Raw genomic sequence first — 72,089 nt, forward strand, 5'->3', positions numbered from 1 at the left:
CCACTGTGAGTCCACTGTGGGTCCACTGTGAGACCACTGTGGGTCCACTGTAAGACCACTGTGGGTCCACTGTGAGACCACTGTGAGACCACTGTGGGTCCACTGTGGGTCCAGTGTAAGACCACTGTGGGTCCACTGTAAGACCACTGTGAGACCACTGTGAGACTACTGTGAGACTATTGTGAGACCACTGTGGGTCCACTGTGAGACTAGTGTGAGACCACTGTGAGACCACTGTGAGACTACTGTGAGACCACTGTGGGTCCATTGTTGGACTGCTGTTGACATTTTGACTTGTATTTCCAGGGACATGCCGTGACTTCATCTTCCTACAATATTTTGAAAGACTTTTTTTTTTAAAATACTGAGCAATTTGACATTTTTGTTTCTGTGTCTGGTTTGTGACGGTTTAATCCTGAAATAACCACGTCAGATGACCTGGATGAAATGATTCATCTGACCAGTACAAACATGTTTCCATCTCAACTTAACAGTTCTTTTTCTGTCATCCTAAAGATGCTGCTGGTTTTCCTGCCTCAGGATTCCTTCCACATTTGTAAATTCCTATCTGAAAAACATTAATTAAATGCAGCCACCGAGTGCGTGGAAATCAGTTCCATCCAGTCGTACCACTGACAGCTGGATAAATCCATTAAATCTAGTTTTAAGGTTCCAGTGTAAATCATGTGTAAAAACCAACTGCAGCGTTCATAATGACACTTCCTGTTCTGAGGCCTCTTGCGCGATGTGCTCGTATGTGAGAAACCTGGAGTTTGCAGACTGTGAATCAGACCTTATAGAACAAAGGTGGACAACATCATGTGACCCATATTCTGTGGCAAACAGGAAGTATTAAATTACAGGTTTCAGAGATATAATGCCTGGTTCACATGGCAGGATTTTCAAATTATTTGTAAGTTTCCAAAACCTGAGAGACCACACGAGGAGATAAAAATCAAAGATCTAACAGTGTTGGTCGTCCAGTGTGTGGTGTGCAGGCACATGGTGAGGACAACACACACCACACATGAACATTCTCAGGTCAGACAGGAAATCTTGCAAAATCTCTCGAGATTAAACTTCAGAGTAAACAGACGGAGATAGTTTGTGGACTATTTAAAACAGAGGGGGGGGAAAAAAACCGATACAAAAAGAAAAAGAAAAGGCGTTCTTTAAAGGAGTGGAGACAGCGCCACCACCGGACTTCTTGTAAGTCAGAACAGCTGTTTTGATTTTATTTTCCACTCTGTACATCCGTCACCTCGCTTTCTGATTGGCTGCATGTCTCATTCAGCAGGCTGCTTGTTTGTGGTCGGAGGACACAACACACACTGCGATATCGGGCCAAGACCATCCAACATGTTGAATATCCTCGATTTGCGATCGGTGCGCCCCTGATGTCCTTCCGAGCAGTTCAGAGTGCTCTGAACACACCACACACGGCAGGAATATCTGATAAGATTATCTTTAGCATCATCACGATTGTTGGGACGTCCTTAAAATTGTCAGAAGGGGAAGATCGGGTCTGATATCGACCTAATTATCTTGCTGTGTGAACTCGGCTTAAGAGTTGCTCAGTTTGTCATCGCGACATTTTGAGAACTGATGTTTTCCTGTCTGACGTCTGAGCTCAGCTACAGATCAGGCTTCAGCCACGAAGGAATCCAAACACACAACTATGAGAACATGGCATGAATTTAACAAAGCATCCATCACACACAGCGACGGCCAGACAGGTTTAGTCAAGGAGCCAGAAGCCTCTTTTTACCTCATCAGTTCCACTTAAGGGGACTAAATGACAAGAACAATCCCTCTGGAATCCTTCATGACCCCTACCTGACCTCTGGTACTCCCTCCCCCATCCCGGATGGCTACCATACACTCTGTGTAGCTCATGGTATGCTGAGGCTGGATTGTAAGTGTTGTTTAGTCCCCTTAAACCCCGTCAACTCGCATATGTGTAACTCACATTTCAGCTTTACTCATGGCCCGATTTTCTGGACATCAACTTGTGCGAGTTAACGAGGTTCATGGCAAATTAATCAAAACTTCTTCTTCTTTCTTCGGCTGCCCCCGTTAGCCCCACAGTCACACAGATGAACAAAAACATGATTTCTGGTGATTTTTAGGAAACATGGAGGTCAGACAAAAAAAAAAAGGATGAAGCAACATAACTGGGATGAGCAAAGCACAGCGAGGAGGACACGATAATCCAGGCCATAAATCAGGGGGTTCAACAGAGTAGAATCAAGGCCGGCAGGGCCGGTTAGCCGGATTAGGACCGGAGTTTCAACACAAACCAGATTTAGTGGACAAACCAAAAGCTGGAGAGCTGAGCCCTGCAGGTTTGGTGGAATAATGGGAACTACAGCTGAAGGAGGGTCTGAGTGGAGGCTTGAAAACACTGTTTGTGCTGCAGCAGTAGAACAGAGGCAACCTGAAGACCTCAAACCCATGTAGTCACCCTACGTGCACAATGTTAGCTTCAAAATGTTGCTAAACTCAGCATTTAAAACAATGTCTGGTAAGAAAAAACTAAAATGCACACTGTTGGCTCCATTCCAATTCATGAAGTGGTGACGTGACCTCAGTGTTCCTGCAGAGGAACAAAATCAGTTTATTTATACGGCACCAAATAATAATCCAAGTCATCTTGCTGAGGTCGAGACCTCACCCGCCCTAAGAGGACACGCACGGGTGACGATGGTCAGGAAAAACCTTTTATATTGACATTTTACAGGAAGAAGCCTGAAGCAGACCAGACTCTGGGGGGATAACATCTGCTGTGGTCATTCTAACGAGACAGAACAGAAGGTACAACATGCAGCAACTGAGGAACTTGTTAGTAAGAAAGAGAATCTCACTGACATTGGAGAGAAAGTGCCACAGAGGATACTGTGTTTATTGCTCCCCCTAGAGGGGACTCCAGTCCATTGCAGTGTCTGGTACTTTTGCAGACGGGTGAACTGAGACTGGGGAGATGAAATGTTTTGTCCAAGGACACAGACTTGAACCTCAAACCTCAGTCTGTGAGTTTGTAGTCCAACTCGCTGCCACTGAGCCACCTGCTCTGAGATCAGTCTCTCAGGGACGGTCTCGGGGCCATATGACCTTCAGGACACCGTTCATTTATTGGACACCTGGACAACACATTCACTGGTCCATGGATTTCACTTTTTGTCCACTGTTTTTATACCTATGACCTTAAGGACTGAAAAAACAAAGATGTGAACATGAAATATTTTGGGATGTAATGTATATATTCACCACATTTCTATTCTGATAAAACAGCAGAAAGAATTTGTACTGACAATTTGAACAAAAAAATGATCATTTGAATGATTTCTGCTTAAGATATTTTAGGAAATAAAATCAAATTAAAGAGGGCCTAGACCCCTGAATATTCATTTGAAATCATTTTATTTGTTATTAAAACATAGGTCAAAAGGTCACAAAAGTGAACATTTACAACCTAGATTGTTGCTCCAACCCATAACTTTAAATAAAAACAAAAAAGTATATTATTAATTTATTTTTGCTGTTGTGCCAGAATGCAAACATAGCTAATATGCATATTGTTACACAGTTATATGTAGAAATTGGGCCTTAAAATACAGACAACCTCACACTGACGAGGTAAAATAAGTGATTTTATTCACCAAAATGAGAAGAGTCAAAGTTCAAAAACTACAGCCATGAGTGGAACAACCAGTGAGGCTGGGCGTGACCAACACAGGAGAGACATCAATGAACTAGCAAGGAGTGGATGAATGAGCCAGTCTTTAAAACTGCACTACTGGAGTAGATGATTGATTACAGGTGCAAGAGGCAAGCAGGTAAGCTACGTCCAGTCTAATACTCACAAGACAAACAGAAAAATGTCAGATTTTCACAGAAATATTTTTGCTGAATCCTTAGGACCATAGGCAAGAAACAATGGCAAAGAAGTTAAGATGTGGGACAACGTGGGCTTCAAAGATTGAAAGTAGGGTTTTGAAGCCATGACCAAAAGCAGATGTTCAGATACTTCAGCATATCTTCACCTGGAAGGCTGAGTATCTTCATCAGTGTTCAACATTGCTGACATCAACAGGATGCCGTCTTTGTCATCTTTACAATCCGGTGTAACAGTATATCTTACCCCCGGGGAGGAAGTTATCCAGAGGGGAACATAAACTGTTACACCGGCAACGGAAGAGAGCTGCAGTCAGGTCTGTGATCTGGAGGTCCACCTGAGGGTGATCGACTCCAAAATCCCTCAGAGGAAAACCGGAGCTCAGCTTCTCTTTCAGCAGATTATCTCCGTCACCGTCAAGCGGAGTGTCGAGTCTTAGATGAACTAGTTGTGCTGCCACTGCTTGTTACTGAGGTGAGCCTTGTTGACTTGGCAGTACTTTGACTCATTTTCCCAAATGGGTTTAAAGTCCGTCTTAAAGAGTCTTGTGTTGTGCAGCCAAATCTGGAAAGGTTGTTATTATCCGTCTGTTTCATTCAGAAATCACTCTGCTGCCTGAACACGAGCTAGAATCCAAATTCCCACAATAACGGACACATTTAAACACAGCTTTCTATCGCTTCAGTGCAAAATGAAAAAAAAGAAAGAAAGAAGAGAAGACATCGCTGAAGGAAAAGTGCCAGACAGACAAGAGGCATTTAAGTTGTACCAGACGAGGTTAAATACACCGTGCAGCGTGCGTGAAACGAGGCGGTTTGGAGTGTGAGTTAAACAGGTCTGTGCGCCGCTGCACAAGACCCATTCTCAGGCGTAAACAATTCAATAACGCAGGAGAAATCGCTTTCCTCTGGTCTGAATCTCAACTATAAAAAGAGTTAAGTGGCTTTTTAAGAGACGTGGAGAATTTAAATCAGAAAATGACTTTTTTTAATACTATTTTATGAGACTTCTCGCCTTTTCCAGAAGGATGCCACCAACCTATAAAACGGTTTGCCTTTTCAAACCCTCTTACATAACATCTATTTGTTTAGGAAGAGTTTGGTGTGAACAACATGCAGCAGGAACAGCAAGTCTATCAACGCGTCGAGCGGAAAGTCGTGTGCCCGTTGTTGACACCAACGTGTCCACATTTAAAGAATGCACCTTCAATGAAATAAACAAGACCAAGGCCACTTCCTGTTGACAGATATTGTCTCTCAGCTGCAGGGCAAGGGGGGGGGGCAAGCTCGGAGACAAACATAACTCATATTGCACTGATCCCACATTGTCATTATCCCATATTACATGTATCCCATGCTGCACGTCCCATATTGCATGTATCCCTCTAAAACATCAATTAACAGCAAAAAATACCCAACTTAATAAAACCCCTTAAATAGCATAAAAACAGCAATAAATATACTTAAAATTAAAAATAATTCAAAACAATTATTGCACATGTCCGTCCTTATTTTAATTAGAATAATGCAATTGTTCCAACTGAAGCTCGAGCGTGTCTGTTCATTTCTGTAACAGCTCAAGGAAAGAAGCTGTTTTCAGCCTTGTGGTGGGGCTTTAAAGGTCCAATAACGCCTGCCGGATGGAAGCAAAGAAAAAAGGTGGTGTGAGGGGTGTGTTCCGTCCTGCAGAATACTGCTTGCTTGGCGGAGGCAGCGAGTCCTAAAAACATCATCCAATTAGGGCAGAGGGAGACCAATGATCTTTTCTGCCGTTCTTATGACTCGTCTGATGGATTTCTTGTTGTTTTCAGAACAGTTTGCAAACCATGCTGTAATGCAACAGGTTAAAACACTCTCGATGGAGCAATGATAAAAGGCCTTGAGCAGCTCAGCCGACAGGTTGTTCTTCTTCAATGCTCGTAGAAAATAAAGCCTCTGATGTGCCTTTTTGACCACAGCAGATGTGTTAACTTCCCATTTAAGATCTTCAGTGATCCAGGTGCGCAGAAATTTAAAACAAGAGACCCTCTCTACTACCTCACCTTTGATGGTTAAGGGAGAGGGGTCATCCTTGCACTTCCTGAAGTCAACTATAATCTCTTTGGTTTTCTTGACATTCAGGGTCAAATTATTTTCTGTGCACCATTCAACTAGCCTTTCAACTTCATCTCTATAGGCTGCCTCGTTGCTGTTGAAGATCTGTCCCACCACAGTAGTGTCATCAGCAAATTTTATTATCATGTTTGAGGGATGGGTGGGAATGCAGTCATATGTATAAATGGAATAAAGCAACGGACTTAGCACGCAGCCTTGTGGTGCACCAGTGCTAAGAGACAGACTGGAGGATAGATGTGGGCCCAGTTTGATTGCCTGTGGGCGGTCAGACAGGAAATCCTTAATCCGTGCACATAAGGTATTGCTAAGGCCTAGGTTGAGGAGCTTTGTGACCAACTCACTGGGTACAATTGTGTTGAAAGCAGAGCTGTAATCTATAAAAAGCATTCTCACACTTGCACCTTTATTGTCGAGGTGCGTTAAAGCTGTATGGAGAGCTGTGATGATAGCATCCTCTGTGGATCTATTTGCCCTATAGGCATATTGATGCTGGTCCAGATTAAGGGGAAGGACAGATTTTAAATGCTTCATCACCAGCCTCTCAAAGCACTTAGCCACAATAGGAGTAAGGGCCACCGGTCTGTAGTCATTCATGGTTCTGATGTTACTTTGCTTAGGCACTGGAATGATGGTGGCTGTTTTGAAGCAAGTTGGTACAGTACCTTTGAAGAGAGAGCTGTTAAAAATATCCGCAAAGACATCTACCAACTGGTGGGCGCAGTCTTTAACCACCCTTCCTGGAATTCCATCAGGCCCCTCTGCCTTCCTAGTGTTCACAGACTTAAAGATGTGCTTCACCTCCTCTGCCGAAACAGTGAGTGGATAGTCTGTGTCAGCAGAGGGGTGGGGAATACCTTTTGTTTCAAAACGGGCATAAAAATGATTGAGCTCCTCAGCCCAGGGAGACATTAATGTCTACAGGTGGTTCACGGGTGCCTCTGTGGTTTGTGATCTGCTGGATGCCCTGCCACACACGCATCAGATCTCTATTCATGAAGTGGTCTTCACAAGGACGTCAACATTTTTTGGGGTTTAGAACATTCTAGTGGCACTGTTAAAATCAACTTGTTGATTCTTCAAACGTTGCTTTTCATCACAGCAAACAAATAAAACGGTTAAATCAACACTTTTCCAGCTGAAGCAGGTGCTTTGCAATGATGTCTCACATTCACATCAGAATGTTGCCATGCAAGATACTAAACTGCACATCGGGAGCAACTTGAGGATTAAGGATCTTACCCAAGGGCCCTTCATGATTCTTCAGTCTGGCAGGGATACGAACAGAGGATCCTCTGGTCTCAAACCCAGCACTTTAACCTCAAGACCAACCTTTCTCAAAGAGTGGTCCACAGACCGCTGCTGGTCCATTAGTGAACCCTAGTGGTCTCTGAATATATTGGTAAAAAATTTCATTTTACATTAATATCATACTCTCACTGAAAAGTGTTTATCAGACTGTTTAAAAATGACTCCAGAGTCGAATAGATAGACCATCCATCCACCTTCCGTTACTGCTTACTCCAAATAAGAGTCACAGAGGGGAGGGGTGGAGCCTATCCCAGCAGTCACAGGGTGTGAGGTGGGTTCACCCTGGAGAGGACAACAGTCTGTCACAGGGACACATACAGACAAACAAACACATTCACACCTACGGACAATTTAAAGTTTCCAGTCCACCTAACCTGTGTGTCTTTGGACGCAGGAGGAAGCTGGAGCACCCGGAGGAAACCCACACAAACACGAGGAGAACACGGAAACTCCACACAGAAAGGTGGGACTTGATCCCATGACCTTCTTGACATGAGACAACAGTGCTAACTACAAAGCCACCGTGCTTCCCCAATAGATATTCACATATATGTATTATTTTAACTCAACTCGTATGTAAATTATTATTGTTTTTGGATATTTTGGGAGTTTCGTGAGATTATTTTTATTGGTTAAGTGGTTCTTGGTCTGAAAAGGTTTGTGGAACATTGATCTAGACCATCATCTCCAACATCTATATGTTCTGTTCAGTTTGCAAAGATGAACCACTTCAAAAGCTTCTGCGCTTCCAACGCTGGCTACCGCTCCAGAAAAGGTGCCGAACACTTCTGGAGTCAGACTGAAGCTCTGTTCCAGCAGTAAGCCTCAGGGGCCAGAACCCTGAAAGTGGCTGCGTCGCTACCACAAGGGATGGAAAATGTTAGCACCCATAATTAACTGTCAGTTTTACAGTTTTATCAGTGTTGGATCATTGTGATTACAAGTTTTGTGTCCTCGACTTGCAAAAATGATTACAAACGGCAAATGCGCCACCATGAAACATCTTTCAAAGCATGCACTGAAAATGTGCAACTCTGAACAAAGTTCTAATTTTACCACAGGGGTTGTGTCATAATCAGGAAAGAGCATCCACTCAGAGAAACAGTTTTAACGGAGCTGTCTTTTCTTTTCTTGCAGCGGTCTAACTAGTGACCGACTCGGTGAATCAGAGCCTTTAAATTGGCCTCAGGTGGCAACGTGACTGTTGATTTCTCTGCATTCTGGGAGTAGAGCCAATTCCCTGTAACACTGCTTGTAGAACATCTATGGAATATTAATGCAAATGTGACCTTCATTGTGCTCAGAGGATATGTGAATAAGAAATTCCACAAGGCCCAAAATGCTCCGGAGGCACTTCATACATCTGTCACACGTTCATTTATCCGACACTGTTCAAATCACCCTGCAGAGACACACATCCAGACCTTAGGAGTGTCTGCCTACAAAGACACAGTCATATCACACAATCTGACACTGTTCGCCAAGAACTCAAGTATTAATTTTTCAGGTGCTACAATATTGCTGTCACTATCAAGGGCACATTTTAAAAAAAGCATTTGTTGTGGTCTGTCCCCTATCCTTGTCTCATGTCTGCGTTTTTTGTGGTTTGAGGTGTCACTCTGTCTGTCTGACTGTCCCTGTGTTTGTGGGTGTGGTCCTGTCACCTGGTGTTCCTCACAGCTGTGTTTCATCACAATCACTTCGCTCATTACATGTCACTATTTAAGTTTGTCACTGTTCTGCCTATAGTTTGCTGGATTATTCTGGTTTGTCTGGTCCTGTTTGTGGGATTTAGTTCTGTGTTTAACTGTCTTCACTTCTCTTTGTGCTGCTTCTAACTCTCCTCCCCTATTCCTGATCACTTGGACTGTTCCTCAGTTTTGGGCCCACCGTGTGAGTTAGCTAACACTTCTGGGCTCACAGGTCAATGCATACAATCGAACTACCGACGCTGGTAAGAAGACATTTTTTTAAGCAACACAACGGCTTAAAGAGCCAAAATAAGTTACACTGCGGATAAAAACAGTACTTAAAACAGTTAATAAATAAACTAAAATAAAATAAACTGATAAAAACAGTTCAACACTCAGTATGTTTATTCATTTATTTTTCGTGCATTTGTTTTGTGTTTGTGAACGCAATAGTGATCCGTTAGTTACTAATAGTTTCTAAATATAATACAGCGATAAACTGTGACTGCTTTTGTTAATGATGATGACCAGGTTTTATTTTTTATGTATTTATTTTTTTGGCATTTGCTTTGTGTTTGTGATCCTGTGAATGTGCTGTTTGTATTACTTGACCTTTGAACTTACCCAGCAGCCCCTGTGGTGCTTAAACTTGAAACTGGCTTATACTGTTCCCCATCATCTGACCTCACACCTGCCAGCAATCATCTCATTATCCCTCAGTATGTAACCAGTTGATCAGTCAGTCAGTCAGTCAGTCAGTCATCCGTCCCTTCCAGCTTTGCCAGATTGTCTTCTACATCCTGTTGAGTTTTAAAGGTTTGTATCCAGTATTGTTGTGATACTCTAAAGGAACTCTTGTTTCAAAGGGTTTGACTCATGCGTTTTTTAAAAGGAGGGAATCAAAAGTCAGGACCTGGAACTGCAGCGGTTCTTTTGTAAATACGCTCTGTGTGTGTGTGTGTGTGTGTGATTGTTTAGTCCTGCTGTCCTATACATTATTTTTCTACTTTTCCTATTTTTACAGGCCTTATCTCTAATGGAATAAAATGGATGGATGGATTGATCCATTTTAATCACTGACTGATCCTGCATGTTTAGAAATCATTTGAAAATTGCTGTTGTGAGTTTAGTGCATGGCCTACTGTCAGAACCTGGAACTTCAGCTGTCATAAATGAATGAAGCTCTGCTTCATGGATGCACTTTCCAGAAGGTCACAGTCCAGAGCTGTGTGAAGGTCACAGTTACCCACAAATGTGGTGATGTCACGATGTGATGCACTGGACTTGGACCGTGTGACGTGCACAAAAACAGAGGTAGCACGCTAGTAGTGTAACTTTAGCACCAGTATGGTGTTTCTGGAAAACCTCCCGTGATGTCACAGCATGTAGGATGTTATGGATGTTACGCGCTGGATTACCAAAGTATGTCAAAGTTCAGGACAGATGAAAAAGAAACTTCTTACCATTTTCACAATAATGTTGTGGTTAATACAAGAACACAGCACAATGTGAAAATATCCTTGGATACCCTCCTACACCGCTTTCCCCCCCAAGGTATGGACAAGGTTTCAAACTGTACCTTCCGGGATGCGTATCTGTGAAAATGAGAATGGGGCTGTATCGTTTGGAGCAGTGAGCTGTATCTAATTTAACGGGAAATTCAAGGTACATGAGTGTGACCACAAAGTTAAAATTTGTTGGTGATAAAAATATCTGTTTCCCCTCCTGTGCAGTACTAGTTCTAAGGGAGATCGTTTATAGATGTGGGTGGATTAAAAACAATACAGCTGGCATCCTCACGAAGAGCTAAGATCTTTTCATCAAATTAATTCTTTTTTTTATTTACTTTGGTGGCAGAATACGTATTTCACGATGGAGGACTGAAACCAACAACCCTGCCGTCATATATTCTGTGATGTTCCTTTGGGTCTTTGGGTGTCTGGCTGCAGCAGGCGACACGAGGCCAAAGAAGACGAGACCGATCACGTGTCCACTCGCTGAGAGCAGACATTGTTGTTTCACTTTAGGAGCCTGTGTCCAACCACAGCTATGCAGCGTCTGACCAGAGCCTCAGAGCAAGGGTGTGCAGACTCACACACGTCCGTGGATGCGTGAAAGAATTCCACAAACACTCCCAGATGCACACGTTCCCATTCACAGACACATATGTTAGACAGCCTGAGGTTTGGCCTTTAATCGAGTCATCAGCAATAACAATCCTGCAGCTACTGGATTTACTCTTCAGCCGTACAGCGCTTTTACACTTTCTGAAAATTCCTTTTCTCATAAAATGTTTTTGCTCCAAATCCATCAGTGTGTACAACCCCTGGCAATAATTATGGAATCACCGGCCTCGGAGGATGTTCATTCAGTTGTTTAATTTTGTAGAAAAAAGCAGATCATAGACATGACACAAAACTAAAGTCATTTCAAATGGCAACTTTCTGGATTTAAGAAACACTATAAGAAATCAGAAAAAATAATTGTGGCAGTCAGTAACGGTTACTTTTTTAGACCAAGCAGAGGGAAATAAATATGGACTCGCTCAATTCTGAGGAATAAATTATGGAATCACCCTGTAAATTTTCATCCCCAAAACTAACACCTGCATCAAATCAGACCTGCTCGTTAGTCTGCATCTAAAAAGGAGTGATCACACCTTGGAGAGCTGTTGCACCAAGTGGACTGACATGAATCATGGCTCCAACACGAGAGATGTCAGTTGAAACAAAGGAGAGGATTATCAAACTCTTAAAAGAGAGTAAATCACGCAATGTTGCAAAAGATGTTGGTTGTTCACAGTCAGCTGTGTCTAAACTCTGGACCAAATACAAACAACATGGGAAGGTTGTTAAAGGCAAACATACTGGTAGACCAAGGAAGACATCAAAGCATCAAGACAGAAAACTTAAAGCAATATGTCTCAAAAATTGAAAATGCACAACAAAACAAATGAGGAACGAATGGGAGGAAACTGGAGTCAACGTCTGTGACTGAACTGTAAGAAACCGCCTAAAGGAAATGGGATTTACATACAGAAAAGCTAAACGAAAGCCATCATTAACACCTAAACAGAAAAAAAACAAGGTTACAATGGGCTAAGGAAAAGCAATTGTGGACTGTGGATGACTGGATGAAAGTCATATTCAGTGATGAATCTCAAATCTGCATTGGGCAAGGTGATGATGCTGGAAGTTTTGTTTGGTGCCGTTCCAATGAGATTTATAAAGATGACTGCCTGAAGAGAACATGTAAATTTCCACAGTCATTGATGATATGGGGCTGCATGTCAGGTAAAGGCACTGGGGAGATGGTCAAAAGTTAAAGATGGTCCAATTTTGGTAATGCAAGTTATTGAGTTAATCAAATAATTTGCACCATCTGTCATGCTTAGTTATCAGATTATGGGATAACTAGGGTCATATGTCATAGAATCCAGTTGACACTGACCTTGTTTAACATTCAACACAGTCATATCTATTCCATTTATTAATCCTATTAGCTCAATCAATAATTTGCATCTTTTTTGTCAAAATTGGGACAACTTTAACTTTTGGCCTTCTGTACAAATAGAAACTGACCTTTGTCACCATTTTTGCTGTTTTTAACCCATAACTCCACAACATTCAGTCATAGATAGACCTTTTTGGAATTTTTACGATCAGACAAATAATGTGGTATACTTTCCAATATGATGGGAGCATTTATATATTTTTGACCCCTATGTAATTCTTCATTAACCCCGACCTGACTACAGCTACCACCTTGGATGGCCACCATACTTTGTGTAGGGCATGATACATTGAGGCTGGACTGTAAGTGTCGTTTATTCCCATTAAGTGTTATTGATTAGGTCAAAATTGACAACCCTAACCCTCGTACAGGTCGTCTCCACGACATGCTTGTCATTATCTGTTAAAAATAACCTGTATGAGAACCAGAATCTGTCAGCAGCAAGAGTGCCTGATGGTCTACACTCTGCCGAGATGTTGGATGAGTTAAGACTGTGAGGAGGTTTTTAAAGAACATGTGAAGCAGTCAACAGATGACAACCATATGGTGTGTGGACATGAACCACTACATAAGTGTAGCATCCTGACAGTTCACTGGACTCAGAATCAGTCATCACCTGCTGAAGCACCACCTACTAAAGGGCTTGACCTGAAACGGACAGAGGGGCAGCACTGAACCTGTCCAATGCGGCAAAGTGGGGAAACATCAACAAGGAGGAGGCACGGTGTGAATGTCCAAACAGTGGATCGTGTTTTAGAGTGCGGCAGAGCACCCTGCACCCACAGAAGACAGCCTGATCCTTGCTACTGAGAGGGCCATCACTACCATTAGGAACAATCGAGGAGGTTTTTTGAGTAGAGAGGAGGTCCTGCTGTTAAATGAAGTGGGTGATGAATGCACTATTTTTACCTGATGGAAACGGCCCACACCTGATAGCGGGGGTCACTTACCCTACTGCTGGAGATGACGTGCTCTGCATGTGTTCCAACTTTCCCTGTTTCATCCACCCATTAATCAGATGTTGTTGCAGCAGGTACACATGGGAAACATGCAGGACAGGTGACCTCCAGGGGTGGGGTCGCTGACCCCTGCCTTGCAGAATATTTGGAGGCACCTTCTCTTTATGTTTCAGTGGACTTCATCGATGCTGGACAGACCAACTTTGCTGCATTTATAGAGAAACATAATACCAATAACAGAAATACATCATAAAATGTAAATAAAATAAGTCAAAGTGTAAAAAAAAATGCAAATTACTCAAGAACAAAACACAGGCAACAGATCTGATCTATTTCTTTTTTTGAAGACGTCCATTTTCTTGTGGGTAAGGTCAGAACTACAGAAGCACTGTTCTTGTTTTGTGGTTCCAGTTGTGCCTGAGCTGACCTCTGACCCTTGGTTAAGATAAGTTGAATGCCATTCGTTTGCTGGAGCGTCACATCACAGACAAACGTGATGATCAGCGTTCATCACCTGATGTATGACACCTGTAGAGTCACACAAAGAGGACAAAAGAAAACCCACAGGAGCCAGTTTGCAGCCCCTCGCACTGCACCGTCGCTGCCGTGAGTAACACACATAAGCAACAGCATAAACGGCGTCTCGCCGCTAAAACACAGACAATCTGCTCCTGTTTACTCATCACAGCTCTGCAGCCGCTCATTCCTGACATTCCTGCAGGCCGGCAGTGTTTAGACAGTCTGCATGGAGACATTATCACCGCACTCAGTATTATTAAAGATACTAAATAATGATAATAAAAGGTGGTAAATAATAAAGCTGAAGAAATAAACCTGTAAAAACACTTTCCTCTTTTTTATTTTGTAAATGTCAAGTTACTGTGAGACTGAGTTACTGTGCTGAGAACTGAGACCAGAGCAACACTTACAGAAGCTCTCTATCTGTACAACACTGCCACCTGCTGGCCACCGACACAAAACTGTGCTGTGAAACAACGTAATGAACACATTATCATAATATAATGAACACATGATTATGCTAAAGTGATCACAGGATTAACCCATAATAAACACAAGATTATACCATAATTAACACATAAGAGTATAATGAACAAGTGATTACACAGTGAGCACATGACAACACTATGAACACATGACATGATGAACATATAAAACTGTAATGAACGCAAGTGTTCAGTGCATCCATAAAGTATTCACAGCCCTTCACTTTTCCACATTTTATGTTACAGCCTTATTCTAAAATGGATGAAATTCATTTTCCCCCCAAAAGTCTACTCACAACACCCCATAATAACAACATGAAAGAAGTTTTTTTTATTTTTGCAAACTTATTAAAACAGAAAAAATAAGAAATCACATGTACATAAGTATTCACAGCCTTTGCTCAATACTTTGTTGATGCATTTTTTGCAGCAATTTCAGCCTCAAGTCTTCTTGAATATGATGCCACAAGCTTGGTGCACCTATCTTTGGGCAGTTTGGTCCATTCCTCCTTGCAGCACCTCTCAAGCTCCATCAGGTTGGATGGGGAGCGTCGGTGCACAGACATTTTCAGATCTCTCCAGACATGTTCAGTCAGATTCAGGTCTGGGCTCTGGCTGGGCCACTCAAGGACATTCACAGAGTTGTCCTGAGGCCACTCCTTTGATATCTTGGCTGTGTGCTTAGGGTCATTGTCCTGCTGAAAGATGAACCGTCGTCCCAGTCTGAGGTCAAAAGCGCTCTGGAGCAGGTTTTCATCCAGGATGTCTCTGTACATTGCTGCATTCATCTTTCCCTCAATCCTGACTAGTCTCCCAGTTCCTGTTGCTGAAAAACATCCCCACAGCATGATGCTGCCACCACCATGCTTCACTGTAGGGATGGTGCCTGGTTTCCCCTGGTTTCAACCTTTGTCTCATCAGACCAGAGAATTTTGTTTCTCCTGGTTTGAGAGTCCTTCAAGTGTCTTTTGTCAAACTCCAGGTAGGGTGCCATGTGCCTTTTACTAAGGAGTGGCTTTCATCTGACCACTCTACCATACAGGCCTGATTGGTGGATTGCTGCAGAGATGGTTGTCCTTCTGGAAGGTTCTCCTCTCTCCAGAGGAATGTTGGAGCTCTGACAGAGTGACCATCAGTTTCTTAGTCACCTCCCTGACTAAGGTTTTTCTCCCCCGATCACTCAGTTTAGAAGGGTGGCCACCTCAAGGAAAAGTCCTGGTGGATCTGAACCTCTTCCATTTACAGATGATGGAGGCCTCTATGCTCATTTGGGATCTTCAAATATTCCTGTACCCTTCCCCAGATTTGTGTCTCAAGACAATCCTGTCATAGGTCATAACTTACAATTCCTTTGACTTCATGCTTGGTTTGTGCTCTGACTGTCAACTGTGGGACCTTATATGTAGACAGGTGTGTGTCTTTCCAAATCATGTCCAATCAACTAAATTTACCCTAGGTGGACTCCAATTAAGCTGCAGAAACATCTCAAGGATGATCAGTGGAAACAGGATGCAGCTGAGCTCAATTTTGAGATTCATGGCAAAGACTGTGAATACTTATAGACATGTGATTTCTTCTTCTTCTTCTTTTTAATAAATTTGCAAAAAATCTAAAAAAAAAAAAATACTTTTTCACATTGGCATTATGGGGTATTGTGTGTAGAATTTTGAGGAAAAAATGAATTTCATCCATTTAGGAATAAGGTGTAACCAGAGGTGTCAAGTAACGAAGTACAAATACTTCGTTACTGTACATAAGTACACTTTTTAGGTATCTATACTTTACTCCATTACTTATTTTTCTGCCTACTTCTGACTTCTACTCATTACATTTTCACACAAGTATCTGTACTTTCTATTCCTTACATTTTTAAAACAAACAGCCTCGTTACTCTTGGCTTCTGGAGCAGCGCACATCCACCGGCGCGGCTTTACCGAGGTGCCAGCGCGGATTTATCTGACCATGGGTCCGAAGAAGGCACTGACGGCGGAGGAGGGAGATGATATCAAGAAGTCCCTGGACTTTTGTCTGAGGAAATCTCTGTTGTTAAAATGCAGCAGAAATCCATTATGGAGCTGGTGGAAGAAGTGAAGGCTCTCCGGATCCAGAATGCCGAGAAAGACCGGCGTCTGGTGCACCTGGAGAACCGTGTTGCGGAGTTGGAACAGTACACAAGGATGAACGACGTTATTATTACAGGAATTCATATTAAACCTCGATCCTACGCACGGGCGGTGTCAGAAGACAGCGGAGGGGAGGCCAGTGAGCAGGAGGCCAGCTCAGTGGAACAACAGGTGGCTGACTTCCTGCAATCTAAAGGTATTCAAATGGACTGTAATAACATTGAAGCGTGCCACCCCCTGCCCAGGAGAGAGGATGGAGACAAGCGAGCTGTTATAATGAGGTTTGTCAACAGAAAACATAAAATGGCATTGTTAAAACAGGGACAGAAACTCAAAGGAACAAACGTATTCATCAATGAACATCTGACCAAAAGAAACGCAGACATCGCCAGGAAAGCTCGTTTCTTAAAAAAGAAGGGAAAAATTCAACAGGCATGGACATCCAACTGCAAAACATTCATCAAACTGAACGGAACACCAGAACAAGCGAAGGTTATGGTAATCAGGAACATCGAGGATCTGGACAAATACGACCAATAAGGTATGAGGACACAAACACATCACAACACCATGACACAGACCAGAGGAACCTATTCATCTACTACATCATCTACATCTGGAGACAAGGAGGATATAACTCACAGGATTGCTGATCATGGAAAAGTAGAACTGAGAACATTTAAATACACAGACCACAATGTACTGGACTTGGAGCACGATATAGACCCGGACAATAATTTCTTCTCAAATATTAATGACAGTTGTTGCTATTATACAGATGAACAGTTTAATCGGATCATTAAAACGGATAACAAATTATCAATAATCCATTTCAACAGCAGAAGTCTATATGCAAACTTTAACAACATTAAAGAATATTTAAGTCAATTTAAAAAAAATATTTAACATAATTGCTATATCAGAAACATGGATCAATGAAGATAAAGGAATGGATTTTGAACCGATCGAAGCAGTGGTTCGCAGATTGAAGCAATGCTTCGACCTATTATTTCATTTATTCATTCTTTCTTTCGCTTAATTTTCCCCCGCTAAAACCCTAAAGAGCATACTTCTGTGAGTATTATTTACCTTTTCTATGTTAAACCGACCTGTTATGGTCTTCTGAAACAGTTGACAGATGTATTTTATAACTTAAAAACGGGAGCGACGCTAACGCGTTAGCATGTCTATGGCATTTTCAATGTTAAAAGTTAGCATGAAGCAGTTCCAGCTGTCTTCACGTTCGGGTGCATTTGTTTTCAAATTGTAATATTTCTTAAATTTATTTTTGTTTATATGTTAATAATCTAATGATTATTATATACAATTTCAGAGAAAGAGACAAAAAGAACCTGAATAGAAACACAACAGAAAATAAAATATAAAAGCAACTAACAATGAACATACATACATACATACATACATACATGCAGAAATAAATGTTTCCTGTGAAAACCTAGTGACTCTTACACATCCATTTCATCCCTGTTTTATTTAAGTTTAATGACAGTTTGTTTCGGTCAAACCATATTTTCTTTTTGTTGTCACTTGTCACTGGTGGTTGGCTCTCACTGCGGTATTGTATCACTTCCTGTTCCGGAGCACAGCGGTGTTTTTCTGTATCTGTTAGCTGTTTAATCTGCGCGGTTAGATTGATCTAGTTAACTAGATAACGATTTGTTTCACAGTGTAATCTTCACGTGCCTTAACTAAAGCACTCCCTCTGCTGAATCACCTCTAAATTATTTACACATTATTCACTTTGTGTGTTTTTAGGAATCCGCTAGCTTAGCGTAGCTACTAGCTCTTAGCTGATTTAGCATAGCGGCTTCTCCTGTGTCTCCCGCACTTTTCTGCTCTGGGTGTGAAATGTTTAGTTATTCCTCGGCCTCCTTTAGCAGTAACAGTACTTGTAATAAGTGTAGCTTATTCGTAGCTTTGGAGGCCAGGCTGGGCGAATTGGAGACTCAGCTCCGCACCGTGGAAAATTCTACAGCTAGCCAGGCCCCTGTAGTCGGTGCAGACCAAGGTAGCTTAGCCGCCGTTAGTTTCCCTCTGGCAGATCCCGAGCAGCCGAGAAAACAGGCCGACTGGGTGACTGTGAGGAGGAAGCGTAGTCCTAAACAGAAGCCCCGTGTACACCGCCAACCCGTTCACATTTCTAACCGTTTTTCCCCACTCGGCGACACACCCGCCGAGGATCAAACTCTGGTTATTGGCGACTCTGTTTTGAGAAATGTGAAGTTAGCGACACCAGCAACCATAGTCAATTGTCTTCCGGGGGCCAGAGCAGGCGACATTGAAGGAAATTTGAAACTGCTGGCTAAGGCTAAGCGTAAATTTGGTAAGATTGTAATTCACGTCGGCAGTAATGACACCCGGTTACGCCAATCGGAGGTCACTAAAATTAACATTGAATCGGTGTGTAAATTTGCAAAAACAATGTCGGACTCTGTAGTTTGCTCTAGGCTCCTCCCCAATCGGACCGGGAGTGACATGTTTAGCCGCATGTTTTCCTTGAATTGCTGGCTGTCTGAGTGGTGTCCAAAAAATGAGGTGGGCTTCATAGATAATTGGCAAAGCTTCTGGGGAAAACCTGGTCTTGTTAGGAGAGACGGCATCCATCCCACTTTGGATGGAGCAGCTCTCATTTCTAGAAATCTGGCCAATTTTCTTAAATCCTCCAAACCGTGACTATCCAGGGTTGGGACCAGGAAGCAGAGTTGTAGTCTTATAATAATTGATCAACATATTGATTTATTCTGCCTTACAGAAACCTGGTTACAGCAGGATGAATATGTTAGTTTAAATGAGTCAACACCCCCGAGTCACACTAACTGTCAGAATGCTCGTAGCACGGGCCGAGGCGGAGGATTAGCAGCAATCTTCCATTCCAGCTTATTAATTAATCAAAAACCCAGACAGAGCTTTAATTCATTTGAAAGCTTGACCCTTAGTCTTGTCCATCCAAATTGGAAGTCCCAAAAACCAGTTTTATTTGTTATTATCTATCGTCCACCTGGTCGTTACTGTGAGTTTCTCTGTGAATTTTCAGACCTATTGTCTGACTTAGTGCTTAGCTCAGATAAGATAATTATAGTGGGCAATTTTAACATCCACACAGATGCTGAGAATGACAGCCTCAACACTGCATTTAATCTATTAGACTCAATTGGCTTTGCTCAAAATGTAAATGAGTCCACCCACCACTTTAATCATATCTTAGATCTTGTTCTGACTTATGGTATGGAAATTGAAGACTTAACAGTATTCCCTGAAAACTCCCTTCTGTCTGATCATTTCTTAATAACATTTACATTTACTCTGATGGACTACCCAGCAGTGGGGAATAAGTTTCATTACACTAGAAGTCTTTCAGAAAGCGCTGTAATTAGGTTTAAGGATATGATTCCTTCTTTATGTTCTCTAATGCCATATACCAACACAGTGCAGAGTAGCTACCTAAACTCTGTAAGTGAGATAGAGTATCTCGTCAATAGTTTTACATCCTCATTGAAGACAATTTTGGATGCTGTAGCTCCTCTGAAAAAGAGCTTTAAATCAGAAGTGCCTGACTCTGGTATAACTCTCAAACTCGCAGCTTAAAGCAGATAACCCGTAAGTTGGAGAGGAAATTGCGTCTCACTAATTTAGAAGATCTTCACTTAGCCTGGAAAAAGAGTCTGTTGCTCTATTAAAAAGCCATCCGTAAAGCTAGGACATCTTACTACTCATCACTAATTGAAGAAAATAAGAACAACCCCAGGTTTCTTTTCAGCACTGTAGCCAGGCTGACAAAGAGTCAGAGCTCTATTGAGCCGAGTATTCCTTTAACTTTAACTAGTAATGACTTCATGACTTTCTTTGCTAATAAAATTTTCACTATTAGAGAAAAAATTACTCATAACCATCCCAAAGACGTATCGTTATCTTTGGCTGCTTTCAGTGATGCCGGTATTTGGTTAGACTCTTTCTCTCGGATTGTTCTGTCTGAGTTATTTTCATTAGTTACTTCATCCAAACCATCAACATGTCTATTAGACCCCATTCCTACGAGGCTGCTCAAGGAAGCCCTACCATTTAATGCTTCAATCTTAAATATGATCAGTCTATCTTTATTAGTTGGCTATGTACCACAGGCTTTTAAGGTGGCAGTAATTAAACCATTACTTAAAAAGCCATCACTTGACCCAGCTATCTTAGCTAATTATAGGCCAATCTCCAACCTTCCTTTTCTCTCAAAAATTCTTGAAAGGGTAGTTGTAAAACAGCTAACTGATCATCTGCAGAGGAATGGTCTATTTGAAGAGTTTCAGTCAGGTTTTAGAATTCATCATAGTACAGAAACAGCATTAGTGAAGGTTACAAATGATCTTCTTATGGCCTCAGACAGTGGACTCATCTCTGTGCTTGTTCTGTTAGACCTCAGTGCTGCTTTTGATACTGTTGACCATAAAATTTTATTACAGAGATTAGAGCATGCCATAGGTATTAAAGGCACTGCGCTGCGGTGGTTTGATTCATATTTATCTAATAGATTACAATTTGTTCATGTAAATGGGGAATCTTCTTCACAGACTAAGGTTAATTATGGAGTTCCACAAGGTTCTGTGCTAGGACCAATTTTATTCACTTTATACATGCTTCCCTTAGGCAGTATTATTAGACGGCATTGCTTAAATTTTCATTGTTACGCAGATGATACCCAGCTTTATCTATCCATGAAGCCAGAGGACACACACCAATTAGCTAAACTGCAGGATTGTCTTACAGACATAAAGACATGGATGACCTCTAATTTCCTGGTTTTAAACTCAAATAAAACTGAAGTTATTGTACTTGGCCCCACAAATCTTAGAAACATGGTGTCTAACCAGATCCTTACTCTGGATGGCATTACCCTGACCTCTAGTAATACTGTGAGAAATCTTGGGAGTCATTTTTGATCAGGATATGTCATTCAATGCGCATATTAAACAAATATGTAGGACTGCTTTTTTGCATTTACGTAATATCTCTAAAATTAGAAAGGTCTTGTCTCAGAGTGATGCTGAAAAACTAATTCATGCATTTATTTCCTCTAGGCTGGACTATTGTAATTCATTATTATCAGGTTGTCCTAAAGGTTCCCTGAAAAGCCTTCAGTTAATTCAAAATGCTGCAGCTAGAGTACTAACGGGGACTAGAAGGAGAGAGCATATCTCACCCATATTGGCCTCTCTTCATTGGCTTCCTGTTAATTCTAGAATAGAATTTAAAATTCTTCTTCGTACTTATAAGGTTTTGAATAATCAGGTCCCATCTTATCTTAGGGACCTCATAGTACCATATCACCCCAATAGAGTGCTTCGCTCTCAGACTGCAGGCTTACTTGTAGTTCCTAGGGTTTGTAAGAGTAGAATGGGAGGCAGAGCCTTCAGCTTTCAGGCTCCTCTCCTGTGGAACCAGCTCCCAATTCAGATCAGGGAGACAGACACCCTCTCTACTTTTAAGATTAGACTTAAAACTTTCCTTTTTGCTAAAGCTTATAGTTAGGGCTGGATCAGGTGACCCTGAACCATCCCTTAGTTATGCTGCTATAGACTTAGACTGCTGGGGGGTTCCCATGATGCACTGAGTGTTTCTTTCTCTTTTTGCTCTGTATGCACCACTCTGCATTTAATCATTAGTGATTGATCTCTGCTCCCCTCCACAGCATGTCTTTTTCCTGCTTCTCTCCCTCAGCCCCAACCAGTCCCAGCAGAAGACTGCCCTCCCTGAGCCTGGTTCTGCTGGAGGTTTCTTCCTGTTAAAAGGGAGTTTTTCCTTCCCACTGTCGCCAAGTGCTTGCTCACAGGGGGTCGTTTTGACTGTTGGGGTTTTTACGTAATTATTGTATGGCCTTGCCTTACAATATAAAGCGCCTTGGGGCAACTGTTTGTTGTGATTTGGTGCTATATAAATAAAATTGATTGATTGATTGAATGTGTTAATTTCTTCAGTGATTTCCTCCAGAACTATCTGCCAAACTAGAAAACTGCTGCATCCTACAACCCCTGGCAAAAATTATGGAATCACCGGCTTCAGAGGATGTTCATTCAGTTGTTTAATTTTGTAGAAAAAAAGCAGATCACAGACATGACACAAAACTAAAGTCATTTCAAATGGCAACTTTCTGGCTTTAAGAAACACTTTAAGAAATCAAGAAAAAAGATTGTGGCAGTCAGTAACTGTTACTTTTTTAGACCTAGTAGAGGAAAAAAATATGGAATCACTCAATTCTGAGGAAAAAAGTATGGAATCACCCTGTAAATTTTCATCCCCAAAATTAACACCTGCATCAAATCACATCTGCTCATTGACATTGACCCTATGCCATGACATTGACCCTATGTGTGTTTTTGCAAGGAATGTTTTCACAGTTTTTGCTCTATGGCAAGATGCATTGTCATCTTGAAAAATGATTTCATCATCCCCAAACATCTTTTCAATTGTCCAAAATATCAGCGTAAAGTTGTGCATTTATTGATGATGTAATGACAGCCATCTCCCCAGTGCCTTTACCTGACATGCAGCCCCATATCATCAATGACTGTGGAAATTTACATGTTCTCTTCAGGCAGTCATCTTTATAAATCCCATTGGAACGGCACCAAACAAAAGTTCCAGCATCATCACCTTGCCCAATGCAGATTCGAGATTCATCACTGAATATGACTTTCATCCAGTCATCCACAGTCCACGATTGCTTTTCCTTAGCCCATTGTAACCTTGTTTTTTTCTGTTTAGGTGTTAATGATGCCTTTCGTTTAGCTTTTCTGTATGTAAATCCCATTTATAGTGTTTCTTAAAGCCAGAAAGTTGCCATTTGAAATGACTTTAGTTTTGTGTCATGTTTGTGATATGCTTTTTTTCTACAAAATTAAACAACTGAATGAACATCCTCTGAGGCCGGTGATTCCATAATTTTTGCCAGGGGTTGTAGTAAGAGCAGAATACTACTGGAATGAATCTGAATAAGTTGTTTTTTTTTCTCACTAAATGGATGCTGCACTCACTCCAGTTTATCGTCTGGAATAGTCCCAGATTGCATTTCACATGTTCTAGAATTGAAACATTTTCGTGCAGTGGTGTTGGGGGGTAATTTTGGGTTTTTGGTCTTGGGCCACATGTAGAATGAATCAGTTTTTAAATTAAGCTTTCAATTCATATAGTGGCATCTACCTTTTTTTTTTTTCTTTTTTTTTTTTTTTAAAGGTTACTTTATACTTTTATACTTTAAGTAGGTTTTGGAGCACATACTTTTTCACTTTTACTTGAGTAAAGAGGTCATGTTGATACTTCAACTTTTACCAGAGTGTTTTTAAACTGTAGTATCTATACTTCTACTTAAGTAACAAATGTGTGTACTTTTGACACCACTGGGTGTAACATAACAAAATGTGGAAAAGTGAAGCGCTGTGAATACTTTCCAGATACACTGTATAATGAACACGTTTATGCTATAATGAACACATGAAAACAGTGAAATGAGCACATAACTGCACTGTAATGAACACATAATAGTAATGAACACATGATTACACCATAATGAACACATAGTAACACTATAATGAACACATGATTACACATTAATGAACACATAGTAACACTATAATGAACACATGATTACACCATAATGAACACATAGTAACACTATAATGAACACATGATTACACATTAATGAACACATAGTAACACTATAATGAACACGATTACACCATAATGAACACATAGTAACACTATAATGAACACATGATTACACATTAATGAACACATAGTAACACTATAATGAACACATGATTACACATTAATGAACACATAGTAACACTATAATGAACACATGATTACACTATAATGAACACATGATTACACCATAATGAACACATAGTAACACTATAATGAACACATGATTACACATTAATGAACACATAGTAACACTATAATGAACACATGATTACACTATGCTGTTAAATGTTGACAAATCTGAGGAGTGTAAAATTTAATCTGTTTCATCCTTTCATATTGGCAGTGAAAACTGTCTGTGTTCATATTATACGTCTCTTTAAAAACAAACAAAAAAGAGTTCAACCAACTCACAACAGTTTTAGATTTGGCACAAAAATGACTGTTTGACTGTAATCTTTGTGTCGTTTTACAGAGAAGCATTTTAACCATTAGTCACTTTTTTGATGTTGATGCACTTAAATATTTTTGTCTATAACATACCAGTCAGTGTGGCATCAGGCCCTAGACCCCCCCACCACCACCACCACCACCTACTTACACATACAATAATTAATTTGTCTGAATTATGTCCAGATTAGTGTAAAAATATTAACTAATGGAATAATTTGGTATAATCTGTGGTATATTAATGCACCATTTTAGGAAAACTAAGAGATAATAATTCTACGTGCTGATCGGTCGCAGACTCCTGTTGATGCACAGCGTTTGTGCAGTTGGTGTTTTGCAGGAGCCTCTAATTCTGGACGTGTCCCGCTTCACTGTGAGACTGAATGAGGAGATGAGGTGTATTGTTGGAGCACGTCCATCCATCTGCAAAACTCTTCTACCTACACTCAGCACCACTGTGGGTGTTGACCCAATGCCCTTTGGTCTGGAGTCCATGAGAAGGAGACCCAAACCGTCTGGTTGGAGACGCAGTGATGAACCTGCTAAGTCACCAGACTGACACACGCACACACAGAGCGTAATGGAATGCTGGACAGCACGACAAGTCGTAACCAGGTTTCTGCATTATTTCTATGGTTACATTTAAATTTTAACATACTCTCTTCCCCCAGTGAAGCTTTTGAAGTGGCCAGCTGGTAAAAAGCCATCTGAGCTGAGTTTTTTTAGCCACCATTGCTGGCCGGGGAATTTTCATCCGCTGGGGCTTGTAGGCCCAGCTTCTGGAGGTCAAGACCCATGGCTACCAGCATCTGGAACAGGGTCAGCTGCTGCTGGGTGGCCTGGTCCACCAATGGGGGGCAGGTGGGGTTGCACTGCGGCCGCTGGCAGGTGTCCACCAGGTGGAATGGACAACCACGGGCTGCTGTCCTGTTGTTCCGGATGGCCTCCAGGTTCCTGTCCCAGCAGTGCAGCGCCCGCGGCAGAGACGTGCCCTTAACTTGGAAACTCATCCAGTTACTGAATAAAAACAAGGCAGAGTGACAGGATGAGCAAAAGAGGGGCGACTGTCAATAAAGTTTGAAAAATTTGTCAGCTCATCTGCAACGTATTCTGCTAAAGCCGGCTGATTGGGTAACGTATGATGGCTAACCCGTTAGAGATGGTAGAGCACGGTGTTGGTGCAGTGTTACTGTGAGGCAGCAGAAGGAGATTATGTCATAGACCAAAAAAACCTGGTCTAATGTCCACCTCATGCACACAGGGGGCACCTTAGCACATCAAACTCCAGTGAAAGTGAATTAAAAACATGATTTTAAAACAGTAAAAGTCAACGTCAATGAAAAATATTAAACACCTCACTGCTTTGCTGCTTCACCTCAGGGAGCTTTGGCAGCTGCTCCTGGAAAAGATTCACTGAAGTGATTGATGCTTTGCGCAGAAATCTGCTTCCTTACCAGAAAACCTCCCACTTACTCCACCATATAAGTAGCAATACAGCAGCAATACACACACAGCTCTTAAAAGTAATGACATGCGACCATCTGATTTTTTTTATGCATATTACACCAAAAACACACTCGTGATTAAATAAGCAATTAAATATGACCCCTTTGCACACTGCAATATACTTTTATTTTTAGACAGTGCACCATGCAAGCAGCAAAGTGGAGTTGCACACACACACACACACACACACACACACACACACACACACACACACACACACACACACACACACACACACACACACACACACACACACACACACACACACACACACACACACACACACACCACAAAGCTTCCAACTCTGCCCATTTTATTAGATCATAAGATAAAATGTGCACTCTTGTTGTCTCCACTCTAAAAAATGAACCACTGAATCAACGCGAAAAAGTGACGTAACAATTTGCGTAGATTATTAAAAGTTATTTCAACTTAACTAGAGACGTCTTGTGGCATTAACTCAGCTGAATTTTGAAATGACAAAATTGAAATAACTTTAAAAAATCTATGCAAATTGTAACATCAATTGTGTTTCATTGAGACAGCAGTTCCTTTTTTAGTGTGTGTGGTGAGTGCAGCATGAACTAAAAGAACTGAGAAAATTTTGTTCTGCAAACAAAACAAAACAAAACAAAAAAAAAAAAAAAAAAAAACCTGAAACTAAAGTTTACATCATTTCAGCAGTTTATTTTGATTTTAAAGGCGATCCAAAATTCTGAACTTGAGATTAAAATGTGACTAACTAACCACTATCAGGTTGTTCTCATGACTAATAAAACAAACTGCAAATTTATCTCAAATTAACTATTTAATATCAGATGCAATCTGTGAACAAGAATGGCATTTCATGTGTTCATTCCAAGTAAAATATGCAGCAGTACCTTTTAGTAATCAGAGTGTGTGAGAGGCAGGATGGAGCGAAAACAGCCCTGAAACACACACAGCAGAAAAAAATCATTTTATATTCATGCAACTTTGGTCCACAACACAAGTAACTTATGAGACTCTTTGATTAGTTTCTGACTAACAGCCAAAAGTGTGCAATGTTACCAACAGCTTGGATCTACGTGCAGGTCAACAAGACAACAAGTCCCACAAGCTTTGTCCATTTTGATGCTATAGTAGAGAAGCTTGAATCTTCGACTGGACTGGGTTGCTTGACGTGAGGACGTTTAGATTCAAATCGCAGAAGCTTCCTTAGCTAAAATTCTTGTTCTGGTAGTCTGACTTCTGTCTTGACTCTTGTAGAGAATAACAGAAGCCACAAAAGCTGGAGTTTTAAACCTAACCAGACCCCTCCTACTGAGAGGCAGACTGCTATTGGCTACTGACTTAACAATTGCTCTAATTAGTACCTATTGTGCTCTAGTTAGCACCCTCCTAATGACAGGGTAGCTGTCCCACCTAACGATGGGACTGACGGCTCTCCTGATGACTCTCCTGATGACGTGAATGACTCATTACCATGAACAAAGGGCCAAAACTGCTTAGACCTGAGTACCCCATTGTAAACAGAGGACAAAGTGTGTCTCAGACCCCCTCCCCGGTTAAGGCTGGGTTTCAACTGTTTCACATAGAATGCCTCCTTCACCCCTCTCTCAAACCATTTCTTTTCTCTGGCTAAGATTTTAACTTCCTTGTCCTCAAACGTGTGGTTAGTGTCTTTAAGGTGGAGATGAACTGCAGACTGAGGTCCAGCTACCTTGTCATTAGGAGGGTGCTAACTAGAGCACAACAGGTGCTAATTAGAGCAATTGTTAAGTCACTAGCCAATAGCAGTCTGCCTCTTGGTAGGAGGGGTCTGGTTAGGTTTAAAACTCCAGCTTTTGTGGTTTCTGTTTGTTCTTCTCTACAAGAGTCAAGACAGAAGTCAGACTACCAGAGCAAGAATTTTAGCTGAGGAAGCTTCTGCGATTAGAAGCGAAATGTCCTTGCGACAAGCAACCCAGTCCAGTCGAAGATTCAAGCTTCTCTACTATGGAAACCACCTGGACAACTGAGAGCCTACACAGAAACATTTTGATGCTACTAAATTTCACTTATCTGATCCTGCAGACACCAAAGACACTGAAAGACAGAAATACGTTTCAGGGGACATACGTGACTTCTTTCAGGGAGGTTTTAATCTCCTTGCCCAGATTCTGGACATACGTCCACTGGTCCTCTGACAGACTCCGTCCTCCTATGTAGATGTTCTCGACCCTCAGCTGCTCCTCATCGAACAGCCACTGCACCACAAACAGGGGGGCTGCAACAAACACAGCAGCACTTCATAAATGTCTGTTTTTTTCACTCAGCAGAGGATCAGCTCCGAGTCAAAGCATGAAAATCATCACTGCTGCACAATGCACGTCTGCAGGCGGCCATGAACAGGACGTCCGTCCCTCTTCACACTGAGGGACTGTTACTGCTGCACAGTGGCATTAACAGATGGATCATTTTACTGATGACTTTCAGGCGCTAAGCAAAAATCTATCATCAAGAAGTAAACAACAAGGTCCCCAGTGTTGTTGGGAGCATAAATAAATGAACAAATGACACCAAAGACACCAGAGCACCACCACAGAGCTGCTTGCAGAGAGCAAAGTGATGCTGTGCGTCTGTGCTGATGGATTATGCAGAGCACATCACAGATCAGATGCTTTTCCTCCACTGCCGGGTGCGTTTACCAAACTCATTTATTCTCACAAAATGCTTTACACACTGTGGGTTATGAAATAATGTCTCAGGTCTTCAGACATGCTGTTGGTTCTAACATTTTGTGTTTTTACTTGGCATATTAGCTATGTCTGCTTGTTTTACCCATTTTGATTTAATGATTTGATTTAATTAAAGATGTAAACAGAGATACAGCTCATTACAAATAAATATCAATAGATTAGTCTTTTGTTTACAATATATGTAAATAGTCACAGAGCCCATTATAGCTAAAGAAAATAGATATCTCGTATTTAATGGATTTGCACGCAGACCACAGCTCATTATTGATGATTATCAACAGACATCTCTATTGTTTACAACACGTGTAAACAATAAACAGGGAGCTGTGTACTTCTACAACAGAAGAGTCATTTCTCCCTGTTCCTGTGTTCTGCACAGTAAATTTTGCAGAGTAAAATTTACTCTGCTGGGATAACATTTGGACCCAGTCTAGACAGAGTTAAATATACTCTATCAGAGTACTAAATCAACTCTATCAATGTAAAATTAACTCTTATTGGAGTAGAAACAGTTGATTTGACAAAGTGGTAGAGCTGATTTCTATAATAGAGTGTATTTTACTCTATTTAGACTGGGACCAAATGTTATCCCAGCAAAGTAAATTTTACTCTGCAAAATTTACTGTGTGTTTGTTGTTTATAGCAAAGGTAAACAACAAAAAGTGCCCAATATGCATTATGGATAAATAGTCTGTTGTTTTCAGTAGATGTAAACAACAGACATGAAGATTGTTATAGCAGAATATCAAAAGCACACGTTAATCTGCAAGATTTCATCAACATAATGATACCGGCTAATGATTTTCATGTTGGTGTGTGGATTTCCATGTACTTGAATCCACAGCGGTCATTTCTCCCTTGTTGTTGTGTTTATGGATTAAAGATTATATTGACATTAAAGTGGTTAGAATATCACAAATCTATGTCATAAGTCAGTAATATTTGACCATTCTTTTGTGATATTGCTACAATAGATCATTTTTTTTTTTGCTATGAATGGAATTAATGACTTGAATGCATTCTACATCACTGTTGAGCTCCTTCTTTTATATCATGGCAACTTTTATGTTTTATGACACCTACAGGACAAGGCAGCGTACACTTTGTGGCCAAAGAAGCACTGCCACTCCTCTCCACTTGGATAGAGCTGCCGACACCTTTCAGGGACAATCCCGTTCCACAACCTGAGGAAATAACACACATGTTGGTGCTCAGGTTCTTCGTCATCATATGGAGGTGTAATGTATATTATCACATAGTTTATCCAAAGCTCCACATGAAGTCACTCCTTATATCAAACCTGCAACAGCTGACAGAAGAATGCGCATCTTTACCTGAGCCCTATCTTGATAGCATCTTCAGGTGAGCAGGACACGGTTTCAGGACAGTCAGGTGCTCTCTGTTGCTTACTTTCTAGAAACCACCCAGAATCGACGAGGCCTCTGACCTGAGCTTCAGCACCGAGCTGCTCCAGCTGACCGGCCACCCTCTCAATGTTCAGCAAAACACCCGTCCCTCCAGCACTGCAGGGGAGCCAAGAAACCCACTGAATACTTTGTCTTGGAGATGAGTAGTATGGTGGACAATTTGGCTATGAGTGTCTATAAAGTGGTTTTTCAATCACACAACTGTATCAGTGAGACCTTTAGGGTGTCCCAGCAATGATGGTGACTATTAAAATGCAAGGCCCACTAATGGACATTATGTCATTTTTCTGGTTAACAAGAGGATGTGCCCAAAATAGGACTACTCTTGGTCAATGTTGGACATTGAGGTAGTCAGAGGAGGCCTGGGATGGAGCCACAAATGAGTCCATGTAAGACGGAGGTGGGTGCTGGTCCAAAAGGAGTTTGAGTGATGAAAGGACCTTACCTTGTGCCGGAAAGCAAGACGACCTTGGCCTGCTTAATTCCTTTGGGGATGAGGTCTTTGATGACCTCACGGATAATGAGCGAGCCCATAAAAGTGTAGTCCGCTAACAAGGATATACAGAAATCCAATGAAGACAAGCTTCAAGCACCAACAAAAAAAAAGGTAACTGTTCACATGCAAAGAAAGAAGCATTAAACTTTTTATCATAGTGTGAAGAAAGTGAAAGTATTTGATGAAACCTACTTGAATTTTTATCTTTTTCTTTGTCTTTGCCCTGTCGTGGCTTTGGATGAGGGGTTGGGCTGGGCCCAGTGCCACTCCATACGTCACTGGAACAATATGGAATAAATCTGTATAAAGAAGGAGGAACTCATTAAAAACAATTTCAATTAAATTCATTCTCTGTATTTGAAGTATCCTAGTTAGAAATTAGACACAATCTATCTGCTGGGAAGAGTGTGTGACCACAATCCAGCAACTGTAGACCACTTCCAGGTCTACAGGCACTGCTTCTGTCAACGGCAGCAGCAGCAATATGAACCTAACCCATGTGATATGATGGTGGGAGGAAACCCGCGAGTGGAAATCATACACACATAGACAAGAAATATAGTATACTGTAATTTCTGCCAGGAAGACTCAGATTTCAAAACATCTTTCAAATTTCCCTAATCAATAATGGCACTAATCTCTAATAGGAAGCAACTGGTCCCTTCTAATTCCTTAACTCATTACAATAGCAAATGTGCACAGCATTTAGAAAATGTCAATTCTAACTCACCTTTCTGCTGCTTGCAGTTGCTGACTTGAACTCTACCTCCTCCACCCCACCCCACCAGCTGGTCAATGTCTGACACCCAGGGTAGGCTCTAACATTGTCATTATGGATTGAAATCTTTAACTTTTTCTTGTCTCTTGATTTTTTCAGGGGGGAGAACTGGACTTTGGAGAGACATTGAAACAAAGAACACCTTGCTATGAGGAGTAGAATGCCACTGCTCCACTGTTCTGCCCAAATGTTAAAGTAGTAGTTTCTAATTCAGACTAGTCACCCAACACACTCTGCCCTCTTTGTGGCTCTTAATAAACACCATAAAAGAGGTGATGCAGTTTGTCCATCTGTCTGTGGACTACATAATACAAAGTTCTTGATGGAAATCCAGGTTCATTATTTCAGTATTATTACATCCATCAAGCAGGTGGCTTTGTGGCATAGGTGTTGGACTATAACATCTGTAGCCTGGAATTGGATTCCAGGCATGAGCTTCATGCACAACACACTTCATCTGCATCATCCCAGTCCACCCAGCTGTAACTGGGTACCAGCTTTAACTGGCAAAGTAACCTGTGATGGACTGGCATCCCGTCCACTTGGAGTCATAGACTGTCATACGCTTCAAGGCAGGGTATGTGGGGATAACCACAGGCAGTACGAAGCCTTGGGGCCTACATAGGATGTCTTCTTCATGACAGTAAAAGACAACAAACACAAACAGTTGGGCTTTGGAGGATGTGTATGTACGATGTGGATTAAAAACAGTGAGTGATGCTGCTAATCCCAACAAAAAACTATAAGATTTCTCAGCTTTGGCAGAGGCGTGAACCCATGAGTTTTCCCACCTAGTTCCAATAGGTGTTCCCAAATTGGGAACTTTGGATGACAGCTTTGGGGCTCACACACTTTGCCATCATCACGAATGTGAAGTGATGAGTCTAATGATAGAACTCTGTCGGGTTCAACAAAAAGAAAAATAGTTCATCTTACCAACATGAAGCTCAGAGTGCAAACGCAGACACTTACACGATGTTCGCATTGTGCCAGTGCGGGTTTTCCTCCGCTTGAGAAGACAATATTCCACTGCCTGTCAATCAAATATTCAGAGACGGACGTCACTTCACTGTCACTGAAGAACACATGATGTCCAACAACAAGGAATGTGTCACACTTTGGAAGTAAAGAGGAAAGGAATGGTCATCTGCTTTGGCCATCAATGTACAGAATTCTTATTCCTCAAGAAAAGCCTTTTTCACAGGCTAATATAAACGCTCATTTTTCATTGATTTTAAACAGCTTTAGATCACTGGGTAAAAATGTGTATTATTGCTTTAAGTCTTTTAAAAACTATTTCAAAGTCAGGCTAAACTGGTTTAAAATACTTTTAATCTATTTTTTTTTAAACCGTGTTAAACTTACAAAAGTGTTTTTTAAAAATGAACTCAGTTTGTAAATAAGTGAGACCCTTCGGCTGCTCCCTTGTTTTTCACCCAGGGTCGCCATAGCAGATCTGAGGTGGCTCTGCATGTTGAATTGTCACAGGTTTTACGCCGGATGCCCTTCCTGGCACAACTCCACATTATATGGAGAAATCTGGCGGGAGTGGGGTTTGAACCGGCAACCATCTGCACTGAAACCAAGCTCACTAACCACTTGTTCACCACCCCTGAAACTCAGTTCTATTTGTACTGTTGGTAAATAAAACCAATTTGAAGATGTCTCCTTGTGTCCTAAGAAAATGTGTACATTTTTAATTTTTTTTGTAGCTCTGTCAACCTTCACAGGAGGGTTCCAGGTTAATGTAATCAACAAGTTTAATTGCCTGAGGAAGTCAGACAAGACTCAGAGACTGATCCAAAACAGTAGACTACTGAGCATGCTCCGCCCCCATTTCTGGCATTTTTTTGGTCTGAAGGATTTATCATTTAATTAGGATACTAATTGATTGATCAACTGATCATGATTATAACCCTTCCAGCCTTAACTGGAAATATGTATGACATGCACCGTAGAACACACCTGGTTGACTGACCTCGTTTTGTTTGGGGCCACAGTGATGAGCTCATCAGTCGAGGGATACTCTGGAACCTGGCGTCACAGGTCTCTTTGTTGTAGCAGCACCAGCCACCTAAAAAATATCAGACTACCGTTAGAGCTACAGTAGTGTCACTGACAGGGAGACCCTCGTTAGCCCGGTGTGCACCTGGACCTCGGCTCGGAAAACGATGCTGCACATTAACTCAAGGACAGAAGAACACGTGAATCCGACCTGGTGAAATTCAGCAAATGCAGTGATTAAGGTCGAGTGCTCAGAGTGTTTTTAATTCTGTGTGAGAAATCCAAATCACTTCAGTCAAAGCAGGTTTCCTTTGCTCAACATCAAAGTGATCAACCACCAAAAAGAAAAACGAATAAGGGACAGACTGACATCCTGTGCAGAACACCAGCGAGGGCGCCACAGCAAAACCAGGTGACCTTGTAGAAATATCTTTTTTTTTTAAATACGCACCTTCCAGAAATAACAGCCACCGGCGGCTTCCTCTGAATTCCTTCAGGTAAAACCTGCAGGACCACAAACAGGAAGGAGATGTTGTAAGATGTTCTGTTCACTGATACAGCACCAACTCATGATGTTTAGTTTGAAGCAGATGTAAAAACAGGAGGACAGTCATCCCGAACACAAAGGGTGCACGGCGCTCACCCGGCTGCTGTTCCATCGTTACACGTAACCTGAGTGTTCCTGAGGAAGTGCAGCCTCATGTCGTCCGTCTGTTGTCCAGCCGCTTGAGCTCCGGCGGTGCCATTGCGTCCGGACTCAGCTGCGCCTCTGGAGCTCCCAGAGGGAGCGTCAGCCTCAGGTTGAGGCTGGTCCACATGGCCTCCTTGGTTCCCAGACTTCTTGGTGGACTTGGCACTAGATTTAGTGTTACGGTTGATGTGACAGCAAATTCCTCCAAGCAGAAATATGAAAGCTAGCTGGGTCAGGATCTTCATATCTGAGCTGGTGGAAGAGAGAAAATAGACACAACTGACTGAGAATCAGACACATTGATTTATTAATTTCAAACCTGGGACTCACCTCACCTCAGCATAGAATTTTTCTGATAAGATACCGCAGAGGTCTGCTTTAGAGCGCAGCGGTCAGGTGTGTGATGAAGATGCTAGTCACAGGTGCTGCTGAAGGTTCCACCAGGTTTGGATGAAGCCTGCACATCAGCAGTGAGCTTTATAGTGCCACCATATGGATCAGATTTCCTCCCATTTTCTCTTGGAACTCCTGCCAGCTCCCGAGACAAACTGCTGACGACACGGCGCGAGGGGAGGTACTGGATGGCCCGTGGCATGAAGAAGTGATAACCCACATTCTCCTCAACATATTTCAAGTCATTGCAGCCACCCACACCCACCAGCAAGCACTTTACCATCTGACCGAGACTCTTACACGAGGCCCCCCTCCCCATCGCAGTGTCTGCTCGTCCTGAACCCTCCCACCGCCCGCCTCCAATGGTCAGGGCGTGTTTTTTTTTTTTTACTGTTTTTTTTTTTTACTGTTTAAAAGTTTATACACACTGTGTAACTGTGTGGTCGTATCATGTGGTATGTGACCCTGAGGTCACTTTCTGACATGTGAATGTCACGCAGTGTGGGGTCCCGCGTGGTCGACAGTTCAACACTCTCAAGGAACAGGTGGTGGACACGCAACAAGTCAGCAAAGTTACTCAAATATGTCCTTCAGGACTTCTTAGAGATCACGAGACAAAGAAAAAAAATAAGCTTGAATCAGAATTCTACAGAAACAAGTGTAACAAAATACAGAAATCATTTAAAACATTTTGATTCTGATTCATTGATTAGTTCATTCATAATCAAGTTTTTAAATGATATGTTCTGCAAAAGACCACATTCGCATAATTATGCACATAAATAAAGATTTCTATTTGCTGGATATCTTCTTGATATTTGTATGTAGTTCTTTGATATTCATCTTAATATGGAAAAATATATATTTTAAATGTGGCCACAGTTACAGCAGCAAATGTTCACATAATTTCACGTGGCCCCCTACTGCCCCCTACTGGTTGCATAAAGACTATGCCATTTAGCGGCCCTTAATGTTTTTTATTGGGCTGAAAGACAGAAATCAGATCTGGTCCACCGTATTAGAAATTAAGGTGTTTCTGTTTTCACTTTCTTATGATTACAAATTGAATATTTTAAAGGTTTTGTTGATGAGAAAAATAAACAGTCTGCATTTTAACCTATTTCAGTTACTTAAATCAATAAGCAGCAACTCAAATATTTGTTAAAAAAGAAAGAAAGAAAAATTTACGGACAAGTGCACAATAAGAACTAGAAGGTGCAACACTGACGTCAACAAAGGTCTTTGGATTGCTTCATCTACAGACTGTTTTTTGGGGGGCGGGGCTCAAAAAGTGGAAACATTTTAAATTCTTGAAGGCTGTTATTAATAGTTATGTCTATCGCCGTTCATGCATCTTCTAAACCTGCTTCGAGGTGGGGTTCACCTTGAACAGACCTCTAATCTGTCACAGTCTGTCTTTAATTATTAAAATTAACATTATCTGTTTGATCCTGACAGATGGCTCTATGTAATTTATTTTTAATATATCAATTTAATTGTACCCCATGAGGAAATATGTCAAAGGATGGTATTAAGATTTACAGTTCATCCAGAAAGTATTCACGCTGCTTCAGTTTTTCCTCATTTTGTTATGTTACAGCCTTATTCCAAAGTGGAAAATTCTACTCACAACACCCCATGATGACAACAGGAAAAAGTTTTCTTTAAATCTTTGCAAATTTATAAAAAAACAAACAAACAAACATTCACAGAGTTGTCCTGAAGCCACTCCTTTGATATCTTGGCTGTGTTTAGGGTCATTGTCCTGCTGAAAGATGAGATGTCGCCTCAGTCTGAGGTCAAGAGTGCTCTGGAGCAGGTTTTCATCCAGGATGTCTCTGTACATTGCTGCATTCATCTTTCCCTCAATCCTGACTAGTCTCCCAGTTCCTGCTGCTGAAAAACATCCCCACAGCATGATGCTGCCACCACCATGCTTCACTGTAGGGATGGTGCCTGGTTTCCTCCAAACATGACGCCAAAGAGTTCAATTCTTGTCTCATCAGACCAGAGAATTTTGTTTGTCCTGGTCTGAGAGTCCTTCAGGTGTCTTTTGTCAAACTCCAGGTGGGCTGCCATGTGCCTTTTACTAAGGAGTGGCTTCCATCTGGCCACTCTACCATACAGGCAGCAGCAATCCACAGATTGGTGAATTGCTGCAGAGATGGTTGTCCTTCTGGAAGGTTCTCCTCTCTCCACAGAGAAATGCTGGAGCTCTGACAGAGTGACCATGGGGTTCTTGGTCACCTCCCTGACTAAGGTCCTTCCCCCCCGATCGCTCAGTTTAGACGGGCGTCCAGCTCTAGGAAGAGTTCTGGTGGATCTGAACTTCTTCCATTTACAGATGATGGAGGCCAATGTGCTCATTGGGACCTTCAAAGCAGCAGAAATGTTTCTGTTCCCTTCCCCAGATTTGTCCTTCAGAACAATCCTGTCTCTGAGGTCTACAGACAATTCCTTTGACTTCATGCTTGGTTTGTGCTCTGACTGTCAACTGTGGGACCTTATATGTAGACAGGTGTCTTTCCAGATCATGTCCAATCAACTGATTTACCCCAGTGGACACCAATTAAGCTGTAGACACATCTCAAGGATGATCAGTGGAAAGAGGAGGCACCTGAGCTCAATTTTGAGCTTCATGGCAAAGACTGTGAATACTTATGTACATGTGATTTCTTGCTTTTTTATTATTAATATATTTGCAAAAATTAAAAAAAAAAATTTTCACATTGTCATTATGGTGTATTGTGTGTAGAATTTTGAGGAAAAAAATTGAATTTTATTCATTTTGGAATAAGGCTGTAACATAAAATGTGGAAAAGGTGAAGTGCTGTGAATACTTTCTGGATGCACTTCAGAACAGGCCCATGAATGATTGTTGTAGGTATGAGGATCTTCTTCTGTCTTGCAGAGGGACAGTAACGACACAATGTGAGATCTTCCTTTTCCAGTTGCTGTGTGACAGGTTAGTTTGTCTTCAATAAAAGAAGAGAATTTGAAACAGAACTCTGTGCCTCAGAGATGCCTCGAGGATGACACACCACTGACTGCTGAAAGATCAAAAGACAGAGGGTTGAAAATTCTCATCATGACACATATTCATTCTAAACAAATACTGACCTGGTGAGAAGGCAGCGGCTACAGAAGCTACACAAACTGCAAGGCCTACAGAGGTTGCAGGGCCTACAGACCCTACAAAGGCTACAGAGCCTACAAAGGCTGCAGAGCCTACAGAAGCTGCAGGGCCTACAGAGCCTACAAAGGCTGCAGGGCCTACAGAGTCTACAAAGGCTGCAGAGGCTACAGAGCCTACAGAGGCTGCAGGGCCTACAGAGTCTACAAGGCTGCAGAGCGCTACAGAGGCATACAGAGGCTGCAGGGCCTAACAGAGGCTGCAGAGCCTACAGAGGCTGCAGAGGCTACAGAGGCTACAGAGGCTACAGAGGCTGCAGAGCCTACAGAGGTTTCTTCTCATAATTGAAAACAATTGTACTCAATCTTGACTCGGTCTTGGACTAGAATAATGGTACATATTTATTAAAATTATGAAAACAAAATTCATGTTGGCAACACAAGCACTGGAATATGTCATCGCAGTACCACTAGAGCCGCGAAGAGTAATGTCAGCTGTAGTCAAGTAGACAGCTGTGACCTGGAAGCTCTGGGCTCTCATTTAAGACATTATTGAACTGACTGACTGAGTACAAACTCCTTATTTCCATGCTGCTGTCTACGCCTCCACAGCTCATTCATCCTAGCTGCAGTTAGACTGTATAATTTCTTCAAAATGTTTTAGCACTATAACCACCACCTACTGATTTTTGTACTATAAACTACGTCTACCTCCGCGCTTTTTTGTGCTTTATCACATGCACATCCAACTTATCTGTGCAATAATTTTGCTTTATCTATACATATTTATAATCACTTATACTCTATTTTTACAAAATCTGTTTCCATGGTGGGCACAAATAACCAAAAATTAACTTCGATAACAGATAATCAGATAACTGAAAAGTTATCTTTGATAAAGTTAAAACCATAAACCACCCAAAAATGTATCAGAAGTGACAGATAACCAATAAATTTCAGTATTGTCTCTGGTACACTATTTCAAACCAGAAGATTTCCATTTACCAGCAAATGTCGTTGTACCCCCCCGCTGTACGATGACAATAAAGTCTATTCTGTTCTATTCTAAACATGGCATTATACTTTATATACTTCAGGTCACCTTTCTTTAATGTAAAGATTTTGTCTTCTTTTTCTTTATTAGTGTAAGACTTTGTGCTGATGCAACAAGTGATTTTTCCCCAATGTGGGATCAATATTATTATCATCAATCATTATGGACGATGCCAGTCACCTTCTGCACACAGTCATCAGACACCAGAGGAGCCTCTTCAGCCATAGACTGCTCCTTCCCAAGTGCAGGACCAACAGACTGAAAAACTCCTTCGTCCCTCAGGCCATCAGACTGTACAACTCCTCACCCAGGGGGAGGAGGAGGAACAGGAAGACAGAGGACGGGAAGGAGAGGAACAGTAGTAACCAGTCAACCAGTAGTTCTGGTACTTGTATTTGTATTTACTTTTGCAAATTGTTCATTACTTTGACTTTGATACTCTGTGTGCTCTTACTCTGTGTAACCTCAGTTTCCCTGAGGGATTCTTCCTAAGGGATCAATAAAGTTCTATCTAATCTAATCAAGTTTATCTTATCTTATCTTACTGCCTGCTTTCAATGCACATTACGCTGAGTAATCACTTGATAAACTGTCCCCACGCCAACACGCAAATGCTTGGATTGTGGAATTTATCACGCATTATCTGGCATCTTAGTAAATCAGGCCCCTAATCTACATTGTCTCAGTCCACCCCAGTTGTAAAACGGGCATGGGTTGGTTGGGAATGAACCTGCAATGGACTGGTGTCCCGTCTAGGGTGAGTTTTTGGACTCTTGTCCACTTCACACTACAGAATTTGGAGATAAGCATCAGCACCAATGGGTCCCAGAACTTATAAGACTTACCTTTAAAAAATACTGGACTGACTGAAATGTGACACAGGTAAGATTCCTACAATGATTTCCGTTTTAAAAGCACACATAAAACCTTACTGTAAACTAGAAGGACATGTCCACCTTTACTGCTAAGTATGTGAAGATTATGCAATTGTTTTGGAAAGTGCTACATGCAGACAGTGTGTTGTCTGCAATAATCACCAAACCATTTTGAGTCAGATTTATCAAGGTTTGTCTTATTGCTCTGGCAGAAAAATGGTATTTTTGTCTCATTTTCAAGCGTTTCAAAATATTTGAGCTACTTTCAAGTATGGCCAGAAAGAAAACAAAGCTACTCAAAGTATGTCTGTGAGATCGTATTAACCTACGCGCAATAAAAATGTGCCCTAAGGACAGCACTATACTGAATTTGATCTACCGAGCTGAACAATTCTTCATTCCTTTAGCCGTCTTGAAGCGTGCATAGCACCATCTGTCTTCCCAGAAATCAATGCAACAATCTGTTTAACAGATACTTCAATAGCTGAAAAAACAAAAAAGCTGGCTGTAAATCTAGAACGTCACGAACAGAGAGATGGCATCGCTGCTATTTTGTGTTTCTTTGATATGAAATTGGACAGGACGATCGCTTTCATATCAGACCTCAGATGAAGGGATTCGAGTGAATTTGAGGAACCCATCAGGGGTCAAACACTGACGCCTTTTGCTTAACTTGCAGCAGAAAATGCAAGAGCCGTGGAGGCATGCTGACCTCACAGGCCGACAGTTTCACCCCGTGTGCAGCAGCAAAGTGTGCATCGTCTCTTCGCTTGTGTTATTAAATTTCTCACATTCAGTCTCCAAGGTCAGGACACCTAACGTCCACATGTTCTGGATACTTTGTATACTGAGCAGCACGCGTGTCATCACCAGCCTGCAAAGCTGATCGCAGGTCACCAGCAAGAACGTTCTTTGAAGCTGGTAGCTTCAAAGAACAACCAGCAAGAGAGGACGTCCAGCACAGCAAACATCTCTGCAAAATCCAGCTGCAACACCTTCTAACGGCTCAAACAATCAGCTTTAAAGGAACGTCCCACCGCAGCCATCACGCCGCGGTGTATGTAACATGACAATCTGTAGCAGCATCAGCGGCTGCACTGATGGAGAAAGAGGCCTGCGATTAACGGTGGAGAAGAACAGCATCTTCACAAGCCTGTGGTCAGAGATGTGAGACCTGACCAGAGGAGCGTTGCCAGATCTCTCTGCTCAATCAGGCAGGATGACATCGCGGTCTTAACGGGATGAGTGTAAAGTGCCACTAAAGTAGATTTAGCGGGGTGGAGGTGGGCGAAGCTACAGCAGGCCTCAAAGGGGTGTGAAAAATCTGTGCGTGGTAACCTTCTGTAAACTGCCAGTGCATGTGTTACATAAGCCTGATAGATGGTGGAATGGGGAGGGGGGCATGTGGCAGAAATACAACGTTAAGGATTCTTGACATAGCAGGCGCTGAAATGAACGGCATCTTACAACCAGCGATGCACACTGACATGCCACCCATCACCCCAAACCGTCAGTGCACTGTGCCGGGAAGGTCACACTAGAAACGCAATATAAGCAATAAGCAATATAACTATTTGAATTACTTCATCAAAGTAATGAATAACGTTACAAACAAGCTCGCTGCTACAAAACTGTCAGTTTATGTGAAATAAAAGTCACCAGGTTTGTCGCTCATCGCTCCATAGGATGCCTAGTTGTGAGGGAAGGTCAAAAGGTCACTAAATCTTCTGATAATGTTGCTAAATTGGCAACACCGAGGTAAAGGTCAGACAGGAGATGACGTGGTGGTGCAAATTCAAAATAAGGACAAATCAAGTGTCTCAGAAATTCGTCGTTCCTGCACAGCAAAGGTGTGAAGCAACATAAGGCTTCATGAATACTTTACACATTAGATTTCTTTTTAAAATTATTATTATTGTGTACAAATATAAACTGTTTTCAATCACCAACATTTCAGCTCATAACCTGGGTTGGATCCAGTGAAAAAGAAAAGAGCCAAAGAAAAAAAAAATATAAAGAAAAAGAAAGGAGAAAAGTAAAAAAAAAAGAAAAGAAGAGAAGGTTTTTAAGTTTGATAACTCTGTGTTTATCACAATTTCTTAGTCATTATCTTCCGCTGAAAAAAATCTGAACATATCTTACTGTGTTCAACAGCGTGAAATAGTTTTGACACTGTATCATCTGTCCACAGAAGGAGGATAAACGTCTACGACCTTCTTGATACTATTAGAGATTAAAGTGTTTTTGGAGATTCCTGGACAAAAATTCACTGGTGACTGATACGGTTTACAATAAAAATTCATATTTTACTTTCCAAATTTGATGTTTTAATGTTCATGAATGAGTGGAATCCGCTCAGCAGATTTAGTCCAATTGTGATGAATCAAACCCCCCCCACCAAAAATTTCCGAATCCGCCCCGACTAGTGACTATAATTCAATTACAGTTTTCTCTTTAAGTGTAACCAATTACATTTATTTTGTAATTTAATTATGTGTCTGCATCACATGCAGGTTCTTTACGCCGCAGCGCTGTCACTGTCAGTGAGGTGTGAAGATGCTGCACGGCGCCGCTCTGCAGAATGATCAAGAAAACTGGTTATAAGACGTTTAAATTGTGGTGGAGGTAACTTCAGTGAGGTTATTTCCATGCGGTAATTTTATAGGTTTGCACCAAGTCAGTTTGTCTGATTTATTGCAACTGGACAATCCACGGATTGATGGAATGACAGTGTAATATTGTCACTGATATAAAAAAAAAAAAAATCTTTGAACTCGTCCAAGGTCTGTGTCCCAAGAATGTTTCCTGTGAATTTGAAGACCCTGGCAGTAGTACGAATGGAGTTATGCTGAGTACAGACAGACAGAAGGATGGACAGACAGACAGGTGGATGGACAGAAGGCTGGACAGACAGACAGATGGACAGACAGACAGGTGGACAGACAGAAGGATGGACAGACAGACAGGTGGACGGACAGAAGACTGGACAGACAGACAGATGGACAGACAGACAGGTGGACAGACAGATGGACGGACAGAATGATGGACAGATAGACATAAGAATTTACAGAGACAGATGGACAGAAGGATGGACACAAAGTCTTTGCAGTACCCGATGGCCATATTTTGGCCTCGGGTAAAAATGATCGTAGTAGTAACCAACTCTTTCCATCGTGAATATTAACACATTGCCCAGAATTGCAGGGACACAACTGTAAGTTGATTTTTGTCTGTCAGCACATCTTATTCATCCAAAATCTTAAAGTCTCAAATAAATCGAGACCTTTCCTGCACATTAGAGCAGCTTTTATTGCCATCTAGTGGGTGATGTGAGCATTTCAGGGCTTATGTACATTTCTTACTTGAAAACCATATTTCAGTTTAAAAAAATAAAAGAGGCATTTATAAACGTTGGAAATGCATGAGTTTTTTTTTTTTTTTTCAGGCAGATCTTTGACCTCCCAGTGTTCATGTATAAACATTTGGAGTTTGAGAGTTTTACGGTTCCTGAGTTTTAAGACGTGGAACGTTTTGTCATACAGACGGACAGAAGGATGGACGGAAGGACAGCACTTTCTCTTGACAAGCACAACTTACAGTTGTGAATAAAAAAAGTGAAATTTGCAAAGTAAAATATTCATTGTTATCGTAAAGCATATCTTTACTCCGTACACAACAATACTACAGAATGTGATATTACGAGTTTTTGCAGCTGTGTTTTTTTTTTCCTTCACATCTTTTTTTTGTTGCTGTTTTGGTTGTTGGGGAGGATGCATCCCTCCATCCCCCTGAATGGATCCACCCCTGGTTTGCACTTCATTGTTGCTGTATCTTAAAATCTGTTTACTGTGGAAAAGAAGCCATCATGCCGGGTAAGAACACATAACCTCTGTGCAGCCTTTGTCACCAGCCTGCTTACTCTGTGGATGCATGCGTTCTGTATTTCGGGGTCCATGACACAGTGGAGCAGAAACGCGGCCTTGGAGTCCTGCTGGATGAGCCACCGGGCCTGTCACGCCTTTGATGGATGTCACCACAGGGGTCACGCCAAGATCAGCTCCAGCACTCCACAACAGGGCCCTCACATAAGTCTCGCCACACAATCGCCCATACAACAATCACACTACACTGAGTGGAAACACAGCTGCAAAAGCCCCATCTGGTAATGAAAGACAGGCTCAAATGTCAGCCTGATGCCTAACTGTCTGCCACATATACCTCACGTCACCACAACAACCTACACTCACTGCTCCAGAAATTAGCTCAACGATTTATTTGGCCGTGTGGGCTGCGATTTGTCCCGGGCAATTACACACAGAAGTCCGTTTGACAAAAGTGCAACTTCCCAAAAGTGACAAAAGCTCTTTGGTTTGATATCAAAGTCTGTCTGCCACACGCTGAGAAAGTATAGATCAGCCTTTAATTTACATCACAGCACATGTTTAACTGCTGCTTAAAATGTGTTAACACACCGTGTGACTTCAGGATAAAACGGCGCGGATTCTCTTCTGTTGGTGAACTTTGACCCGAGGCTGACCTTCACATCTTCCTCTCTTTAGCGGCTGGTGGACGGACGCGTGCTGCACCACAAGCGGTAAATCACAGATTCCAGCTGAGGTGATATCGGCCCTTTGAAACACGTTTTGTCACCTCACACTGTGAAGACATGTGGACACATGGACACCCCTCAGTGACATCAGACAAGAAGCTGTGAACACTCTACACCGGACAACCCCGTGACCTAAATAGTGAGGTCATCAAAACGTGAACATGCCACAACATGAAAAACTCTGCGATGATACAGTGAGATACTGCTGCATGACTGGAACGCAGGAAGGAGCCTTACAGACGACCTGCAGAATTAAAGCGTCCACATTACCGTCTTGGCACCTGTGATCCACTCTGTGCCACCAAAGACTGGGTGGGAACCGCACAACAGGAGGTCTCACCTGTGGTGGACGTGGACCTCGGAGTGACAGAAGGCAGAAAAAGTGATGAAGCCACATTTTACTACACAGAGCGCTCTAAATGCTACTGTGTGCGCACGGGACACCAGGTATTTGCTCTCTGCCTCAGAGCCTTATGTTAAAAGAGCAAATGACATTGAGCTATAAATATTAATATTGTGTGATTATGTGGATAACAGCAAACATGGAAATGTATTTATTGTACAGAGAACAGTTTTGTTTGCAGATTCATGCACAAGTTAGCACATAAGAATAATACCTCGGCTGTACGCACTGCCAAAATTATTTAGCTATTCATCTCGTGCACACAGCTTAATCAAACCGTAGGAACACATTTTATGTACGAGGGGTGAGTGGGAAGTTTTGAGCCTGACCCAGAAAAGTAGGGAGTACTTCTCCATCATTTCCATTCCGAGAAACCAACATTTCTCAACTTCACAGTCTTGTGAAATGTTGGTTTCTCAGAACGCAAATGATGGAGAACCACTCCCTACTTTTTCTGGGTCAGGCTCAAAACTTCCCAGTTGCCCCTCGTAGCTTTCACACACTAATATTTCAAACCCAATCAAATCCAGGGTTCTGTGTGTGTGGACACCATCACACGTGCAGCTTGTTCATCCTTATTTCAGCTGAGCCCGTGTGGGTGCACCTGCCCATCTGTAATCACACGTCACATGCTTCATAATGTAAACTTGTTTTTATGAACATGTTCAAGTGGCTGTTTTTCTGTGGTCTTAGTGTCACATGGATTTGCATCATATCAATATTGTTTGTCCACCTTAAGGCTCCTGTTTATTTTTTTTCCCCTCTTTGGTTTATCAATAACTTATCAAATTTGAAATTTCCAGAAATTAATTAAAAATAATCAATTGTTACAAAGAACTTTATTTGTATTCAAGCAGTATATTTTCAAATGAAGAAAAAACTGATTATTTTCTGGGTTTATAGACTGATTTTGATTCCACAGACATCAAACAAGCTATCAATATCAATCAATATCAATACTATCAATAAATAGTAAAATGATCAACATTATTGCTGAGTCTTTGCTGTATTTTTTTCTTTATTACTTTGGACAGCTGTCAGTGTCGGGAAGTTGGTTCATAGCTCAGCAGGTAGAGCTACGAGTTATTCCACTTGAGCAAGACATTGAAACACGTGTCTTGGTCCTACAGTCGGTGTGACGTTAATGGACAGGTAGACTCCACTCCGTAGGGGCTGTCCCACGCTGGACCGGCACTTGAGACTACTACACCGACACCATGTCCTTTAGCTATTTCCTGGTGGATCTGCACCCTGGTTGTCTGCGGGCCTGAGGTCGGGTGTCCTGGGGACCACTGGACGGTGGAGCTGGTGTAACATGAACTCGTGGACTCCTCCTCCCAGATGGATTGTGACACTCTCTCTCTCGGGGGGTCTGATCTCCATCTCATATTTTGGTTGTCTCTGTTGCAACTTTCCTGTAAGTTGCTGGATATTCTGTCATTTTCCTTCTCTTTATTCTGCTCGAGCAGCCACAGCAGATGGCCACCCCACTGTATCGGTACACTTCAGGTTTCTTCCTGTAAAGTAATAACCACTGAAGGAGTGACTGTGGAGTTTTCTTACCGCTGTCACTAATGTGCATGCTCATGGGTTGGGTAAGGGCTCGAGTCTGGATTCATTTATAACACTTTGGGGTGACTTATATGGCGATTTGGCTCAAAAGACAACTGGAAAATAAAATTACCTTAAATTAACTGCGCTGTGTTTCTTCAAAAGCGGCGTCACACTGAGGCGAGTAATTCAGACGGTCTCTTCTGGAACATGCTGGCTAATTGTAATGTTGCCCATCTGAGTGTGGCAGGTTGTGTGCACGTGGTTGACCTGCAACAAGACGGCGTGCACAAAATCCATGTCTAACCAGTGGCATGACATTTCTATAAATGTGTTATTAATCCAGCACATATCCTGAGCCACACACACAATATGAAGAGAAAAGTCTGTTTTTGACACAGGAGTTCATGGTTTTTGTTACATTCTGTATAATACGTAGCTTCACTTTGGCCGAGGTCATCAGACTCATGTCACATTATGTTTTAATGATGGACATTTTGTCATATCATGAAATGATGCAAAACCTTTACAAGGTTGACGGACACGATGTCACAAAGTTCTGAAATCTGAAGTGATGAAAAGCCAATTCACCAAAAAATAACTAGAGGGCGCTCCAAGTAAACACCTTCGCCAACGCTGTCCACGTATCTCTGTAATTATTAGACGTAAATGTTCGCAGGATTATGCAAAAAAACCTGCTAAATTTATTTTCCAGACGCTTGGTGACAGGATGGGGGAGGGGCCACAGAAGAAACTAAATTTTTAGCGTAGCACCAATTAAAGGGGGTGGAGCCAGGACATTGTTTCCTACCTTCTTCAACATTACGCAACAGAGTTTTTCAACATGCACAGATCTTTATATATATTTTTATATTTACTTTTCTAAAGTCAGGTATACATAGAGTGCAAATATCTACATTATCCTGCAATGTTAAAAACAAACTCCACTCCAAAAGTTTCTTCCTTGGTCATTACTCCAATCTTACACCAAGTTTCAAGAAAACTGGTTTAATAGTCTTTGTGTAATCCTGCTAACAGACACACAGCACTGAAAGCATGCCCTCTTTGGTGGAGTATGTACAGTAATTCTATAGTAATGGAATTACAATCAGAGGACAAAATTGTTATGATAAGCTATAATATGGTCAGAGTTTGCTGTCATTGTAACTCCGTTATTGTAGAATTGCCAGTTACCCTTTTTTTTTTTTTTTTTAATCAATTCAATATTTAATAATATTTAACAACTAGAGCACAAACCTCCGCCAACACTAGTCTCCAATTCCACAAATTTGTACCTTGGGAAACACTTTCAAGGTCAAAGTCCTGTTAGAAGTGGCTTTTCATCACCTAAAACATAATACAAAAATATAGCCGAAAAGGGCTTTTGAATGTTAAAATCAAATATCCGCTAAATCCGCAATCAAACTTAAGTCTATTCATTGAGAGTTCCAGTTTGCACCTCACTGAAACAATTAAGAGTAACTGTGGCAATTTTGATAGAGATATAATGCAAAATGTACATCAAATGGGCTTTTCAATATTAAATTCAAATGTCCACAAAATCCACAATCCGGTTCAGATCTGGATCAAACTTTGGCAGGTGATAGTGAGTGTCAGTCTGCACCTCACTTTCAAATACAAGAGTGACTGGGACACATTTGATTAAGATATAATGTAAAATATACATTAAATGGGGGTTTGAATGTTAAATTTAAATGATCACAAAATCTATAATCTGGATCAGATCTGGATCTAACTTTGTCAGTCAAATAGAGGACACCATCCTACACAACACTCTCAAATATTACAGAAGTTTGATCTTTTATGACAGCCATGAGCACAATTTTGAAAATTCATTCAGTGTTAAAGACAGGGAGTTTTCCTGACTTTGCCACTTAACCTTGAAAACTGAATCAACTCTTGCCTATCAGGATATGAATCTTCAGTAAAAATTTCAGACCAACATATGAAAAACTGTGGGCTCCAGGCTGTTCACAAACAACCAAATGGGCAAAAACATAACGTGCAGCTTCTTTGGTGGAGGTAAAACAACAACAACAACAAAAACCAGTCAGCTTTCAAGAGACTGATATGATAATGAACTTCTTGTTTATGGTGCTATTCAAACTCTAATGGAAAACACGACTGCTGACAGAACACAATGGCATCCAAACATTAATTAATTTGATTTTAAAGATCCTGATCCTGAGGCTTGCACAAGGTCCTTACGAAACCCAGAAAGGTCAAGTGATTGACATTCTGCTCGTATCCAAGCCAAGAAGCAATACAATCTGTATCCGAAAGCATTTATGACCGTGAGGGATTTGTTTTATTCGTGCTGTTCAAAATTTACAACCTGAATTATTCACGCGTAGCAAGACAGTCCCAGTTTGGTCGAGTTTTACTGCCCTGTTCAAATTCTCGCTGCCAATCTCTCGGTCAGTGTTTCAGCAGATTCCTTTGGAGGTGTTTCTGAGAAAAGAACCTAAAGAGTTCACATGAATTCCTGCACAAATATCTGAAAATGGATTAAACGTACGGATTAGATGTCGCCGTAAAGTCTCCTCGCTGTAGTTTAAGACGGCGGCTGATTGAGGGAGTCTGGTTTACCGCCGTTAACGGGTCCGATGAGAAGTCGCCACTCCTTTTTAAAAATTTACCAGAGATTTTGTCACCTGCGTTCAGGTTGCTTTTTTGAAAACCGTCATAAAGCTGTCAGCACTTTTAATCTACCCCAATGAAAATCCTCATTAACTTTTTTTTTTTTTTTTTTAAAGTCACTCAGTGATCACTGACCATGATGGCGACACCAAACATTCGAGTAACACTACTGTGATTTTAAGATGACTTTTGGAAATTTATACTTTTTGGACATGGACTACAAAACCAGTTTAGTTTCTCAAACTGCCGCCGCTCTCTTTCAGGAGAGTGATTAATGAGGTCACGTTATTTATTAAGTGTAAAACTGGACTATGATCAAGCGCGCACTAATGGCGTGGCAGAAAATGCGCAATTGCATCCCTCCGTGTTTTCTGCTGCGTGCCTTTACTTTTTAGCACCATGAGCACCAGTTATGTGCACACCTATAATCTAAATTTGCAAGGCTACGTTAATTTTTAGGAATCTGAGCCGAGCCATCCCACCACAAAGTCATCTTCCAATCCCCTTAACGCTCAGACACCACAATTCAACCTATTTTCAAAGAATTATCCTGTTGTGGAATCAGCTCCCACAGGACATCAGATCTACTCAGACTCTCTACTCTTCCACAACCCAGGTCTCAAAAATTCTTTAACTCCAACCGTACTTGCACCTCCTCCTGTTGCCGTGTTAAGTGTCGATAAATTCTTTTTCCTTCATTAACATTAACCCCTTAAGCCCTAGAGCATATTTCACCAAAATCACATACCCAGACATTATGATTTATTTCTCAGCTTGTACAAGGTCAAAAATGCAAAAGTTTGGATCAGCTAAAAGACAGGTCCTAGGGGATGTTGTGGATGCAAAAAAATTGAAAGTAAATAATACTTTGTAGGAGTTAATGAGATTTTTTTTCCCCAAAAAATTAATTACGATTTATGTCTTTATTTGCTTTGTGTTTCAACTGTGGTTAGTTGATATGTGATTGAAGTGGATACTTTTGTAGAGGAGACTTCGCTTGACATTTTGATGTATAATAAGTGTATGTTGGTGTCAGCATTGGTTAGTTATGAGTGTTCAAGTGTTCCAAAACAGGGCAAGTCCCCAAATTTGGGGACTCTAGGGTTTAAGAGGTTAATTATATAAACTTTTTATCCATCTTGGTATTGGTGGGGCAGTTTTTGGAGCCTGTTTCATTCCTACTCGTCACTGGCTCTGCGACAAAGTATCATCAGTAAAATCAAAGAATAAATATATTAACTCGTTTATGCCCAGATTTTTTTTTTTATAAGTGGAAAAAGTTGCATTAGTTAGTACCTTTGAGATTTTTTATTGTGAGCAGAAAATGACAGTGATACACTTCGGCAACAATTGTTGCCAGTGTATAGGGCAAAACGGATTAAGGGTTCATCAGTTCCACCATCTGAACCAGAACAGGGTCGGTGAATAACCTTCTGAGGCTTTGAGTACATTGCACACGTTAACCTTTGAGGTCGGTGAGACACATAAACCCGCCCACACTGAAATAACTCCTCTGACCTGACACTGGGAAAACAGACGGAGCCACACTAAAGCAGACTGCTCGGTTTTTTTTGTCATCATGCTTCATCGTTTCTGATCATAAAGGTTTTGTAACATTCTCAATGCGCTCGGAGGACAAACACTGCAAAAACTGATATCCAAGAAAGTAAAAAAAAGAGACTTGCTTAAAGAAAAATTTACCTAATTTTTGTCTAAATACAAAAATAATCTTGTCAAGCATTTTTTTTTACCTAAGAAAAAATGTCTTATTTTGGGAAAATATATCTCACTTTTTCTTAATAGGTTTTTCCAACTAATATCAAGCTGTATTTAACCAGTAACAAGGAAAGACAATGGATTTTAAATCATCCCAGCAAAAGAACAAGATTGTTTTCCTTATTTTAAGACAGAGGCTGATCCTAAAATAAGAATTCTGTCTAGTTTTAAGGCACATTTTGATTATTCAGTGCCTAGACATTTTGCTACTTTTGTGAATTCAAAGCAAGTATTTTTTTCTTACCTCATTGGCAGATATTTTTTGGCTTAATACAAGACAATTTGGCTAGATTTCAGATTATTTGTCTTATTGTGAGAGGGACAGTTTTTGGCAGTGAACTGATTTCGAATGCTCTGCCCCACTGGGCAGAGCGTTCGATGTGCTGAAAGTTCTGATAGATTCGGCCCCTGGACACGCCTCCTGTCAGTCCTTCCTTCAGTGTGAACCCAGAACAGCTGTGTGAAGGCTCTTAACGGTTGGAGCCGGATGACAAGCACAGCTTGATATATGAACGATTACGTGTAAGCGGAGAGTTTATTGAAGGGTTTGATGGCTCCAGAACCTCAGAATCAACACATCTTTGTTTCATGTATTTTAGGCATTTACAGTATCTTTAGACAGAAGGTCAACACGGTCCATGTTTAACACACAGGTAAACACAGGATTACTGGAAACAAATTCCAGATTAAAGTACAAACAAACAAAAAAGGAAAATTTTCTCTTACGTTAGTGAACTGGATTAAACCTTTATCTGAGGGCACATTAGCTTCTTGGACCTGTGTTCTTCCTGTAAACCAGATCAACCATCACCTCACAAACCATAAACACATTTACAGCCCTTTTATTAAACACAGAACAATTCAAAAAAATTCATGCTCAATGAGACAGTACTTTGGGTCAAATGGAAAAATGTCATTTTATCAGAACTTATTCAGGATAATAAAAATTCACAAATACAAAGTCAGAGTCGCTGTGAAATGTATATTGCAGCTTTGCAGCCAACCTGTATCCCGTTTTTTAATATCCAGTATCCAGGTGCCTAAAAAAAAAAAGGAAAAAAGAAAGAAAGACATATCATCATTCAGTCATTTGTATATTTTACTGTCCTGTGATGCAAAAAAAACTTTAAAGTGAAATAATCTCAGTAAATATACACATATTTACCATCAGCAAAGTCGTAATTAAAACTGTCTAAGCTTGAGTTGCTCCATCACGTTAAAGATAAAATATGAAAATGTGCTCACATCTTCAGCATTGTGGTCCAGTCCCGTATAAAAATGATCCATTTCATCATCTCTGAAGTCCTTTATTACCTAATAGAACAGAAACCAACACACATGTTTTTCAGACTGTTTTACAACAACCACCACCGCCTTAAAGCTACAGTGTGCAGGATTTACTGCCATCGAGTGGTGAGGATGCAGACTGCATTATGCTGTCAGCAGTCATAATTTTGTTTCCCTTCATGTTTTTGCTTCTTTGAGATGGTGTTTCATGCTCTCTTGCAATAAAGAATATGTATGATCCTCCATTAAACAAAACGCATTATTAGTCTGTGCTAGCAACAAGTAGACACCGTGCTAAGGAGAAACCACAGATTTCTCTTCTTTTTTCTTCAGTATTCCGGGTGCACGGCAACATGCCAAAGACAGAGTAAGTATGTTCCATATGGGCTACTGTATAAACATGGCGGTGAAAACTGGCGGCCTCCATAGAGGGCACCTGCTCCCCCTGCATTAACATTCAAAAAAGAAAGATGCACACGTGAAGTGTGCCGAACACACACACAGAGGTGTCAACATTTTTAACAAGTTATGAAGGTAAATGTTCCACATTTTACACTTAAACTCAGAAAAAAAGTAAAAACTCTTGTAAACCACCATCAAAAATGAATGTAAAAGTATAAAAGAAAACTACATAAGAGCCACGAGCCTCTATTTCAAATACTATATTTTCCGGTGTATATTTTGTGTGTTCTTTCTTAAAGTTTGTGAGGTTCTGCAACTTACACACTGAAAAATGTGCTTGTTAATGATAATAATGAAAAAAATAATTATTATTATTATTATTTGCATTTAAAACACTAAACAAATAAATTCCAATAACAAAAGAATAAATGTCAGTAATAAAAATACAACAGTACACAAAAATCCCAACATAAAAAGCTGATTAAAAAAAGATAAAAAATCAAATGCCCTCACATATTTACTGAAGTGTTTCCATCGCGGTGGTTTGCCAACCTGTGTGCATCTGCCTTTCTTTAGTCCAAATTGCATCAAATATTATCCAACATGGCATTAATCGCACACTTATTTGCTCCCACCTTGTTCATTTTTGGAATTTAAAATTCCTTATATTAAGTAACAGTATAGGCTGTGGTGTGCCCATGTGCTACTCTGAGTTCCTGTCTGTTCTTAAATTCAGCCCCAGGGAAAAACTGTGTTACAAAGTGAGTTCCACATACAGAAAAAATAAATAAATAAATGAATAAAAATGCAACTTATATTTTGGGTGTCACTTATATGCATTTTTTAATACAAAAACATGCTTTAAGGTTTGCCCCTTCTCTGCCCCTAACCAGTGGTGGGCACAGTTCCATTAATCCGCTAACTGCTAATTATCAAAGCTAATGTTTTCATTTGTGGATTAGCTTTTCAGATAACTTTGAAAACCATCAGCAGACCATGGCAATTAGCTTCCAATAAATTTAGGTCTGATCATTTTTAGACTGCTAACATATTTTTGCGGGCATAGGGAATAAATCTTAACAGTTAAAAACATTTGTGAAATCTAAAATCAAAGGTTTTAGTGCCTGCCTGTTACATGTTTTGTAGCAGACAGACAGCTATGAGAGGTACAGCTCTATCCTCTGCAGACAGAGGACAGCTGACTACCAGAGAGCAAGGAAGAGGAAGAAAAAAAAATGATAATAATATAAAGATCATTTCTCATCACACCATATAGACACGCCAGCATATCACCCAAGTCATGCACAGGAAGACAGTTTCACTTATGGTTTAAATTTTAAACAAACTAATTCTGGATAAGTTATTGAAATTAAATGCTGTTCATACTGCCATGAGCACTGCCATCTAGCAGTGTTCATGGCAGTATAAATACCAAGTGCCACACATTCTCTAAAAGTGTGGAATCCACTTAAACAGAATTTTCAGTTTTCAAATTGCCTTTTTTAAACAAATGAAAAAAAATTACATATTTGCAAATACAGATTTTTTGTAAAACCCACCACACGTTTCAGTAAGTTGTGTGTTATACCATCCAACCAACCACTCATGTCAGGAAACTAATTTACCCATAATGCACTGCGGCATGTGTGTCTAAACACTAAAACCTTCAAAATTAGTGCATTACTTTAAAACTAAATCATACAGATATTTTAACATTATAAAACAACAGACGTGACATTAATTTAAATAACTTGTCGGGAACTAGTTTGCTTAAAATTTTAACCATAAGTCAAAACTGTCTGCCAGTGCATGGCTTGGGTGATATGCCAGTGAGTCTGTATGGTGTGAAGATAAATTGTCTTTATTTCCCCCTACCTTTTCCTTTTGCTCTTCTCTTTCCTTTCTCTCTGGTCACCAGGTCTCTTTTGCTGAGAGAAGGCTGATCTGACACAGAAGCACTGGCTCGTTGTTGTGTCAGTAGCTGCTAGTGTACTGAAGTCAATACTGAAAGTTATCGGTTTAGCTTTTTTCTGTAAATTCCGCTAAATTTTTTAGGGGTTGATCAGCTTAGCTTTATAAAAGATAACTTTTCAGTTAGCGGATAAACTGTTATCGAAGCTAACTTTTTGGTTAGCTGTGCCCACCCCTGCCCCTGATCAAGGTAGCGTCTACATCTGTAGTTGGTCCCTGGGTGCTAGACTGTGGCTGCCCACTGCTCCTAGTGGTCAGATTGTGTCTAACTGTAATTAGGATGGTTAAATGCAGAGGACAAGTTTTGCTGTATGTATATATGTGCAATGACAATAAAGTTTCTATTCTACTACTCTAGAAAATAAGGTGTCTTTTTGTCACACTCTACTACGAACCCGTGTCTCCAAACAAATGTAGGAACAGTCTCTCCAATCACAGCCACTGAAGTTATTCACACCATCCAAGTGTCACTTTGACTTTAATAGCTGTTAACTGTAGAATTTGTTAAAAATCCACATTTCTTCTCAACTTTGTGCCTTCCTTCTTTTGTTTGGTTTCTACATGGATGATGCACCTGTATGTGCGTTTCTGTGTAACACTGATAAAGAAATACACAAATGTACAACACACATCTTGGCCCTGGCTGTGGTTTGACTCACTTTTAGAAGCTCAATGTATCTGTCCGGGTCTTTCTCCATCAGAGCTCGTATCTGGCTGTTGTAGTGCTCTGTGATGCTCTCCTCCACGGCCACCGTGCAGGCCATGGCGCCCTCCTTTCCCAGCAGTGCTGTGAAAGCACCTGCAAGAAACAGAGGAAAACTAGAAGCACTCAGAGAGTGCAAACCTCCGCCAAGGCCATGGGGTCACTGACGCCATAACATCTACACGCCGTGGAATCGTTGAACCTATAAAAGTCTAACAATGATGTTTGCTCAGTAGTAAAAAAAGTTTCATCTGCTGTGACTGGATAGCATGTATCCTTAGCGCTTGGCATCACAGTTTATTGCAACTTGCACCTTTCCCAGAAGCTACTGTCATCTGAGCACTGATATTGATATTGCATGTGCCTATAGACAAAAACAAATAAGAGACAAAATTCAATTTATTATTCAACTAAACTGAAAATACATGAATTTTTTTAACTTTTATGAAACACTTCTCTAAACAAGGCCATAGGGTCACTGACCCTAAAGAGATTCCCTCCTTGACACAGTGATCTATTTCTTTTTGTCTTTCTCTAAAATTGTATATAATAATCATTAGATTATTAATATATAAACAAAAATAAATTTAAGAAATATTACAATTTGAAAACAAATGCACCCGAACGTGATGACAGCTGCAACTGCTTAATGCTAACTTTTAACTTTGAAAATGCCATAGACATGCTAACGCGTTAGCATTGGGATGCGGATCGTGATCCGGATCACCACTAAAATTTAATCACTTGTTCCTCTTGTCATTTCCAACCACTCCACAAAATTTCATCAAAATCCGTTCAAAACTTTTTGAGTTATCCTGCTGACAAACAAACAAACGTGACCGAAAACATAACCTCCTAGGCGGAGGTAAAAACTAAATTCAAGCATACAAAAGTCTTGCTCAAGGACACTCTGACACTCACCAGCAACAGTTAGTTCACTTTACATGAAGTAGTCTGATATTAAAAGGTGATTCATTTCATTATTCATTAAAACGTCAGAGATCAACACAAGGTTTAAAATAATATTTCAGAGCATCAACATGGTAAAGGTCACTGGGGTCAAAGGCCAAAATTTTTATTTTATTGTTTTCATTCTGCTGTCCACCAAACTTGGCACATACACGTTAGTGTATTCTGGAGTTGCTCAAGTGAGATTAAGATTAAGATTATGTAGTCGCTCATTAAGGAAAAGGTCGTATCTGCCTGTCTGTATTTTTCTGACTCCTCCAGGTGCTTTGATGATTTTTACCAAACTTGGTATGAAGTGAAGGTTGACCTGAAAATCCCCCTGGAAGAATTAATTTTGGCAAAGGTCAAGAGATATGACTTTCATCCCCATTTGGACCACGCGCACAATTTGGTGGATCCAGAACTGCCCTGGAAAGGTTGGCCAGAGGTCAATCATTTGGGTTAGGGAAGGTCATTGGGGTCAAATATCAGTCAGTGCCATGGCATTTTGTCTTCATGCCCACAGGTATTATTATTACCATTTTGTTTTTAATTGCAAAGATTCATATCCTGTAGAACAGGATTTTCCATCATTCAGCATCCAGAAAGATAAAAAAGAAGAAGCATAGTCAGCACAATGCACATAAAAACTCTCTAAAATCTATTTATCCTGCAAAATGATTACAGTCTGGCATCCATTCAAATTAAACCTGACATTAAAGATTTATGGAGAATCTGTCTGTGACTTCTGCTACATTTTGGTCCACATTAAATGACAAAATATGAACAATCCAGACCAAAGTAAGACACTCCCAGAATTCAAATAAATTAACAACAAGATGTGGCTAATCTACATTTTTTCCTATTAAATGTTAACTATAAAATTTTGTTATGTACAGGGGGAATACAGACCAAGGAGAAACCCGGCGACGTTCCAGACGGGTAACAGTGCTGTGGGACGAACTCTGTTGTCAGCCAGAATCTCGTTAAATTTCTCCAGGTGTTTCTTTTCTTGATCCCACATTTCCTAGTAAATATGCATGAAATTTAATTTCTGTGCAAATTTCAAACCGTGCACACAGAAAAAGACTTTTTTTAATTTCTGAAGCAACAACATCTTCAGTTTAACTAAAACTGAACTGACTCAATACTAATCATTTTTAATGACACAGTAAAGCTGCAAATATTTACAGTGAGGTCCACAAATGTTTTAATCACAGTATTTTAAAAGGTAACAAGAGACACTGGATGAGTTTGAAGATTTAATTTGAGGGTTATGATATATAACGGTGTAAGAAGTGGAAATAAGTGCAGCACTTTGGGTGTTTTCTTCCCTCAATTATGTCTCTAATGTGTCGGCATGTGGAGATTTGAGTGAAAACAATTATAAAAGGAAACGGTGTAATAAATCTCTCCAGCAGACTGTTCTCAAAGTGTGAGTGAGCATGCATGAAGGAGACAAGTGAGGGAAGCCACCAAGTGCGTATCAGCCCCCTGAAGACATTGCAAGCTTCAGTGGTTGTGATTGCAGGAAATGTGCAAGCAGCAATTTAAGTAAACCGTGAAAGTTTGGACAGTTTGTAACGGTGACCTTTGTGTCTGCAGGGTGATGGTGAAGAGACAAAGGAAGCTTCATGCTTGTTATTGAAAAAAAAAAAAAAAAAATCACTTGCTCAACTTGTATCGAGTCACAAGTTTTTATATAACTCGACTGTATACCTGGATGACTGGTCCCATCTGAGATCTGCCCAGCACGGCCATCTGTCCAGCATAGATGCGGTTGGCACCATATTCACCTGCATGATCCACACGGAGGATCCGGTGGATCATCTCCTTCTCTTCACTGTCCCGTGGGGGTGGAAGCAGACTGTACGCACGCGAACACTGCCGCAACGGCACTTCATCAACAGAGACAGAAAAATACTGATACATTACAAATTATGATTACGATCAGTAATCCTACGACATGCTGTGGGCTGTGTCTGTAATCCTACAACATAGTTTGGTCTGTGTCTGTAATCTCATGATATAGTGCAGGCTGTGTCTGTAATCCTGTGATACAGTGTGAGCTGTGTCTATAATCCTACGACACAGTGTGAGCTGTGTCTATAATCCTACGACACAGTGTGAGCTGTGTCTATAATCCTACGACACAGTGTGAGCTGTGTCTATAATCCTACGACACAGTGTGAGCTGTGTCTATAATCCTACAACATAGTGTGAGCTGTGTCTGTTATCCTGTGACATAGTGTGGGCTGTGTCTGTAATCATGTGATATAGTGTGACTGTGTCTGTAATCGTGTGATATAGTGCAGGCTGTGTCTGTAATCCTGTGATACAGTGTGAGCTGTGTCTATAATCCTACGACACAGTGTGAGCTGTGTCTATAATCCTACGACACAGTGTGAGCTGTGTCTATAATCCTACGACACAGTGTGAGCTGTGTCTATAATCCTACGACACAGTGTGAGCTGTGTCTATAATCCTACAACATAGTGTGGGCTGTGTCTGTCATCCTGTGACATAGTGTGGACTGTGTCTGTAATTGTGTTATATAGTGTGAGCTGTGTCTATAATCCTATGACATAGTGTGGGCTGTGTCTGTCATCCTGTGACATAGTGTGGACTGTGTCTGTCATCCTGTGACATAGTGTGGACTGTGTCTGTCATCCTGTGACATAGTGTGGACTGTGTCTGTCACCCTGTGACACAGTGTGGACTGTGTCTGTCATCCTGTGACATAGTGTGGACTGTGTCTGTAATTGTGTTATATAGTGTGAGCTGTGTCTATAATCCTACGACATAGTGTGGACTGTGTCTGTCACCCTGTGACATAGTGTGGACTGTGTCTGTCATCCTGTGACATAGTGTGGACTGTGTCTGTCATCCTGTGACATAGTGTGGACTGTGTCTGTAATTGTGTTATATAGTGTGAGCTGTGTCTATAATCCTACGACATAGTGTAGACTGTGTCTGTCATCCTGTGACATAGTGTGGACTGTGTCTGTAATTGTGTTATATAGTGTGAGCTGTGTCTATAATCCTACGACATAGTGTGGACTGTGTCTGTCATCCTGTGACATAGTGTGGACTGTGTCTGTCACCCTGTGACATAGTGTGGACTGTGTCTGTCATCCTGTGACATAGTGTGGACTGTGTCTGTCACCCTGTGACATAGTGTGGACTGTGTCTGTAATCATGTGATATAGTGTGACTGTGTCTGTAATCATGTGATATAGTGTGACTGTGTCTGTAATCGTGTGATGAGCTGTGTCTATAATCCTACGACATAGTGTGGGCTGTGTATGAAATGAAAATCACAGTCCGCAGGATGGGAGGCAGGTACTCTAACTACAAGGCTAAAACCCACGGTCTGTGGCGTCTGTTGGCCTTGGGCAGTGAGGTTTATCAACTTCTTCTAGCAGCCCCACCTGCTGGACTCCGTTACACAAACATTAAGCATAAAGAATAAGACAAAAGAGCAAAACTCCTATGAACTCCTCACTGCCGTAATAATGTTTTCTGTTTCTGTGCACTAAATAGCAATAATCATAACAAAAAAATTCATTCCTGCTCGATCGAGTTAGCATTTCGGCTAATAGCGAAATATAAATCCATGTTTTTACCTGTGTATTTCACACACTGGCGAATCATCGCTGGATCGTCATGTAACGTTGGTTTGGCTGCTCTTTGTAAACAAAACTGTCTGTAAATTCCGAAATATGAATTAAACACAAAACTGTGCAAGATGTCATTGGCAGAGGAACGTGTCGAAGAAATATGACGTCAAATGGGCGTTCCCAGAAAGCGCCACGCTGCTGATCTTGAATCAGGTAACACGACGGAGCCACGAATAAATAAATATATGAATAGATAAATAAACGAACAAGTGAATAAATAAATAAACGAATAAATAAATATATGAATAGATAAATAAACGAACAAGTGAATAAATAAATAAACGAATAAATAAATATATGAATAGATAAATGAACGAAACGAAAAAACACAATTATATTAGAAAAATTAACAAAATACATAAAAAATAATAATAGCAAAGTTATCAATTTAAATATTACAAATTACATGTTAGAAAAGGAGGGAGAAGTTTTCACTTGTTTGGTCCTCTCCCTTTCATCTAGTAAATAAATAAATATATAACACACGCCATAACATGAATAACAAGGAGCGGTTAGTCTGTTTAATTTTTTCTTTTTCTTTTATTTTGTTTACTTATTGTTATGATAGTGGCATAATAATTAACTAATTAACCACATTACATATGTTTGGTGACAATCACTGTGCAGTAATGTCCTTTAGGGCCGGCTGTCTGAAAGGTGTTCAAACTAAACGGTCAAGTTCTGAAAGAAGTGGACTCATGAAGACACCTCGGACACATAGTCAGTAATGACCTAAGTGATGACCTTGGTGTAGCCAGACAATGCGGGCAGCTTTGTGCTCATATGTGTAATCTTGATGTTAATTGAACCTTGTTTCGTTCATACTGCTCTCCTATGTACACAGCTCAACTGTGTTGGAACTACAAGAAATCATCTGTCAACAAACTGTATGTGTCCTATCATAACATCGTTAAATTATTCATTGGATTCACTAAATATGAGAGTACAAGTCCACTCTGCACAGTCTTTGACATACAGGCTGTGATCAGGAATTTGGTTTAGACGAGTCTGTGAATCCCATCATATGTGCTGTTCTTGACACCTGCTTCAAATACAGGTCCAGGATCAGGACGTTACACACAAGCCTCACTGTATAAATCTGTAACTGCCCACATATGGACCTCTGTACATATCATGTATCTATGTACTCATGAGTCTGGAATAAAATAATAATAATAATAATAATAATATTAATTTTCGGGCTTTGCAGCGCGAATCATCTTGACCTGGATAAATCTTGGATGTCTCCCACAATGCACTGCAAGCTTCATCCACTTCCTCTTTTCGCCATATCGCAGACCCGGTAAGTTGCATTTTTACGGTTCTGTCTCCAATCTTAACGATATCTCAGGCATCTGGTGGTTAAATGTAGCGTTTTTGTGGTCGTTTTGAAGCCTAAAGGTGTGTGCATGTTTCTGAGATGATTATTGTGTGAATGTTCTAGACGGATGGATTGTATTTTGGTTACACTTCGAGGCAGCGGTCTGTCTCTGTGCTCGGCCCCGACGGCGGGACGTTAAAACTCTGACCCGAGGGACGAAGAGCAGCAGCCTGTTACCCCGCAAAGACCAAAGAACAGCCTGGTTATCCCCTAAAAAACTGGCCGCTCGGATTGACTGCTTAATGTTAGTCGCTGTCTTCGATATTAAAGCTAGCAGGGTTAGCCGTGAGTCTAACTGCAGTGGAGCTAACAATTACTGCTGCTGTTCTCTTATTTACGAGGTTTTAAAAAAACATTTAATAAATAGAGACGGTGAGAATTTTACTTTGGTTTGGATTTACTAACCGGGCTGATAGCAGCACCTTTCTGGTCCCAGGTGCAGGATTTATTTTTGGTTTCTGCTTCATTTGGGAGTAAAAAAACAAAAGTGAGACTTTTCTGCAGAAGAACCGGAGCTTAAACGTTCTTCTGCAGGAAGCATGAAGTCTCCTGCACGACGTTGGTTCTTATTGATGGCTGTGTGAATGCACACGGTTTTAAAAACAGGTTTTCTGATCTCAGCCTGCAGAACAGCTTAGATCATATTTGGGAAAATCAGTTGGAGGTGATTGAGTTTTTATTTTTAATGGTCTGACACCTGATGGCATAAAAACTTTATATATATATATATTTTGTCTTTTCTTGTCTTCAGGCATCATGGTGCGCATGAATGTTCTTGCGGATGCTCTAAAGAGCATCAACAATGCTGAGAAGCGCGGAAAACGCCAGGTCCTCATCAGGCCCTGCTCCAAGGTCATTGTGCGCTTCCTCACTGTCATGATGAAACACGGTAAGTAGGCTTTAAATCTCTTTTTCTTCCATTTGCCATAAATAAGAATGCATGCAGCTGCCTTGACAGAAAGCGCTGAATACGGCTTCTTTTTGTGCGTGGCTGCTGTGGGGTTTTAAGTTGAAAGTCTGAACTTTTCAAAAAGCTGCTGTCCTCATTGCAGCACCTTTGCAGGAACTCATTGGGGAGAAGCTTGTTTTTGCTGTTTCTGTTGACTCTCATCTGGGTGAAGCCCCTTTCACATTAGCATATTCGTAGAGCTGCTCGTTGCAGCGTATCGTCTACTGAGTTGAGCAGCTCTCCGCCCACTTTGAGCAGCTCTACGTCGAGTTTTTTCTCCCTACGCAGCAGTATGTTGAGGGCTACGCGCATAGGACGGAAGAAATTAAACATGTTCTTTGGCGTAGAGCGCCGAATGCAGTTTTAAGCAGGTCTGCGCAGCACAGCGTTACTGCATGCAAGTATGTGCAACATCGCGCTTCTGTGCACAACCAATAACTAAGTGCGTGAATCCAGAGGAATCATCTGGAGAACATGATCACATGATCATGCAGCCCACAACACCTGTGTGTGATCAGAACAAGGAATCGAACCTCAACTCAGAAATGCAGAAACAGCAGCTCGCTCTCTCTCATCAAACCTGTGACTTTAAAATAAAAGCCTCTTCGCTGCATGTTGGTGCGCTCGTCAAAGGTCCTGATTAATCAGGTCTGATCAGATCAGCGGACCTGATCGGAGCAACCGGAGCTTTAGCGAGTTTGAGTCACAGCGTTTCATTCAGGGCAGCCTTTACCACAGCCAGACTCGGCAGCATCTGGACACAATGAAAGTGATCCAACAAGAGAGAGAGAAAAAAAAAAATGTTAAATGACTGTTTTTGAGCTGCACCACACCTGCAGTAGAGAACAGAGCGCACTTCCACAGAGGCGGAAAATAGCACTGAACTGGTTTAATAGCAGCATGGTACACATGACTGTGTGCACATTAAAACGTGAACACGCGCAGCTGCAAGTATGAAACGAACACGGAAAAAGGCTGAGTACGCGCACATTTCAGGCGTATTTAAATGAAACAACGCCGCTATACGCAGCTACGAAGACACCAATGTGAAAGGGGCTTCAGACAATCTCACAACACAGAGAAAAAATCTGTGATAGCAGATTGGACACATGCTGAGTTAGTGCTTTTATCACCATATTTATTGTAAGATATTTGTTAGGTGTTTCTCACATAAACAACTCTCACATGGCACACTCTAAAACTTCTACATGAACATGGAGTATTATACTTCAAATTAACTGTGTGCACAATAGCTGGTGCAGAGCACACGGACACACTTTTTTGGCTGTGGTTGGGTGGGGTGGGGGGGTATATGTTGTGCAGTATGCAAACTAAAATGAAACCAAAGATTGTTTGACCTTTATTGATTCTGATGATTAATCTAATTTTTTTTTTTTTCTGGTTGTTACCAATTGATTGAAAACACTGTTTAAAGAAAGGTGGCCTGTTTAAAATGTCTTTTCTTCTTTATCTTTAACTGAATATTAACTTAGAGCATTTATATACAACAAAAATTCACAGGCTGCATTTAAAAAAAATATTAAATCATGAAGATTAGTATGGAGCAGTTAGACCACTTGGTGTTTTGGATTTTTTTTTTTTTCTCTCTGTGTATTGATTGATCTATCTTGTTAATAATGGCTGTTATAATGCTCTGGTGCAAAGCTACACGCTTAGTGCTTTGTGGCCTCCAGTCTGTTATATAGTAAATTGTGTTAGTAAATTGTGTTAGCAATGTTTGGACAAGGAGCCATCCATAGCCTTTTATAAGCTGTTAAGTTACGCTTGGCGTAATGAAACTTTCGGTGAAGCATTTGGCTGGCAGTCTAGCGTGTTGAGGCTTCATTTCACTGTCGCAGATATCATGCTGATTGGTTCATCGGTGTCTACGTATATTTAACAGAACATGTTCTTGCCAACTGCACAGTTCTGTGCTTCATTTCTCTTATGACGCATTCCGACTCTCCTCCAGGTTACATTGGTGAGTTTGAGATCATTGACGACCACAGAGCCGGAAAAATAGTAGTCAATCTCACAGGCAGACTGAACAAGGTAAAGTGTGTGCCGGGGGCGGTGTTTATCTCTGTCACTTCTGTCATAATCTCTTTTGGATTAACGAACTCTCCCCCCTTCAGTGTGGTGTGATCAGTCCACGTTTTGATCTCCAGATCAAAGACTTGGAGAAGTGGCAGACAAACCTGCTGCCCTCGAGACAGTTCGGGTGAGAATCACAGATTGTGTTTGTGACTTTGTGTTAACTAGTAACTCTGTCCAAAGATGCATTTCAAAAATAACCTGGAAGGAAAATTAAAATTAACTTATTTTATAACTCTGTGGAGCATCTCAAAGTGTGAATAAGTTCTGAGATCCATCAGATCTGTGCAGGTCACTTTCCCAGGGACTTGCACAGGCAGCATGACCAGGAGTCCAACCCGGGTCTACGTATTAGGAATCCTCTGTGTGTGTTGAGGTGAAGCAAAGAATGAAGCAGGTGCCGTTTTGTGCACACGTGGGGTTGATCTGTTTCACCAGGTCCCCGCAGACTGGCAAAACCCGTCAGGTTTTATTGGTTTAGGGGTCACATCATCAGAGGTACCAGCTATTATGAATTTGTTATATCACAACAATTTCAACACACTGTACAAATTTATATTTTGCGTACTTATGATGTGAACATTTAACCCTATTCATGTCCATGTAGGGGGGAAAAACTGTATATGTGTGGGTGATGTGAGCCGTTTATGGCTCAGTTAGACGGCTGGGCTATTCTTTAAATTAGAGGCTGAATTGGACTCAGGTACTTGTACCAACATGATTTGTTAAAAACTCCCAAAGACAGAAGGCGTTGAATGTATGGGGTTAAACGCCCTCACACCTGAAGGGGAAATGGATGAAATTCTGGATGAGAGACTGCTAAAGTGACACTACTCTGAAGTTATGATTTGTTACTGAACAGTGTGATCAGTTTATTCTCAAATGTGTGCGTCCGTCATTAGGATACGGCGTCACTGATGGTTTGCACTGCTACATCATTTGATTGCAGTTATAACTCGTATAGGCACATTGGGGGAGGGAAGGTTGGCTGCCACATTTTGGCCTGTGCGGTGCGTTTTTTTGGGCATGATGGAGCACACAGCTGCCTCAGTGTTGACGGCCCCAGCAATTAGAGAAGGTCAAGGACACGTTTCACCTGCCTCCAACATATGGTTGGAAATGGACTGATTGTCTGCCTGCGTGGTTGCCATCCACACCACAGGGATTAAAGTTTTCCATTGCTACAACGAATTTCCATCAGTCGTAACGATGGAAGGTGATGGTTAAGTGTTGAGCTTGAGACCAGAAGATCCTCGGTTCAAATCCCAGCCTGATCGGAAAATCACTAAGGGCTCTTGAGCAAGGTCCCCTATTTAATCCCCTATTGCTCCCGGTGTGTAGTGAGTACCTTGTATGGCAGCGCCCTCACATCGGGGTGAATGTGAGGCATTATTGTAAAGTGCTTTGAGCGTCTGATGCAGATGGAAAAGTGCTATATAAATGCAGTCCATTTACCATCTCGTTGTTCTGCCAAAATATTTTAACTCTTTTCAGCCACGGAGAAGGAAAGTATACTTTCTCAGCAAAGCTCGTTCTTAGTAATATTAAGACATTTGAATGTGGAGAAAATATCCAAAACTAACCACACAAAACAACCTTTTACATAAAGTGCTTTAAACACAAGTCCACATACAGCTAGTTTTAGTTAACTTGCTGTTAACTGGCTCCTCTTTCTCATGTGGCTCAGTAAAATAAAACCAAATGTATTTGGCTCATTCTTCTGTCATGAAGAGAAACCAGTGGAGTATGTCCACAAAGTCATAATGAGGAACATCAGGAAGCTGAATCTAAAACCCGGTTTGGGGGGGGGGGTTGTTTACTGTTAAGTATAATGTGTAGCCGCGTATCGACTCTGCAGATTCTTTTTTTTTTGTTGCAGATTAGGTTGTTGTGTGTGAAACTCTTTATTATAGCTTCTCTTGCTGTGAGGACCTGGAAACACTTTTTGTTCCTAAGTGCGACCGTAGAAGGAAGATTATAATCTTGTGTATCTCTTTGAGGTTCTTTTTACAGATGCATTTTGTTGGTTCGTCACCTGTTTGTGTTTTTTGGTTACTTCGGTGTTTGATGTCATGTTTCCAGACTTCACCAGATCATGTTACTTGTATTTGTGTTTTTCCAACTTCCCGTTGTGTTGGACCGAGCAGCGCTGTAAGGTGACGTGTCTCCTTCTTTTTCTGCAGGTATCTTGTGATGACGACCTCAGCTGGCATCATGGACCATGAAGAGGCCAGACGGAAACACACAGGAGGAAAAATCCTCGGTTTCTTTTTCTAAAATACAAAACTGCAAATAAAAAGTAATTAAAAAATGACCGTTTGGCTGGACTCTGAGTTCATTCAGTACAAATATCAAGATGAAATTTATCAACCACGGGGCACCCAAAGCACATAAGTCCGCTAAGGGACACCCCTTGTTTTCTACCTTTTGGGGGGGGGGGGGTGCCCTGAATTTGAAGTGACAAAAATTAGTACAGGATTGAAAAGTGAACATAAAAAAGGTTTCTAAACTCAATATTTTTCAAATGATAAGTTCAGTAAAAAGAACAAACAAAACCAGTAACTATACTCTGATAATTTAGTCAACTGTGAGGTGACAAAAAAACGTAGTTGGAGAGATGTTTGCTTGTAGAGTTCATGCAGGTACCGTTAACATAAAAATCCCACAAATTGTCTGCACCTACTGGGGAAAAATTTGGGCCTGAAACTTCTGTTTTGTCTTTTTGAAAACTACCCAAGTGTTGACATTTTTAGCGTCTTAAGACGCCTGTAGGTGATAACTTTAAAATATGTTGAATTAAAAAAAAAACAAAACAAAATGCCCAGATGATGACAATGTACAGAAAAATTAAACTTTAATGTTTCTCTTTAGCGATGGTGCACTTTGGTAGATGTTTTGTTCTTCCTCAGATTCTCTTCGCAGCATTGAAGCTATTAATTCCCAGTGGGCTGATCAATAATGGGCAAATGGCTGCCTGTGTTTTATTTATTTTTTTTGGCTGCATTTTGCCATGGTAACTCTTCTGAGTACATTTTCAAATCAAATGTACTCAGCAAACTGCATAGTGTGGTGTGTTACAACAAAATGTAGTTATCTAATTGGAAAATTCAGTTTAGTAGTGTTAAGGGCTTGTGTGTTTTTATATGTACTTCCACAGGGGTTGAGTTGGCACAGTATCTACACGGTTTGTAGTGGTAGGCCAGACGGGACCAAAAAGTTCAGGGTCAAATTTTTGTCCCAGTCCAGCTGTGCATGTATGTCTTATAAACTTAAACCTTCATCCTTGGCTCACACAGCCTTCTGGTTCTTCCATCTCGGGTCCAGTTCACCTGATGTTAGATGATTTACAAGAACTATTTTGAAATGTTAATTTTGGAGGTTATGCTGATGCATCGATTGCTTGGCACCAGAGAATAATTTTAATATCTGTAGGGCCCGCCCCTCATCTTAAAAAGCTAACTCGGTACAACCCCTGGCAAAAATTATGGAATCACCGGCCTCGGAGGATGTTCATTCAGTTGTTTAATTTTGTAGAAAAAAAGCAGATCACCGACATGACACAAAACTAAAGTCATTTCAAATGGCAACTTTCTGGCTTTAAGAAACACTATAAGAAATCAAGAAAAAAAGATTGTGGCAGTCAGTAACAGTTACTTTTTTAGACCAAGCAGATGATCTCATGGATGAAGTTCAAATGGAGGGATATGAGCTGTATTTTGTAAACAGAAGATATAAAAAAGGCGATGGTGTTGCTCTGTATACAAAAACAGATCTGATGTGTACAATTGTTGAAGAAATGACAATTATGAATGATGTCATAGAAATTGTAACAGTGGAACTTGTACATGAAACATCTAAGAATATTTTAGTTAGTTGTGTATACAGAGCACCAGATTCTTGTGTTGTGAAATTTACGGATAAAATAATTGAATTATTCCATCAAATTAAAAACAAAACGCTTTTTATGTGTGGGGACTTTAATATTAACATAGAAAGCTCCAGCTGCCAAAGATCAAGTGATTTTGTGAATACAATGTATAGTTTGGGGTTATTCCCCTTGATAACAAAACCAACCAGAATTACATCGCAAAGTGCAACGGTAATTGATAATATATTTACAAACAGAACAGATGAAATTATCAAGAATGGGATCTTCATGACAGATATTAGCGACCATTTACCAATTTTTTCAATATTTAAATATAAAAATAGGTACAACAAAAAAACTGATATAAACTTTAAAAGAGATAAGTCAGTAAAAGCCTTAGAGGCATTAAAATATGACCTTAAAAATCAAAACTGGGAAGAAGTTTATGTCAGTGATGTTAATGTAGCATATAACTCATTTATGAAAATATTGATGAAATCATACAATAAAAATTGTAAATTAATTGAAATTAGTAAGAAAAGAGTAAATAAACCATGGCTGACAAAGGGAATAAAAAATGCTTGTGCAAAGAAAAACTATTTATACAGGTGCTTTTTAAAATTGCAAACAAAGGAATCAGAACATAAATACAAAAAATATAAAAATAAACTATTAACAATAATTAGGAAACAAAAAAAAGATTATTACAGTGAAAAACTAAATAAGAGTAAAGATAATATGAGGGTAACATGGGGAATTATAAAAAGTGTGATTGATAGTGATGGAACGAAACTATTCCAAATTACTTTAAGGAAAATAAAGAGATATATGATATAAAAGAAGTTGCAAATGGGTTTAATGATTATTTTTCAAATGTAGGGTCAAGTCTGGTGGGAAATAAACCAATAATAGAAGATAAATTATGTACATTGGTAAATACGGTCAATAGTATTTTCCTGGACAATGTGGAAAAAGATGAAATAAGAAATATTGTAAAAAACTGTGTAAGCAAAAGATCAACTGACCATGAAGATTTAGACATGATGACTGTAAAAAGTATAATAGAAATTGTTATTGAACCATTTACTTATATTTGTAATCTGTCTCTGTCAACTGGGGTTTTTCCAGATGAAATGAAAATTGCTAAGGTAGTCCCATTATATAAAAATGGAGACAAACATAATTTTTCTAATTACAGGCCAGTATCATTGCTTCCACAGTTTTCTAAAATTATGGAAAAAGTTTTTGTAACAAGATTGGATAAATTTATTGAGAAACATATTTTAAATAATGCTCAGTATGGATTCAGAACAAAACATTCGACAGCTATGGCAATTATGGAACTAATAGAGAAAATATCAACAACAATAGATAATAAGGATTATTTTGTAAGTATTTTTATTGACCTGAAAAAGGCTTTTGATGTTATAGACCACTCAAGATTGCTCCACAAGTTACAACAATATGGAATAAGAGGTGTTGCACATCAGTGGGTAAAAAGCTACTTAGAAAATAGAAAACAGTTTGTTCAGATAAATAATACCAAATCAGAATTGTGTAACATTATTTATGGAGTACCACAAGGATCGGTACTTGGACCCAAACTGTTTATTTTGTATATCAATGATTTTGTGAATGTATCCAATGTGCTTGGCAGCATTTTATTTGCTGATGATACAACGCTGTTTTACTCTGGATCAGATATACAGGAAGTAGCACAAGTGATAAATACAGAGTTGGAAAAAGTTAAACATTGGTTTGATATAAACAGATTGTCACTAAATATTAATAAGACAAATTTCATATTGTTTAATGATAGAGCGAAAGAAAATAATGTGTCATTACAAATAGATGGAATGGATATACAAAGGGTAAAAGAAATGACATTTTTAGGAGTCATGATTGATGAAGATCTTACATGGAAGTCACACATAAATTACATAAAAGGAAAAATAGCGAAAGCCATTGCTGTTGTGCATAAAGTAAAATATTCATTAAATAGTTATGGTTTATTAACATTGTACAATTCATTGATTGTCCCATATTTAACTTACTGTGTAGAAATCTGGGGATCAACATATACAACCTATATACAACCTTTATTTATTTTGCAGAAAAGAGCTTTAAAAGTGATTAGTAACAGTGGTTTTAGAGATTCATCTAATCCATTGTTTATTAAGTATAGGGTACTTAAATTTCATGATTTAGTTGATTTGAAAATATTACAAACGATGTACCAAGTTAATAAAAATACTTTACCAACAAACATTCAAAATATGTTTGAAAAAAGAGTAAGTAGTTATAAATTGAAAGGAATAGAAGTCTTTAAAAAACCAAGATTTAGAACCAAAGTAAAGGAAAATTGCAGTAAATGGTGTCAAATTATGGAACAATCTTAATAAAGAAATTAAAGAATTAAGGTCGCTTAAATTATTTAAAAAACATATTAAATTAGATGTATTAAGTAAGTATGAAACTATGAAGTAAGTCAGTGGGCTGCAAGAAAGTCAAAAAAAAAAGTAAACTGTTAATAATGTTTGGAGTGTCTTAAGTTTAAATGTAACCTGTCAGTGATGTAATCTATTAATTAATGGTCATAATTATGAAATGGGTCAGTGGTATGTGACAAGTTAAAGAAATGCAATCTGTTAAATAATGTTGACTATGATGCTGTATATTGAAAGATTGTATTGTTAAAAGGGGCAGAAATCATAAGACTTGTTCTTCTTTCTGCTCCTTTTCATTCTGGTATTGTGGTGCTTTTGTTTTTTGCTTTTCTGTTTTTCTTTTAAATGAATGAAATAAATATAAAAAAAAAAAAATATGGAATCACTCAATTCTGAGGAAAAAATTATGGAATCACCCTGTAAATTTTCATCCCCAAAACTAACACCTGCATCATATCAGATCTGCTCGTTAGTCTGCATCTAAAAAGGAGTGAACACACCTTGGAGAGCTGTTGCACCAAGTGGACTGACATGAATCATGGCTCCAACATGAAAGATGTCAATTGAAACAAAGGAGAGGATTATCAAACTCTTAAAAGAGGGTAAATCATCACGCAATGTTGCAAAAAATATTGGTTGTTCACAGTCAGCTGTGTCTAAACTCTGGACCAAATACAAACAACATGGGAAGGTTGTTAAAGGCAAACATACTGGTAGACCAAGGAAGACATCAAAGCGTCAAGACAGAAAACTTAAAGCAATATGTCTCAAAAATCGAAAAATGTACAACAAAACAAATGAGGAACGAATGGGAGGAAACGAGTCAACGTCTGTGGCCGAACTGTAAGAAACCGCCTAAAGGAAATGGGATTTACATACAGAAAAGCTAAACGAAAGGCATCATTAACACCTAAACAGAAAAAAACAAGGTTACAATGGGCTAAGGAAACGCAATTGTGGACTGTGGATGACTGGATGAAAGTCATATTCAGTGATGAATCTCGAATCTGCATTGGGCAAGGTGATAATGCTGTAACTTTTGTTTGGTGCCTTTCCAATGAGATTTATAAAGATGACTGCCTGAAGAGAACATGTAAATTTCCACAGTCATTGATGATATGGGGCTGCATGTCAGGTAAAGGCACTGGGGAGATGGCTGTCATTACATCATCAATAAATGCACAAGTTTATGTTGATATTTTGGACAATTGAAAGGATGTTTGGGGATGATGAAATCATTTTTCAAGATGATAATGCATCTTGCCATAGAGCAAAAACTGCAAAAACATTCCTTGCAAAAAGACACATAGGGTCAATGTCAATGAGCAGATCTGATTTGATGCAGGTGTTAATTTGGGGGATGAAAATTTACAGAGTGATTCCATAATTTTTTCCTCAGAATTGAGTGAGTCCATATTTGTTTCCTCTGCTTGGTCTAAAAAAGTAACCGTTACTGACTGCCACAATCTTTTTTTCTTGATTTCTTATAGTGTTTCTTAAAGCCAGAAAGTTGCCATTTGAA

General features: G+C 40.4%; 3 protein-coding genes across 3 annotated transcripts; 1 reads left to right on the top strand and 2 right to left on the bottom strand.

Annotated features, from left to right (window-relative positions):
- Positions 1-25,026: 25,026 nt before the first annotated feature.
- On the bottom strand, positions 25,027-34,643 carry notum2 (notum pectinacetylesterase 2). The gene is made up of 11 exons (XM_034188223.1): positions 34,336-34,643; positions 34,144-34,196; positions 33,667-33,762; positions 32,661-32,721; positions 31,103-31,209; positions 30,860-30,962; positions 30,322-30,510; positions 30,071-30,171; positions 28,368-28,515; positions 27,149-27,196; positions 25,027-25,778 (listed from the first exon to the last, which is right to left on the bottom strand). The coding sequence occupies exons 1-11, from the start codon at positions 34,626-34,628 to the stop codon at positions 25,484-25,486; spliced, it is 1,494 nt and encodes a 497-aa protein (XP_034044114.1). The 5' UTR covers positions 34,629-34,643; the 3' UTR covers positions 25,027-25,483.
- A 17,016-nt stretch (positions 34,644-51,659) lies between these two features.
- On the bottom strand, positions 51,660-59,915 carry coq7 (coenzyme Q7 homolog, ubiquinone (yeast)). The gene is made up of 6 exons (XM_034188307.1): positions 59,775-59,915; positions 57,868-58,046; positions 57,061-57,175; positions 55,157-55,296; positions 52,083-52,151; positions 51,660-51,877 (listed from the first exon to the last, which is right to left on the bottom strand). Exons 1-6 carry the CDS (start codon positions 59,800-59,802, stop codon positions 51,800-51,802), a joined length of 609 nt encoding a protein of 202 aa, XP_034044198.1. The 5' UTR covers positions 59,803-59,915; the 3' UTR covers positions 51,660-51,799.
- Positions 59,916-61,047: 1,132 nt separating this feature from the next.
- rps15a (ribosomal protein S15a) lies at positions 61,048-66,557 on the top strand. Its single transcript, XM_034188308.1, has 5 exons — positions 61,048-61,131; positions 61,961-62,098; positions 64,131-64,210; positions 64,294-64,379; positions 66,436-66,557. Exons 2-5 carry the CDS (start codon positions 61,966-61,968, stop codon positions 66,527-66,529), a joined length of 393 nt encoding a protein of 130 aa, XP_034044199.1. The 5' UTR covers positions 61,048-61,131; positions 61,961-61,965; the 3' UTR covers positions 66,530-66,557.
- Positions 66,558-72,089: the final 5,532 nt, after the last annotated feature.

The sequence above is a fragment of the Thalassophryne amazonica genome, chromosome 15 (genome assembly GCF_902500255.1).
Source record: "Thalassophryne amazonica chromosome 15, fThaAma1.1, whole genome shotgun sequence".
NCBI lineage: Eukaryota > Metazoa > Chordata > Actinopteri > Batrachoidiformes > Batrachoididae > Thalassophryne > Thalassophryne amazonica.

Bases quoted from the DNA above. Each gene is read 5' to 3' on its own strand.
- notum2 (XM_034188223.1), bottom strand. From the start codon at position 34,628: ATGAAGATCCTGACCCAGCTAGCTTTCATATTTCTGCTTGGAGGAATT. The intron at 32,722-33,666 runs GTCAGTCAACCA...TTTGATTGACAG, and splicing joins GTGGCCCCAAACAAAACGAG to GCAGTGGAATATTGTCTTCT. The intron at 30,511-30,859 runs GTAAGGTCCTTT...GCTCCCCTGCAG, and splicing joins GTCTTGCTTTCCGGCACAAG to TGCTGGAGGGACGGGTGTTT.
- coq7 (XM_034188307.1), bottom strand. From the start codon at position 59,802: ATGATTCGCCAGTGTGTGAAATACACAG. The intron at 58,047-59,774 runs GTAAAAACATGG...CTGTTGATGAAG, and splicing joins CCAGTGTGTGAAATACACAG to TGCCGTTGCGGCAGTGTTCG. The intron at 52,152-55,156 runs GTGAGTCAAACC...CTGTTCTATTAG, and splicing joins GATACATTGAGCTTCTAAAA to GTAATAAAGGACTTCAGAGA.
- rps15a (XM_034188308.1), top strand. From the start codon at position 61,966: ATGGTGCGCATGAATGTTCTTGCGGATGCTCTAAAGAGCATCAACAAT. The intron at 64,211-64,293 runs GTAAAGTGTGTG...TCCCCCCTTCAG, and splicing joins TCACAGGCAGACTGAACAAG to TGTGGTGTGATCAGTCCACG. The intron at 64,380-66,435 runs GTGAGAATCACA...CTTTTTCTGCAG, and splicing joins CTGCCCTCGAGACAGTTCGG to GTATCTTGTGATGACGACCT.